The sequence below is a fragment of the Dipteris shenzhenensis genome, chromosome 23 (genome assembly GCF_047967505.1).
Source record: "Dipteris shenzhenensis isolate YYH24624 ecotype China chromosome 23, Dip_SZ_1.0, whole genome shotgun sequence".
NCBI classification, from domain to species: Eukaryota; Viridiplantae; Streptophyta; class Polypodiopsida; order Gleicheniales; family Dipteridaceae; genus Dipteris; species Dipteris shenzhenensis.
This window is the reverse complement of record NC_141618.1, coordinates 2,171,356-2,243,444: the sequence shown is the minus strand read 5'-3', so window position 1 is coordinate 2,243,444 and position 72,089 is coordinate 2,171,356. Positions and strand designations below refer to the sequence as shown.

Genomic DNA, 72,089 nt, shown 5'->3' with positions numbered 1-72,089 from the left:
ATCACCAAGTGGGATACAGCTCTTGCAGAGGCAGTATGGATTGGACATGCTGTCCAAATATGGGATGACAAGCTGTAAGCCTATTTCAGTTCCTTTGGAGCAAAATGTGAAGCTGAACACAGATGCAAGTGAGCTTCTGGAAGACCCTACTATGTACAGACGCATAGTAGGAAGTTTGATTTATATGACTATTACCAGGCCAGATTTGAGCTATGATGTTGGATTGGTAAGTCAGTTTATGCAGGCTCCAAGGAAACCGCATTTGGATGCAGCTAGACACATACTCAGGTATGTGAAGTCCACATTGCAGTATGGACTATTTTATGAGGCTGGGGTTCAGATATAGTTGCATGGATACACTGATGCTGATTGGGCTGGTAGTATTTCTGATAGATGATCTACCAGTGGGTATATGTTCTCTTTTGGGAGTGCTGTAGTCACTTGGAGTAGCAAGAAACAGCCTACAATTGACTTGTCGAGCACAGAGGCTGAGTACAGGGGTGCAGTAATGGCTGCATGTGAGGTAGCTTGGTTGCATAAGCTACTATATGATATGCATCAGTCTACAGATGGCCCAGTTGTCATTTATTGTGACAACATGAGCAGTATACACTTGGCAAATAACCCAGTTTATCATGCTAGAACAAAGCACATTGAGGTGCATTATCACTATGTGCGGGAGAAGGTTTTACTAGGTCTTATTGATCTAGTTTATGTCAGCACAGAGCATCAGGTAGCTCACATATTCACGAAGACATTGGGTGCAGAGAAGCTGCGCAAGTTTAGAGACCTGCTTGCTGTTGTGCAGGAATTGGGATTGAGCTTGAGGGGGAGTGTTGAGATATTGAGCTCCACTCACGATATGCCAAGGTGACTGTTGTGCATTTGTGTCACCGACTTGTTAGCTGTAGATGCGATTGGTACACCGCCCACGAATAATAGCTGGATGATAGCTATCCTTATCTACTCTAGTTTGTGGCTCAGTTAGTATGCCACCTTAGTTAGTTGAGTTTAGTTTGAGACCCACATATAGGGTTCTTCTATTTCTTTGTACTGGAGTTCTTTTGGCTTTCACAACTAAGAAGAGGAAAACTGTTTTCAGCCTCCACCTTTGTGTGTATTCCCCCATTGTGTATGTGAGAAAGCTGCAAGTGAGACTCCTTCCCTCTCTCCCACTATCTTCACACCTTTGCCCTGCTGGCCTCTTTAGGAAAGGGTTGCCGATGCTCCTTGCCCATCATGCAAGCTTCACATACATCAGGCAGATCTGAAATTTCTGGTAGGTCTGCAATCATTCCACTTTTATGCATCTCCTTCGAAGAACTAAGGTTTAGATGACCAAACCTCTCATGCCACAGCTTAGTGTTCTTCACATCTACTTGAGCACTGAAAGCTGAGAGTTTGTAAATGTTGTTGCACCGTGTACCTTTACCAATGACCTTTCCTTGATGAAGATCTAGGATCTGTGCACCATTCTCATGGAATTGAACTTTGAGGTCCCGATCCGTGATCGCAGAATCGGACAACAAGTTCCTCTTGATATGTGGCACATAAAGAATATCGAACAACTGTTTTACAACTCCATCTGACTTGAGAGCAATCGTACCTTTTCCTTTTGCTGGACATTTTGCATCATTGCCGACTGCTACCATGATGTCATTCCATACTGGCTATAGAGAGGTATACCAATCCTTTCGACTGGTTATGTGGCACGATGCACCACTGTCAATGATCCAAGGTTCATCCGCAGGTATGTGAACTACGTCCGTGCAAATCTCCTCAATTGCTATGAATAGCTCTATTGGTACTACCTACGCGCTGTTGTTGGACTCTTTCTTTACTCCGTTCTTCTCATCTAAAATCTTCTTGCGGCACTCATTCTGCTTGTGCCCTGCCTTGTTGCAATAGAAGCACTTGATCTTCTTCTTTCTCTTTGTATCATCAAAAGAAAATGGGTTACCAGAGTCCTTACCCTTACCTTTCTTTGATCCATTCTAGAAAGCCGAATCTTCTCCAGTCCTCGTCTTTTAACGCATCTCCTCCTCCAGAAGCATCACGCTGAAATCCTCAAAGTTGAGAGGCACATTTCTATTATGCGTATTCAGGGTTGTAACAAGACCGTCGTACTTTGGTGGGAGAATCCATATGCACCTTCGTGCTAGATTCTCACTGGTGATGGTGATGCCAATCGCAGTCATCTGATCGCACAGATTCTTCACCCTGGTGATGAACTTCTCTACTGCTTCAGACTCAGACAAGTTCTCATTCGCAAGTTGAGTCTCCAGATTCTGAATCCGCATCTGATTCATGGTCTCGTACTGATTTTTTAGGACCGTCCATGCCTCCTCTGCTATGGTGACATGTTGAATTAACGCCATGACGGAATCATTAACACTGCAGACAATAGAACACAGCACATCTGCATTTCTTCTTATTCATGTGAGAATCTCATCTACAGTTGGTACGATCTATTGTCCTGCATTGGCTGGATCTGGTCTCACAACCGGCCTCACATCCACTCCAATAGCAGTGTCCAAAAGCTCGTATGCGCTTAGGATGGTCTTCATCTTGAAATTCTAGAGAGGATAGTTAGAGCCATCCAACTTTTCGCTTTCGCCGAATGGTGGGATTCGCAGTCTTGTGGGCTGGGCCATCTCTCACAATCTCCTCGCAAACAGAAACACACTACCAAATCTTCTTGCTAGAGTCCAGGCTCTGATACCATGTAAGAAAATAATACATCTGTGCTCAACAGATAACAGGATCTCGTACGCAAGAGAGAAAACAAGATACTATGGAGAATCAAAATTTGATTACTATAGAACTGATACAATAGATGGCGTTGCCTCCCAACCATGCGCTCCTGTGAAAGAAGCTTCGATGGTGTGCTCGAAACAGTAGAAGACGGAGGTTGGATGCTAAGGAATCAGGGTTGCTGTAGCCATTGATGAAATGGGCTTCACGGGCTTGCTCTTATATGGCCACTAGTCGTAGTCGGTTAGGCTCAATTGGGTGACCGCCGACCCAGTCCACCCAAAACGGTCGACTGGGGGTCGGTCCAAAATAGGCCACCGACCATATGATAGAACCAGTGCGCAAAATAAAGCAACCAACCTATAGTGTCCGTTCCCATCCGGGATCATCTGAGGCTCCAAACGGGCCCCGCAACTCGAGAGTGGGCTACCCCGGGAAATGCTCCGTTCAGTGCAGTCAGTCAAGGGATGCCTTCCCGCACTTACATGTAGCCTAGTTGGTGGTGTGCCAACTCTATCTGAAGCCGTCCAACCATTAGGCCACACATGGCCCCCATCTGGTGTCCAAACCAAGGCCTACCAGATAATCGAGCTACTCAAATGCCTTCTCCTCATATGGGAGGCTTACAAGTAGAGTTAGCTGGTTCCCACATAGTTACACGAGAGTGGAGCATTGATATTTAACAAAAACACATTGAGATTCAATATCACTTTGTACGTGAGCTCATCATGGATGGAGAGGTCGACTTGGTGTATTGTCCGACTACACAGAATGCTGCGGACATCTTCACGAAGGCTCTTGGATGCTGGAGAGGCATCTTCATCGACTTGGCATTGGGCCGAAAAAGTAAGTTCACTTGCGGGTGAAGGGGGGGTGTTAGATATCAATGCTCCACTCTCGTGTAACTATGCAGAAACCAGCTAACTCTACTTGTAAGCCCCCCATATGAGGAGAAGGCATTTGAGTAGCTTGGTTATCCGGTAGGTCCTAATTTGGACACCAGATAGGGGCAATGTGTGGCCTAATGGCTGGATGACTTTAGATAGAGTTGGCACACTGCCAACTAGGCTACATGCAAGTGTGGGAAGGCATCCCATGATTGACCTCACTGAGGGTAGACGGAGCATTTCCCGGGGCCCACTCTTGGGCTGCGGAGCCCATTTGGAGCCCCAGATGATCCCGGATGGCTCTGGGTCGAACAGAGTCCGTAGGTTAGTTGCTCTATTCTGCACCACGGTTCTAACGTCTGGTTGATGGCCTATTTCAGGACCAACCTCCAATCGACCGTTTTGGGTCGACTGGGTCGGTCTCCCAATTGGGTCTAACCGACTATGACTGGTGGCTATATAAGAGCAAGCCCATGAAGCCCATCATCATCACTGGCTACAGCAACCCTGATTCCTTAGCATCCAGCCTCCATCCTCCACTGTTTCTAGCATGCCATCGAAGCTTCTCACACAGGAGTGCACGGCTAGGAGGCAGCACCATCTATTGTATCAGTTTTGCAGTAATCAAATTTTTGATTCTCCATACTATCTGCTTTTCTCTCTTGCTTACGAGATCCTATTATCTATTGAGCATAGACATTGTATTTTTTTCTTACAAGGAGGGGGGGGTAGAGGTAAAAATGTAAAGTAATAGTAAAGGAGAAAATGAATAGGAAGTGTGTGTGTGTGTGTCTGTGTGTGTGTTCAAAATATAAAACCTTTTAACAACATAGCACATGAAGCTCAAATAAGGGTGGATAAAAAATTATTTATTATATGGGTGTTCATAAAACAAAAGTTGGTACAAAAGTGTCAAATCTGTCAAGTAGTCCAAGCTCGAGGTCAGGGTCCATTTATGAGAATGTATTAAAAAGTATTTATTTAGCAAGGAATGCCAATAACATTTAAGGAAAAAAAAAAGTAAAAGCCGGTGAAGTTCTAACAAGCATCTAATTTACTGAAGAGGAGAATCTGCATACCTATCACCATCCAACAAAAAAACATGGTAAGAACCAGCTTAACTTTAGTTGGGAACATAGGTGTCATAAACCCTTCTCCCTTGTTATCGGGGTCGCAATAAATTAGAAGCTTAGCCATAGACTTAACCAGCATGATGTAAAACATGGGTTTTTCAAGTGTGGAATTAGGAAGAGTGGTTGGGTGTGAAAATGTTAAAAAATTTTTGGTTACAAACCGCGAATATGTAAGGTGTGAAAAAATATTTGGAGGATTTTGCAAAAGGGAAGAAAAAATTAATTAAATGGGGATATATAAAGAGATGATCCAAGGGGAACCATAAAGGGAGATTAAGTTAGATGAGAGGGAGGAAAAGAGGGAAAGGAATTAAATAATAGAGGGAAGAGGGAGGAGAAAACAAGTAGGAAGGGAAAAAAGGAGGAGGAAAGTTTTTGTATAAAGAGTAAGGGGAAAAAGGTTAATAATCAAGGAGAGGGGGAAATGATTCATTGCTCGAGTTGATCCCATGAGATGAGATTAACCATATCGTATGGTTAGATCTCCTCCAGCTCCATACAACTAGTGCTTGGGAGTTAGGGACCAGGAGTTCCCCACAAAGATATAGTTCTATCATGATCACTTCTTGAGAGTCTTGAAGGATGGACTCATCATTAGAACCCCGATACCTTTCATATGCATTGAGGATTGCCGTTGGAAAGATATAGGTTGCATCCCACCAATGAAGGATTGAGGTAGGAAGAGGTATAGGTATACTAGGAGAGTAGTGGATGTGCAGGTTATGCATGTTAGGGGAGATCAAGATAGGGGAGGATTTTCAATTAATCTATGAAACCTACTATGAGATCTGGGGATGATTCCAAATGCCTCTTTTAGGAGGGGCATGGCTTTGGTCCCCACTCTCACAATTGAGCCACTTCCATGACTAGGTCCACATTGGGCTCTATCTGGTTGAGACACAACGACACAGAGAGACACTATTGCAATAGATCAGAGAGAAGTAGGAGGTGACAGTGCCATAGGCTATTGAGGCAGACCAATCATAGAGGCATGCCACAAGTTTTTAATGCATTTGAGTTAGCTTCAAGACACAATGGAGTGGAGGAGGAGGATATAGCTAATATGAGGGCAGTATGGATCAGCAAAGAGAGCTAACATGATTCTATCGAGTGAGGGATGCAGAGACCACACACGATACGAGAGGGACCAGTGCATATACAATTGAGGTTCATCCTATCTTAAATCTCATTAGAGGGTCCCTCCAGAGATGAGGCATCACTCTTGACATCTCCCATCAAGGACCACGTCCCTTGCCAAAGCGTGAGATAGATCAACAGACGTAGATTTGGGATATCCTTGTAGCCCATCAGAGAGCCACCATGGTGTCTAGTTTTAGTTTTTGAGTCTCACTTTCTATTTGTATTTGAGTTTTGTTTGACCCCTTGAGCTCTTTAGCTTAATATTGCACTTAGCAAGGGCCCTACTATGCCCTTGATCTTTGAGTTTTGTTTGAGCTCTTGAGCTCTTTAGCTTACTATTGCACTCAACAAGGGCCCTACTACATCCTTTGCTTCAGCCTCGGAGGCTTGTATGAGTTATTTCCACTTGGTGTACTTTGTCCCATAGACCCACGAGGCCCCATGAGGACCAATGTCTCTACTCTAATACTTGATGTTACTAGCTATGGTCAGGATTTCCCACAATTGGGTTACTAAATCCAAAACCTAGGCCTTTGTTATAGGCTAACATTTGTGCATGGTCATTGAGCATCAGACTTGGTTAGGAACGAGGAGTGGTGGAGGCAGTTGAGCTCCCATTTTGTAGTAGAGGTGTGGTTGATCATGGGGCGATGCAACAAATAAATGAATGGAGGTTGGCGCACCAAGTGCACACTCTTTTAGAAGGTGTTTCTTTAGGTAGTTATTTGATTGTAATAGGTAGAGAAGAGAACAAAAGAGTAGTGTGCCGAGTACTCTTGCTCTAACCTGAGTTGCTAGGTTAGGGAGTGTTCATTACAAGCTGAGGCGGCTTGGTTGTATCAAGATAGTTTGATTCAATGGAAATGAACATGTACTTGATTGTCTATTCTGAGCAATTCTGATGTATTGCCATCATTTCTTAAGTGTTAAGTGTGTTTATAACTCGGTGTTCTCCCATCATCATATGGTTCTCCCCCAGCTAACCCCGACCTCCAAATGTTTAATATGTTGGCACTTGTTCTGCATCTCTGAGCACACTTCCCTTAGGATTGCAAGAGTGAGCATCTTCACTAACTACAACACTAGTTTGGGAAGTAAACCGAGCAATTTTGAGTTTGCTGGGTGAGAGTTCAGAGGTGTCAACATTTTGGCGATCCTACTAGGGAAGGGTCAAGTGAATTTTGAGTTGATGAGCTACCTGGGTGGAGAATTAGAGAACCAATTTGGTAAGCTTAGTGTCAGTAGATAAAGCAGAGTTCATGTTAGCTTGTGATGAAGTGAAACAGTTGTTGGGAGTCATAGGCTACTATAGGAATTTTATTCAAGTAACTCCATATGAGTGTCGTCAATTCGTAGTCTGCTTGAAGAATGGGGTGAAAAACACAAAAAGTACTTGGATTTCTCTTCGACTACTTTTTGAATTAAGAAATGGCTGACGCACACTCGGAGAGATGAAGAAGATACGTAGACAAACATGAAGAGTATCTGAGCTAGAGGTAGTGGTGGTTACATCCAAAAGTGGAGTAGCCTCAAAACCAAAGTTCAATGGTCAAAGGAGGCTGGCATAAGCAACTGTCCAACAAGAGCAACAAGCACGAGAAGAGAGACTAGGCTACACTACTTCAGGGGTGGAAGTTAACTATTATGTAGAGTCACAAGGTTAGAACGATGGTGTTGGGCTGAGGCATCCCAGAAAATTGGTGGGTGAAGGTTCATCGTTGCAAATGAAATCTGAGCACTCATCTATAGACAGATGGCCATATCCTCAGTAGAACAACAGAATAAATTCGAAGACCAACTCAAAGAGCGATGAGAACATCTTTGATGATGCTCGGTTATCATTCCAGAAGGAGTACAATCGAGAAAGGTATGAAGCTAGAAGACTCGCTATGGCTTTGGATAAAGAGTCCATCATCATGAGGATAGTGTGCTTATGATGGAGAGAGGCACCACCGAAGATCCGAGGTGAATGAGAAGTAGTTAAGGCAGTTTGCCCGAGTTCCTCTCACAACACAAAAGGTTACTACTTGGTCAATAGGAATATGTCAAGTTGTACCCTTAAGGCCTAAAGACAATACCAACCAATACAGGAGGAATCTGTAGGGTAATCCCATAAGGCCTGAAGATAGTACCAACTGAGCTAGAAGGAATCCGCAGCGACCCCATAATCATGAAGGTGATTATGATAGGTGGGAAGCTAGTGAATTGGTTCTTTCAAGTAGAAGACCTACCTACTCAGATTTTGGAGTGGAAAAGTTCAAGTCTAGCTCTAACATCAAGGTAAAGTTCCAAAATTTCAAAGGTAAGGAAGATGAAGATCCTTACAGTCACTTGCATAGTTTTTTGTGTGTCAATGGTGCAACAATAGATGAAGAGTGTATGGACTATTTTCCATGTACCTTAATTGAAAATGCTTAAAGGTGATTCAATCAAATTTGGATCAGGTATTTTCCCAATGAGTATGCAATGTCCGAATCTTTCTGATAGGAGATTAATGAGGAGGATGTGAGGACAAAGTTGAGTGAATTGAAACAAAATAAAGGAGAATCTATCCAAGACTTTCTGCTTAGCATCAGAGCTCTTATTGATCAGCTGAGTATGGTTCTAGATGACAAGTCTATGCAAGCCTGGTTAATCATAGGATGTAGCCAAGTAGATTTGCATAAGCCAGAGTTAGTCGATCAACTAGAACCTATGAGGAACTACTAAACTGAGCTATCACTTTGGATAAGAGAGAAGATTCAAAAAATAAGATAAGAATGTTGACAGTGACACCAAGGAAATGCCAACAAAGAAAGATAAGTTAAAAACTGAGCTGTAGAAGGCCTTAAAAGAATTGGGCATTCGAGGTAATCCAAGTAACAATGAGAAGTGGTGTAATAGGTGTTCTAGAGGTGGACATGTGGAAGAGGAATACAAGACTAAGTATTGTAATACTTGCACCAAATTTGGCCATGATGAGTCAAATTTTTTGTTTAATGGAAAAAATCACTAAGTATCAGCAAATCAAGTGGTGGCTGATAATCGAGCATTGTGCGGCAAGCCACCACATCCCGAGCAAAAAGACAAGGGTAAGAATGGTAAAAAGAATACTGATCTATCCAAAATCAAGTGCTTCTATTGTGGAGAAAATCATCTGCACCCTGATTGTCCCATCTAGATAGAACACTTGAAGTTTCTAAAGAATGACATGGAAAGAAAATAGGTGGATCTAGAATGACAAGCAATTGTCATCGAGTTGCCAGATATAGTTGATGTTCAAGTAATCACTTGGTCAAAAGGGGTAGTGACAATAGCTAAAGACACTGATGCTTTGAGTAAAGACATCAATTGGAAGGCATAGAAGGAGTTCACAGTTAAAATTACAAGGGTGTTGAAAGGAAAAGCTCCAGCAATAGAAATGCCTGAGTAGATCCTGCATTCGGTTATTCCAAGTGGGGAGAATCCTCAAAATATGTGTTTAAAGAAGCAGAATTAGATACTCCATAGGATAATAGTGCAGAGCTAGTCCAAGCATGGGAAACATTCAAGAACATGCAAGTTAGTTTGACTTTTGCAGAGCTAATGTAAATAGCCTAATATTGTCATGACTTCTTTGCTTAGCAAATCAAGGAGCTATAATGCTTTTACTCTAGGCTCGAGAGTGACTATTGAGGGACTCCACAATGATAAGCAATGCCCCCCCTAGAGCCCTTTATGTAGGGTTTGGAAGCCCTTCAAAAAACTACCTTACCACTCTGCAGAGTGGCCCAACCCACCTCTGCAGACAAAGTCTTCCCAATTGGTGCGACCTTCTGCCACATGGTAGCCCTCCATGCTGCACTTGTCTCCTGCTCGTTTCTGGCCTGCCATAATTTTTGAAGAGATTGCACAGAGGCTAAAGTTCAAATCATATAAGCCATCGCCATTCTGAGTACTCATGGCATACTAATGACCAATTGACCCTAAGGGTATGTTGTAAGATGTGGCCATTTTAATATGTGACATCTATTATACAGTCAATCTCATTGTGAGTGCAAAGGTACTCCATGATTGGGGTACAAAAGAAATGACTATTAAGACAGATGGTTAAGATGTGTGCATACCAACAAACCCCTAAAAATTCTTGAGTTGTTGTTGACCTAAGAATTTAAACATCAAAGATGCATTTCCATAAGATATTGATTCTCGATTAATGGGAGTTGCCGTAGCCACATATATCAAGCAAAAATTGACTAATGAGCAGATTGATAAACAAAAGGATCTCTTCTCAAGCAATTTCACTGAAGACATTGAAGGAGAAAGGGAGATTGCTAAAATGCCAATGACTATCACTCAACTTGGATCTGAATAGTTAGTTTCAGAACCCATACAAGAATTGAATCTTGGAAAACAAGATCACTCGACTATGGTGGGAGTGAGCGGTGGTAATCTATCTATCGAATAAATTGGAAGCTATATTGAAAGGGGGTAGTTGATCCATCCAAATACCATGACTAGAAAACCATTTGGATATGCATGCATACCATACTACATCAACTTCACTCTCTAATAGCCATCTGGATGACTCTAGTGCTAGCCTCAGTAATCTTCAATGGGATAGGGCCCAAACTCTTTGGAGGAATGCCACTACCTAAAAAATGGCATCAACCTGGAGAGGTGTCATGGTAAACTCTACTTCTACTATCTGATGAGGGACTAAGGGCTTACTTTGAACATCCTAAATCCCATAGTCACCTATGGCCGCTCAAATCTTCTCCACTGTATTGCCAAAAGATCACTACCCCAAAAGGTGTTGCATACATGACAGTCAGCCTCACTAGGGTGTTGAAAAGCTAGCCCTTCATTAGTGGATCTTGACAGTTGACATGGAAGCACTATCTCTCTAGTCGAGCCAAAGAATTCCACCCTCATGTGAGTGGCGCTCAAGCTACAAGGGTCATTATGAAAACTAGCCCTCTAAAGATTTCTCTTTTTGCAAACACCTATAGGGCCTTCAAATGTCTTTGCAATCCCTGTGTTGAAGATGATATGAGGACTACATCATCCACATATAGTAGTATCTACATCATCAGGTCAACCAATAATGATCCCTCGATTCCTAGGTGGTCTATAAATGATGTGATCTCATCAATGTAGATCTTGAAGAGAGTCGATGAAAGGGGGAATCCCTGTTCACCTTGATCATGATCTTAACCCAATCTAATAGGCCTCTTGGGGCATGAACTCTCCGTTTACTGGACTCTTAAAGGCTCATCACCCCCCATATCATACCTCTAGAATTTTTATCTTTCGTAATCTCCTAATCAAGAGGGATTGTGGGATGATGTCAAAGGCCTTCTGAAAGTCTATAAAGAAAGAGTAGACTTTCTGACATCTAAACTTTGTCTCCTCAATAATATTCCTTAAGGTGAAGATGTGGCTTAGGGTGGAGTGTTGGCTTCAAAATCCTACTTGCCCTAGAGCCCACTGCCCCCATGAGCCTCTGTGTGGCCACTGGTCTCCCTCTCTAATGCCAATCCATAAATCTTGGCCAAAGTGTGGCCAATTTTAAGAGTGTGGTAGTTCCCAGTGTCCATGGTGTCCCATGCTTTGTGTATCGGTACAGTAATGCTAGTGTTCCAAGAAGGTGGGAAGCTATGACATATAGGGTAGTTGAATATCAGCACTAGAATCAAAGCCCATACCTTCTATTCACATGCAGTGCTTAGTACGTAGTCCCTCATGATCCTGTGTGCTCCAGTTATGGAGGCAACAGAGTGCAACACATACATTTTGTGCAATGAAGAAATGACAAGTAGTGGGCCTAGGCATAGAGGACATATAGGGTGGTGCCTGCACCAAAATGTTATAGAGAGAGCATGCATATGTGTGTCAAATATCTAAATGTGTGATGGGAATAGGTGGCTTCCCCTCCAATAGAATCCCCCATCCAATGGTAGGATCTCCCCCTCAAAATGATCTAATCACCACATCCATCTTGTGTGTGAGAAAAACCCACCTCTTACAATGTGTCAATCATCATGAGATCCATTGTGCCACAGCTGATGTTAGATGGCCTAAGGCTCAGTCACATGTGAGGTGAACTCTCATCTCTCTGTCCTCATTGTTGAACCAAGGGTTTTGAGACATCTTTTCAGCTAGGACATGCAGATTGGATTGTGGAGAAAGATCTAGTGGCGACATCCTATACCACTAAGGCAAGGGTGTCCAAGGTGTGGGCAAGGTCTACATCATCGCCAAGTAGGGCTGGAAGTTCTCATGCTAGGTGGCTCGCATAGGCTGGTCATCAAGATTAGAGTTCAATGTATGCAAGAAAGCATAGCATCCTCATAGCATCCTAATCTCATCCTAATGAAAAGGCCAAAAAAGAGTAATAAAGAGAGAAAATCATAGCATCATAATCTCATCCTAATGCAAAGGCCAAAAAGAGCAATAAAGAGAGAAAAGGTTTTTAGAATTCTCTAGAATTCAAGAAAGCATAGTATCCTAACCTCATCCTAATGCAAAGGCCAAAAAGAGCAATAAAGAGAAAAGGTTTTTAGAATTCTCTAGAACTTAAGAAAATGCAATAGGAGCGCTTACTCATTTCAAAAGGAAAATGCCAGTAATAGCATTTCAAAATGTCCCATGACATAAGCCACTCTACGCAAGTATCCATGTCACATGTTGCAAGCTTCTAGAAAATTTTCAATGTAAAACACCCTTCTGTATATTAACCTTTGGGTATTAAATTACTTCCTTATGTATATATAAATATGTAAGTAATTGAATTAATAAAAACCCATCTGTTGAAATCAAGGGCACGGTCAAAGTTGATTATGAGATGAGTGGGTGTGGGAGGGCCCTCCCTGTGACTTGCATAGTAGCATGGATACAAAAGGTTAGGTATGAGTGATCAGTACTATCTCAAGGAGGAGGCACAACAAAGTCATGTACCATGAGGTAAAGGCTAAGGGACTCAACATGTAGTCCACTATACTTGTCCCTCTACCATGTGGGAAACAAGTGAGCTTGCCAGATGGTGGCCATCTCTAGAGGCCATTCTATATGATCAAATCATGGACTTCCAATAAGTGCCACCCATGGTGCATCTTTGAGTGCCTCACTATCCTGAGCTCTATTACATCTAGCCCCAATACTATGAGGGAATTAGATGTGAAGTCAAGCAAGCCTAGCTATCTATCCCGTATGTGTGCATTGAAGTCACAAGAAGGAGGGTATCTCCCTACATAGAGAGCTTCATGATTTCATCATGTATCATCTGATATAGGCTGTGTTCCTTTCTTGTGACTTCAGCTGCATAAGATGATGTATATGGGGGAAATAGCACACTGCAATAAAGATTGATCATGCATTTGGTAGCTAGACTCATATCCACATATGCCCTGCATGGTCACCTATTTGTGGCATAGATATGAGTGGCTCAATGTGATCTAAAAAGGATAGCCATGCCCCCAGAATCTTGCATCCCACTATTTCTCCACATCTCCATCCTATGGGCTGACTCCCCAGAGTCTCATACCCCACTATCTCTCCACATTTCAATCCTATGGGCTGAATTCCATGTATATCTTGTCATTGTGGGCAGTCCTCTCTCTGGGCTCTCATGTGTCTTGGTATAGAAGATCATGTGTTTGTTAGTGTATGTCTCCAATAATTGGATTGGACCAAAGGGTTCGCAACTCCACGCTACCATTTTCAGTCCACTTTGTGGACTCATCCCATGGGCCCAACATCGTCATAAATCCCCATCTTCTTTCTCTTCCCTATCTACTCTCTCTTGAATGATCACTTTACCATCCCTGTAGGCATCCCATTTCCTTGCTTCTCTACTACCATCATGTGCACCATTCCCTCCCTCCGGTTCTCTTGCTATAGGAAAGTGAGGTCATCATCCAAATAAATCTTAGTTCCTTTCAAAGTTGCCCTTATACTCATGAGGGTAGATCTATCCACTATAGTAGTCCTGAGCTTCCGTAGTAGTCCTGAGCTTCATCACTAGTGGCCCTTCTCTCTTCTTCCTCCATATCTTTAGAGATAAAATCCTTCTTGGGGGTTGATGTTCCTTTTTTAACCACATCTTTCCACTCCATCAACTTTGCGCCCCCCTTGCTGATTTGTTGTCTGAGTTCAGCATATGTCCCTTGCACTGTTGCTTGCATAGCAGCAATATTTTTTTTGAGAGTAGGATTGTCTATTTTGAGTTTTTAGCCTTTTCCTTCTTCTATTCTTCTCTCTTGGCCTTCTCTTTTCTCCATTCTTCTTGTATCCCTCCTTTTTTCTTCACTTTAGCCAGCATCTTATCCACATGTGTTTCCTCTATTAGGAGGGCTCCAGGTTGTCAATTTTCTCAATCAAGGCTAGGCATATCTTGTTTGGTGAGGACATTTGATGTGGTAGTGTGGGTTGTTTCTACTAAGTAGATTGCTATGGCATTTTCCAATGCTTGCTTGCCCCAAATATCCTCTACACATCTTCATGTAGCATTGTGCAAATGCTATGTTGCCTCTGTCTATTTGCAACAGTGCTGAAGAGTAGAAATATATATTTTCCTCACACTTGTGTGTATTCCTATAGCCCAAGGTGGGGTCTTCAACTATGATGGTATCCTCCTCCACCCTTTAGTATTGAATTATGGAAGAAATGTTGTTGAAGCTCTTTTTTGTGCCTTTCTTGATATGACACTTGATATTCTTGTTATTTTCTTGTAGGTCCAAGGGTGGCTAGAGTTCCTGGGCCAACACGAAGGGCTAGGGGGGTGCAAGAGCATGCAAGGGCAGGGGGAGTAAATATCATGTGGTAGGGTATCCCATAGTAGAGGCATAAGCCTCGTGGGCTAGGCATGGGATTGAAATAGGCCCTCAACATATTTTTGGTAGTACTCCCGATGGGCTAGAATAGCTTGCTATGGGGGGTTACAAACAGATCAGGGGAAGAGAGAGAGAGAGAGAGAGAGAGAGAGAGAGAGAGAGAGAGACCTATTGCATGTATTAAACTACTTTGGTTGAGTTATGGTTGCGGGGAGATGGATGCTAAGAGGGGTCACCAATTTTATTAGAACGGGAAATGGAATCAGCATGGAGCCCTAACTCCATTTTATGAGCCCTTGCTTAATTCATAAATACAAGTGATTGTGCACATGGATGGATCACGTAGCACATCATCACATGGATCATCACTTCACGTAGTAGCTTCTTCACTAGTGGGCAATGAGTACACAAGACTTCCATGACAACTTTCCTTGCTATATGTTCCTCTTAAAAGTGTAGCTTCCTACTTTAGGAAGTCATTGATAGAGAGCTTGATATATAACTTGGATAAACATTCATGTTATGCACTTGTGACAAGTACATATGCTTGAAAAGGGTTTCCCCCCCTTCATATAGACATGGAAACAATGTCCCTCTTCATAGGTCACCCTACAATGTGTCATGTAGTGGCACACATGTAGTAGCACATTTACCTAGTAATTGGTCTTCCTACAATGTGTCATATAGTGGCACACATGTAGTAGTTGTTGTGGGCTAACTTGCCTAGAACAAAAATATGCATAAGCCATGCAAAGACAACAAGATAGTGCAAAAACAAAAGCTAGTCGAACTATATTACGAGCTCAAGATGTATCCTTCACTTCAAGGAAAAAGTGGATACAACACAGAAAGATAGATGCAAAATCTTTCTTCTCCCAACAATAGTCAGTCAGAAGCATGGAGAATTGTGCATGGGATCAGCATCCAGCTTGCCAAAGTAGAATACATGGTCTGAAATCCTAGTCAAACAGTAGTCTAACTACCATACATCAAGATACCATTATCCAAAAGTAGTTATAGCTACCCATAGTTGTCCTTGGTAACTGCCACTCATCTATATGACTTGTGACCTTCCAATGTCCACATGACTTGTGACCTTCCAACTTCCACATGGCTCTACTTAGCCTATGACTTAGCCTAGGTGCCTTAATACCCCTCAACAATAGCACATTTACCTATTAGAAAGGGATTTCCCTCCCAAGAAGAACAATAAACATGCTAATAAGGCAAATCATGTGCTACACATTCAAAACCCATGCATGTGTACAACTTCACAATGCAATTATGCCATGTTTTAATATTTCTTCCAACCATGTAACATGAATCAAATATCAATTTGTCCATCATCTTTTCATAAGGAAAGAATTCACAATTTACTTGAATAACATGCAAAGATATCAAATAGAACCATTGCACACTATACAAGGGACCCAAATGGGGGTCCCCAACGCAAGTTTATTTGTTCACTTGCCAAGGATACTCCACTTAGAGCCCTTGATCTCAATCAAGGCACGATTGAAGAGGATTGTCATTTCCCATCCATTCTTCCTAAAACATGAATATCACAACATGATCTCGATACATGGCTATGTTGCCATCAATATCATTTGGATGCTTTTACCCTCATATGCATAAAATTTTTGAACTTCTTCATAGTATCTCTTCTAACATAGCAAGCTAAGTCGATATCAACATTGTCATTACCATAGACATTTGGTAATAGTAGCAAAGATGACTATGGGCTCAATTGATAACCAAATACTTGGTAAAAGATTCAATATTTTGTTGAATGGTTTCTCTAACCATTTGTGTAGAGTATATAATGCCATTGTAGTGAAGTGCTTCATAAAAGTCAAGGTACTAAGCATAGGATTATTCCTTCTTAGCTTTACTATTCTCTTGTGCATGTATACTATGCTTCATAAAAGTCAAAGTACTAAGCATAGGATTGATCCTTCTTAAATATACTATCTCCCTTTTCAATTCCAGCACTAATCAATTGTATCATCTCCCAGATGCAAAAGATTTATGAAGATAACATTCATGGAAAGTTTAGAGGTCTCCTCTCTAGTATTTGATTAGAGTTATTGGCTTGCTTTTCTATTCAAGCCATCTCCATTGATACAAGCCAAAGCACCAATATGATTATAGCCTTTTGGACACTCTTACTCCTTTTTTTTAACCATAACTAGCTAGGAGCAACCATTTATGGGATCCCTATAGGCCTTCCCCTTCTAACATATATTTGGCAACCATATGGCTAGTCATTTAGCAACCATATTGTCTTAGATTTAGTAGCTCTTGAGTTGATCTACGGCTAGTATGAGATCCATTAATGGTGGTTATTTCCTTTTTATAATTTTCCAAAACATCAACTTGCATATATTGGCAAGGGTCCTTGATTCTACCATGTTTATTGTCATTCTCAAGTGCCAAGTTATCTAACCCTAGGTTTGATTCTTGGAAATGGTTTAATGTCTCCTAAATATGCAATTTGTATAGCAATGTTCAATGTCTCTTGAACATGCATTTACTCTAGTAATGTATAATGTCTCATGAAGAATCATTCATCTAGCAATGTCTCTTAAACATATATTTCATCTAGCAATGTCTCTTGAACATTCATTTCCTATAGAAATGTTCAATCACTACTAAAAATTTATGGTCTTTGCTTGTTTAGAATCTCTTGAATATTATTTTTCTTCTATTATTCTTTATCTATTCCCTGTCCTACATCTAAGGGAATCGATTATGAATTCCTACTAGATATGCCAAATGATCATGTAGCATCGCTTGTATGCTGAGTTTAACCATGACATTCTTTTAAGAAATATTGTGCTAGCCCATAACAAGTCAAGGCACTACGATACATGCAACATATTTTGATGGTTGGGACCAAAAAAAGGATAGAAGAACTAACGAGATCTCTTATGACAACCATCGTCCATATTCCATTCTTGTATCTCCTCTTTCCTACCTAAGGTAGGTGGTAGCCATGGTCATACCACCTTATTTATGAGATCTCCATATAACAATTAGCATAGAGGTTGGCTTGTCCATTCTTCAATTGTTCCAACTCATGACAAGCTACCATCCTTGGAGGCTTTAAATTCATCAATGAAATGATGTGGTATCGTCTCAAGCTCTAGTTGTCCTCCCTAAATGAGGTATTTTTGCCTCAAGGCACTCATAATATGATCCCCTCTTGTACTATGATGTTACATGCCACCCTTGGGTATTTAACCATAGACCCATACTTTGTTCTCAACAATTATAATTGGCCTCCTACCCTAGGGTGATTCATACCACCTTCCTTACGTAGAAGAGTTCATCTCACCTTACAATCGTGACTTGCATCAAGCATTAGTACTTGAAGGTTGATATGGACCCACTCACTTCAAGAGCTATTTAAAGCTCTTAGTCCTTTCCTTTGGGAAATAGGAATTGTTTTTCTTGTTTTTTTTTTTGGGATGATGCAAAGCTAGCCTCTCTTTTTGCATACAAAAAACAATTTGCACATAGAAAGACCAAGAGAAAAACCCATTTTGTAATTTGGTATGTCATATCTTTGACCTTCATCCATTGTGAAAAAATCTTAACAATGTTTTTAAATGGTTAGCTTAACACAAAATAAGCGTATAGAGTACATAATCTATTATGAAATAAGAAAATTACAAACCCTTTTTGTAATTTGGTATGTCATATCTCTGACCTTCATCCATTGTGAAAAAATCCTACTAATGTTTTCAAATGGTTAGCTTAACACAAAATAAGCATATAGAGTACATAATCTATTACAAAATAAGCAAATTACAAACTCGTTTTGTAATCTGGTATGTCATATCTCTGACCTTCATCTATCATGAAAAAAACTTACTAACATTTTCAAATGGTTAGCTTAATAGAAAATAAGCATATAGAGAACATAACCTAATCTTTTCTAAGCCACCATGAGATATCAAGACCTCCCTTCATCAACCTTATAGTATTATTACTGCCTCATCTCTACACACTAGAGGTTATTCCATCCATCAAGTAGTGAAAGAAGCAGAGAGAGATAGAGGGGTAGGGGAAGAGTCTTGGATATTCATAGTAGACCTAGGTTATGTATTTGGTAGCCTAATTGTGAGCAATCCTAACCTAGATAGTAACATGAGGTGTTAAAGCAAAGATATTGAGCCTAATGAATGGATGTAACTCTTTTTGGATGAGCTATGGTTCCATGAATTGGGCCATAATATGACTTGAGAGGAATCACTTATTTTTTGGGAGTGGGAAATAGAGTTGGTGTGAAGCCCTAACCCTAGTTGGCAACTTCATCTTGACCCATGCTAACATATGCAATCTGCATTAATTTAGGATCAAATTAAATTAAATCAATAAAGATAGGATTAACATATGTGATTTGCATTTATTTAAATTGAATTAAATCATGGATCATGCAATATAAATTCAATTCATGAGCCCTTGCTTAATTGTATTTATAGAAAGATTTTTCTTTCAATAAACATTCTATTCAAGAGAGTTGTAGAAGTCTTAGAGGAGAATTGTTTAAGTAAGTTATAGAACTCTCAGAAAACAATGACTTTGCTTCTTGCATTTTTTTATAAATCAATGGTTGAGAGGTAGGAAATTGAGCAAAGAAAATGCAAGAAGCTAGAATTTTTTATAGGCTTTAGCATGTGAATTTTCATCTTGGACTTTATAAAGCTATTTTGAGATCTCACAAAATTGAAAACTTGGCAAAAGATGAATCCAGTTTGGTAGGCGAGGATATCTTAATAATGGCTATTTGGGATTTTTAATTCTTCATATGGATTCTCAATTAGGAGATATGGGCTTCCAAACATGGCAAGTAAATAGTTTGAGAATGAATGGGAAGTGGCTTTATTTGGTGGATGGCTTCCAATGGTAGTGTCTTTATCTAAGAAACAAAGAGCCAATCTCTCTCTCTCTCTCTCTCTCTCTCTCTCTAACCTGGTGCTACGTCTCTCAAGGCTACTATTGAGTTAGAGACATGCTTGACATTGTATCAGGATGTATGAGGATGGTAGCAAAGTAAACCCTTCATCACAGTTAACCTTACCTTATTTGCACTCTAAATGGGTGTTTTCAAACATTCAATCCCTCTATCATGATCTATGTCAATTTCATGATCTTAAGCTTTATCTCTTTGTAACATAGGTTGGGTATTTGTTTGATTCTAGATATCCTTATGATATACCTCATAATACTTATGCTTTTATGAAGATATACTTGAGTCTTTATATCCTTAAGATATACCTCCTCATAATACTTATGCTTTTATGAAGATGTGTGTAGTGTAAACTTAAGTTCTATATGCTTTATACATATAGTCTTCAAAACATACTTGGCCTACGCTCTAATACCACTTGAAAGGCACCAAGTTGCATAGAAGTCAAGGATCCACAAATAAAGTATAAAATGAAAACTGGAAAAAACCATGTACATGGTTTCTAAGATCTCAATCACAATCATGATCCTAATCTCTGAGAGTAAATTACAATCACAAATCACTAGCACACACAAACATAATCAGAATGGGGACAGGTATCAGAGCACAACATGAGAGAGTCCTCACCACAACTCCTATAATTTTTGTATAGACTTGGCACTTATTCGTCTCCCTCATGAAGTTGGCTGATGTAGGGAATGATATGAAAGGCTCACTTGAAGATGTGTGCCAAGACAAGTCATGTATCTTAAATGAGAGACCAACACCTATGTTTTTGTTCACAATATTCTTGAGTTTTGTTCTTAATTGTGATTCACATTGAAGAACAAGAGCTATCTTGATTCATGTATCTTAAATTCATGATTACTATCCTATGTTTTGTTCACAATATTTCTTTGACTTTTGTTCTTCATTGTGATTCACATTGTGTGTGTGTGTGTGTGTGTGTGTGTGTGTGTGTGTGTGTGTGTGTGTGAGAGAGAGAGAGAGAGAGAGATGTATTAATGTCTGCAGAAGGCATCGCGGGCCTATGGGACAAGGTACAAAGTACACCAAAAGGATGATCTCATACAAGCCTCAGTGGACTAGAGCAAAGGGGGCACTAAGGTCCTTGCTGAGTGCTAAGACTGCTAAACTTATAAATGGATAAACTGGAAAAACTATGAAACTAAAAAGTTGATAAATTGATAACTCTATAGAGCTCAATAGCATGAGGTGTTTCCTTCCACCTTCCTCCATGAACTTCCTTAAGCTTATTCTCCTCCTACAAGCCACCATTGCTCCAATCCTTTCAAGTGTAGATTCCCCTAGTTAGGGCACACTTCCACTTGAGAGGAATTGAAGGAATATTGCCTCTATAGCCCATACTAAGACTCGCTCCATCCCGTGCCATTTCTGTTGATATAGCTTGCTAGGACCTCCATTCTCAAAATGGTCTGAGTAGCACTTAGGCGACCCTATGGGCTACCTGCTGGTGAATTTTGAAGGCAAATGGTCAAGGGAATGAGGAGAAACTAAGGAAAAACTAGTCGGGTTTTGAAGAAGATATGTTTTTGAAGATGTTGCTGCCCCTGGTGGTGTCAAGCTTCATTTGGTCTGAGACTTGCATTGAGTCTTCTACTTCTAAGTACCTTTGATTGCGTAGCAAATGCCCTCTACTTGATGCTTTGTGGTGTGAGGTAGAAATCCTCCAAGGTTCCTCTATTTTCTGCAAGCATTTCTTGACTATTTTTTAAAATTGATGCTACACTAAATGCTAAGTTGATGCTTGAGGAGTTAAAATTCAAATTAGAGATTCAGAGATTCCTTTTTAAGTTTAGAGGATGTTATTTGGAGCTCATTTTATTGTGATTTCTTGACAACATGCCAAACTCTCAATCTTCTTTAAGTGCCAAGAAGACTACAAAGACAAAGTACAAGGTAAAGAAGACCCTAGTTAAGAGGTTGTGGGAGAAGCCAACTGGTTATGCATATGCCAAACAACTAGGATTTTCTGAATTCTTATCTTGCAATTCACATCTATATGGTGAAGGGGATTTCTTTGTTTAGAAAGATTGATCTTTTGTAGAGGGATTAGACACTGCCATTAAATTGGTAAGACCTTTCCAAATGGCCTCCAAACTCAAAATAGATAAGTTTGAAGGAGAGGGGTTTCACACTTGGCAAACAAATCTGAATTTTATTCTCATGAAAAAGGGAATATGGAAGGTGGCTAGTGGGAAAGAAACTAAACCTACAACTAGGGAAGGAGAAGCTTCATGGCTTCCTAAAGATGAAAAAGCACTAGCTATTCTTGCTCTTGGTTTGAGTGATTCTTTTATCCACCACATTGATGGATGTGAGACTGCTCATGCTGCATGGACTCATCTTGAGCATGTTTTTGGAGCACAGGGGAGATCCTCTAAGTTTAGCTTGGTTATCAAGTTCTTTGACTTAAAATTGGATAGAGGAGAATCCATCTCTTCACATCTAAATTCAATGAAGAGCATTTTGACACAATTATCTAGCATCAAGTTTAGTCTTGATGAAAATATTGTAATTGCCATCGTACTTAGAAGTCTAACTGAAGAATATGGCACTATTGTAACCACACTCACCAATATACCAGAGATAAGTCTGGTGGAAATTGAAGCATCCCTCTTGGAAGAGGAAAGAAAGATCAAACAAAGAAGTGATTACAAAGAAGGGACATATTTGGCCAAAAGCAACTTCAAGGGAAAGAGCAAAATGGTGGCAAACTTGGACACTTTGAAAATGAATGTTATGCAAAGAAGAGATGTTCAGCCAATCTTGTTGAAGAAGTAAAGATTGAAGAAGAAGAAGAACCAGAGAATGGTAAAACTCTCATTGCTTACAACACCCAAGTCAATTCTGACAAGGGTGAGGATCCATATGTTTTTTGAGTTATGTATGTGTGAGGTCAATAATAGATAGTCCATCCTTAAATGATTGTTAGTCTTTTGAGATTCTTTCCTTGTTGGACTCATTGGGCTTTTCATACACATAGTCATTGTCTATCTCCCAGTTGTAAACCAAGAATCCTAAGAGTGAGTCACAGGTTGGGGCCATGTGTGTTGCTACATGATGGTGGGCAAGCCATGGAGCATCCCATGTACTACTACTGAGGCACAATTTGTGGGGGGTAATGAAGGAGCAAATTGATGTGTGTGTGTGTGCCTATGGGCTTGGAGTCCTATGCAAGGAGTGTGTGAGTGTAGGTGTGCTAGAAGATTCTAGTGACTTGGCAGTTAGGTATGTCAGGTTGGTGTGGTGTGAGTGATCATAAGAGGTGACTGATTGAGATAATCATGGAGATGATTGTGGATCTGGGATCTACCAACATGGAGGTAGTTGCATATATATGTAACCACTCATGAATAAAGATTTTTTCATTGTGTCTCATTGCTTTCTCTATGAACCAACAGTTTACAACCTCATGGTGTCCCTTATGGCAAGGTATTTTTGGATTGAGATTATAATTTTGATTGTGAGTGTGAAGCTGATAATACAACATCCAAGTGTTAGGGTGTGCTTTGCACTCCTATTTTTGAAATGGTTTCTCCTCGTTTGGGAGTAAATTTTGAAACAAAAACTTGCTACTATCTATGGTAATTTTGTCTTTTATACTTTCTTTGTGAATTCTTGAATTTTGAGACTTTTTAGCTTTGGTGCCCACGTCATATGCAATACGATCATTGTTCTCCACAAGATCTTGCATGCCATGGTATCATCTCTCCAATAGGATTTAACTATTTAGGCTATGGAATCTTTGTAGGGGTTTGGACATTAGACATTTGTGGAAATTTGTAGACTCCAAGACTAGCATTGGCTTCCTCCATGCAACTATCAACCAAGGGGATCGACGATGTAGGCATGCATGGGTCACACAATGGCTCTTTATCATTCTTTAAATAGGTAGATGACCATCACCCTAGTTATCTTGGAAGCCATTACCATATGTGATGTCTTGATAGGCGACTTCAACAAAAAGGCAACTCTATTGGGGTAATATTTGAGAGATGTTGGCTTCATTCAAAGAACAAGGTCTACACATATTCATATGTCTAATGCCATCCTAATTGATATAGGGTAGCCCAAAGTCTCATCACACCAACCCAAAGTCAAGGCATGGCAAGGAGTGAGACCACAAAACTAGAGTTTGTATTTTATTTGTGACACACATAGGACCTTTTGTTTGTTTCCCAAACTACTTTGAGATTACAAGATAGTTTTATTATCTCTCTAGAGAGGATCTCAAGCTCATATCTCACTTCATCAATCAAGGTGCCTAGACGTGATTGCCCTTGAGAGAAAGAATCAAGATCACCTTGTATGATTGAACAATGCACAAAGACAACATTCCATCTAGAGATTGATCATATCCTTCTATAAAGAAAGAGGTAATGATAGAACCTTATCCACCATACATCTAGCTGATTGCTCTATCTGTTGGTCTCAATAATTTTGTATCTTGTGATGATCCCATGGCCCATTCTTACGCTCAAAAGGACAACAAAAAGGTCTCTCTAGTCACTAAATGCCCTTGTCCTAATTTTGATATAACAAGAGACAATCAGATAATCCAAGATGACCATGAGACACGAGTATCTTCCACATAACCACATTGGACCAAGATGGCTTTCTACATATAGCTTCCTCCATGAATGGCTTCATCCAGGCACCAAGATACATATAGATCCATGTAATACATATCGCCATGAGCCAACACAAGACCTCATCTCATAAATTGTAGATAAAGGCAAGTCACAAGATTGCGGCCACACTATAGAAATTTGAGGCTATGTGCCCTTCGTGATGCATAAGAGATGGAGATCGAAGAGCACGTCCTGCTGTGATACACCATGCAATATGAGATCTAAGGAAGACATCACTGCGTTTTCACTCGTGAATATATAAATATGAGTAGAATCATTGACTATCCAGACTAAAGATGCGCACGCACGCACACATACACACACATAGAATATAAAAATTAGAAAATCAACTCCAATTTTGAAAGAGAACAAGGATTATATCACAATATAGATTAAGAAAAAGTACGCTTATATGAATTGTGATTTATATTCAAGATGAAATTTGAAGAGGACCTACATAAAAAAATTTCAAAGGCCAAACAAGGATAGTACATACCCTTTTTTAAAAAGCTAAGATGGAAATCACAACAAATCTATGCTTATGAAACACTTGTTAATTACCACGTTAAGGCACACGATGTTCAAGGTCATGGATCGTTTATTTTAAAAATTCCTAGTCACAATAGACAACTACACATTTAAGTCCAACATATGTAGCTTTTAGCCTCAAGTCTTTCAAATGGGAATACCAAAATCCCTTGAAACAAGGAGGGGATATAGTCCTAGCCCTACTATAAAGGATGTGATGAATCCAATGTTTGACAAGCAAAGTCCTAATAGAAGACACTTTATTTCTTGGAAATGAAGGAGACCTCCATGGTTATTCTCAAAAAATACAAAAAATTTTGCCAAATTAAAAAAAGATTGAAAATGCATATATGAATAAGAGGAAAAGGCAACTTGCTACAATTAGAGACAAGGTTTCAATGGATACCTCATTATAGAGGCATCCTGCATTGATGTGGATGATAGGGAAACAAAAGGACAATTCTAAATGGAAGATTCTAGAGCATACATCTTTTACAAATGATGCATAAAGTTAACACAAATTCATTGCTTCTCATCACTCTCCTTATGGAATCCTTGAGCCATCTCAACTACCATGGAAATATAACCATGTCAAGCGGTCCTCATGTGAGAGTCCGCTAAAGCTCCAGTCAATCCAATCGTGCTCTCAGGTCTCTACTGTGTCTCATTCCCTATTGCCGTTAACTTGGGTTTCAAGTGAAAAAGAATGTGATTCCCCTCTAACTAAGCTCTAATGATCCTCCTATGCTCTCTTCTATGCTCACAACAACTGATCTCTATGTCATTGGGCCTAAGAAAAAAAGGTAGCCATGCATTGTTGACTAAGGCGTGCCAAGAAATCTCTGAGTGGACTAAAACTTCTCTTGAACTAACAATGTTGCCATCCACGAATCTCATAATACATATGGCATCTGAATGCAAAGTGCTCCTCTATTTAGACCTCTTGCATATAAAGTAAAATTCCATGTCACATGGAATGCTTAACCCATCTTGTCTCAATTTATAATCTGTAAGAAAATACTCAAAATTGTCCAATGGAGATCCTTAGTGAATGCGGAAGATGGATTTGAGTATAGCCTGATGATTCGATAAACTCTCCTCTTAGATTTGCAAGCAATAATCTTTGTGGAAGCTGAGTTTTACCGAAAGTTCTTGAGATGCAACGCAAGTCCTGTACGTGTGGAGTTGTAATAAATCCCCTCTAATGACGTGGTTTACAACATGACAGAGTGGATGGAGGCCTCAAGGCTTTACTAAACGGTGGTAGTCTATCCGTATGGAGTCCCAAGCTTGCAACCCATCTATGTCACGCATACCAACTCCCCTAATCCCCAATTGCCTCTAGTGTAATAGATGAGGTCCATTGCAACTTGCATCATCCCTGACCCTATGAAGATAAGTGACTATATGAAATCCTACAAGCTGTGAGGTGTAGCTTTGAACTTTGATAGCACAATACGATGTGGATGCAATGGCTTGCTATGTATCATCCGTGCTGAAGCAAAAAGTTACACGGTTTGGCAACCCTAAAATCAACAATGGTTATAGTTAAGATGAGACGGTTTAATAACAAAAAGGATTTGAAAAACGACCCAAAAATCCAAAAATTTGAGAAAATCAAATTACTTTAGCCCCTTCATTGATTTTTGAACTTACGGTGTAGCGATCTTAGAGTGTCCCAATTTTCGAATCAACCAAGCCTTAGATGACGATAAACCTAGGAGACTCGTAAGCCAAGTCAAGATATTAACTTTCCACCCCTTTTTTTATGGTGTTAAAGGTAAGCAAGCCACATTATGCAAATCCCTTTATACACAACATTGTCATATAAAATTTTCAAAAACAATTGACACATTCACAAATCAATTAGCTGAAATTCTAGACTATTGCTATTTACAGTATCAACAGATTGTATTCATAAAGAATGAATGCATAAGCTTGATGTAGCCTCTATAGTCATTTTGCCTCCTTACTCTAGGAAAGGCAAGACGTTAGTGTGTGTTACCAAATTTTGAACATTCAGAACATATGCCAACGACTCTCCAAAGGTACCTCCAAAATGTGTGCTCCTTCAGCAAAGCTAAGTGCTAGACCTATATGCTAGTTGAAACATGCCATTTCTTTACCAATTGTGGCTGCAACAACAGGAGATGATAATCTCAAGGTCGACGGATACAATGTGACCTAAATACTCTATCTGATCTTAAAAGAAACTACTCTTTTTAGGATTTATGTACAATTGATTTTCTTTCAAGAGCGAAAAGACTAGCTTCAGATGTTCCTTATGCTCCTCAACATCTTTGCTAAACACCAGAATATCATCGAAAAATACTACCACACAATCTTGGTGTTTAAGAAAGATTCGGTTCATCATTCTACTAAAAGTAGCTGGAGCATTAGTTAGCCCAAAAGGCATAACTAGGAACTCATAATGTCCCGTTTGAGTTCTAAAAGCAGTCTTGTATATATCACAGTGACTCTAGACAAATGAAAGAGCCGAAGTCATGAGAGGGAAGCAAACTCACACAAGGTGCTAGAAAGCATGTCTCATGGCACAATGTGCAAATATCTAGAGTATAGTGATGTGTCGATAGTCCAATGGAGATGCTGAGCAGAACCAATGGTGCAGGCCACACATCAAGGCAACCAATACAAAAACTGAAATGGGATTTTTACTTTTTTTTAATGCTCAGGTATACTACCGCACTGACACAAAGCTGAGACAAGTTGACACTCCTCTTCAGCCATTGGATCCTAATCTTATAACATTTCAAACTTATGCAAGCACTCACAAAAGTTTACCTAGATACAACTTTGCTCCATTAATCACATCGGTACGTTATAATCAGAAATAAAAAACATATTTCCTCTAGAATTCTCAAAGCACTCCACATACCATCCCCCGCATTGCATAAGCCTTGATTACACATCACACTAATTCAATTCCAAAAGGATACACGAAGATTACAAAATTCAGAAAAATGCCCTTCCTAGGCTTCGGAAAAGTCCTTATCATGCAATGCAGTCACCAAGCTTTTGTTTTTGCACACCCCAATAATAACCAAAGGCACAAGCTTCATGCAGTGCAGTCACCAAGATGATTTTCGCACACCCCAACAATAACCAAAGGCACAAGCTTGTTACTACACAGAATAATAGCGGAGAGATTTCTACGATTGAGCCATTTTTTGAATATACATTATCATGCAGCAGGAGCAAGTTTTGTCCACCCCAACAATAACCGAAGGCACAAGCTTGTTAACACACAAAGAATAACAGCAGGGAGTACACCCCAACAATCTGCAAAAGCTTGCTACTATAGAGAGCTCGAAGTACACTACTGATTTCGTCATTGTCTCGACCACCAAAAACCAGTGGTGACTTAATGTTCTTCAATAGCCTTAGCACTGCCTTCAGAGCTATAATCAGCCCTGCAAAACAATCATAAGAACAAGGTCTGTCAAACCTTCACCCAGTTTATGTCCACAATGAGGCAGGCGATTGCATGACATTTTACTTTGAAAAATGCATGCAAGTTCGACCAACATGCTACTCATTGAACCAATCTTCATCGTAGATGGTGACATACCTGATTTTTCTTGAAAGTTGGTAGATGCCTGTAGCTGCCATAGCCACATTCACACTGAACAGATTCCAGTTTTTCTGTCAAAGAACACATACGTTCAAATTGGAGCCACAGTCTGTGGAATAGAAAACCAAGATTGTTTCATACGAATGCAATACACTAAATCACAGCAACATGATTTTTTGCTGGCTTGCCATCAAATATTCTGCATTGAGCGAATCCCCCATAAGCCATGCAATTTAGGCTACGAAAGCTTTTACATCACCATCTCTTTAAAACATACACATCACCATCTTCTTTGTCCGTCTAATTACTTCTACAAAGTATCTCCAGATTTCAAGAATGATGATTTTTTCTCCATAACTGCCCCAAAGCACAGTTTCTGGGAAGGCAAGCGCACATGGAACAGTCTCCACGATCCTTAACAAAGGCAGAAATAGGTTGTAGAATTTTTATTGGGGAGCAGGAAGACTGTCACCGACCCACTACACAACCTTCCTCCCATTTGAGTTAACATGCCACATCCATGGCATATCCCCCGTATTGCATAATTCTAAGGTTGTCTTGTTATACTATCATTGTTAAAAACAGCAGTCGCATTATTCATTACGGGATGCTACTTAGCAGTAGGACATTGAAAAATGTTGAAAAGGTATTGAGAAGGGAGACTCGTATTCCCCTATAGCCAAAGATTCTCCTAGCAAGGAAGCTCTTGGTCTGGCTATGGTGGACTTCTGCACGGCTATGGCGCTGTTGCAATCGTTCATGGGCGAGCTCCCCATGGTGCCTGCCACCTCTGCTACAAGCTGAGTATCGCACCTATCTGCTTTAGCAAAGCTTGAACAGCACTGGAGGCTGAGGTAGCGTGAGCAACAGAAAGATCCACAGAGAAAGATTCATGAGATGGGCTCCTTCCACTTGACCCGAAATGGGACCTGCGAGGGTTGTTTTATTTCGTTTTGACAAACAATGTCCATGATCTTTTGAATTGGGGGAACGACAAATGTTTGGAGTGATGTGCAATACTCTCCTGACCTCCAGATTGGCATTGACGGGATTGCTGGCTGTGCTCTTGATCGTGATGACCGTGCTTACCTGGGTCTTCACTTCCACCAATGTGCAAACGTCTGTGAAATCCGTCGCTGCTCAATTCTGACACGAATTGCTGCTCCGCACTAAATACATATTGGACGCCTCGTTTCAAGGCAACAATGTATCTGCAGTCTTCTCAATGAATTCTCTGCAAGCCTCCGGAAGAGCCTGCCCGTGGGAATCCCTGTTGCTTTCCTAGTCGAATTGCAGACACACAGAACTAGCAGAAGCAAAATTGGCAGAAACAGAAACAGAGAGCATGTTGGTCGTAATCTGTTGACAGAACAGAAAGAATCGATTTTTTACAAAAACCTTTGTTTCTGCATTATCAAAGGTTAGCCAGTAACAGGACAGGTATTGGCCAAGGATTGTGGCCCCCTTTTGCAAAGGACTTTATGCATCGAAAACCTTGGTTTTTCGGGATCTTTCAACCACCGTTTGGTGAGCAGGTTTTTTGGGCCAGCAACCTAGTTACCTCCGGCATTTTCTGAGCAACATTTTGCCAGTTCTGGACAGTGGAGTGTGAAAGTGATGACTTTCCGAGCCCCCCGTTTGATGCATTTTGGATGCCAAATTTGATGCATTTTGGGCCAGTTTGGATGCCATATGCTGTGATCGGTCAGTGCAAGTGTTTGCAGGGATTATGCATTCATTTGTGATGCTTTTGGCACTGGCTTAAAGAATGTTTTGGCCAACAAAGTTGCGGAATTGAGTGTTTTGGCCAGCAAAGTTGCTTTTGGTCACCTTTGACATGGATGCCATTTTACGCTGACAGAGAGCTGTGACATATTGCAGTGGATGCACTAACAGTGCTATGATCTCCTAGATGAGACTATGTTGACGTATATGCCCATGGACGGCATTTATGCTTGATGCATTTGTCACTCATTGGCATTGGGTTTGACATTGTTTGCCATTGCAGATTGGTCTTTTTAGGAGCAGCCCAACGGAGACCTTGGTGCAGCTTCTGCTTCACAGCTCCAGCACTACTTGGAGATTCGAGCCTTTCTTCCTTTTCAGGCAGCACAGCTCTTCGTGTTTGTTTCTGGGAGAACTGACCTTGACAGCGACCCTTGGTCTGGCAAGAAGGGCTCACATGGCAGCACCTTCGACCCCCACTATTGCTAAGATTATGCTCTCTCCGGAAGACAAGCAGCAGGTCAAGTGTGAAGTAGAGGCTTTGCAGGACAGGGCCCTGGTGGGTCGCATTGTTGGGCTCACCCCGTCAAGGAAACAGGTCAGGGATTGGCTTCAGGCGAGCTTAGCCCTAGGGGCTGACCACATCCAGGAGGTCACGATCTATGGGAGAGGAGTCTTCCTCATGCAGCTGAACTCCCCCGACACCACGGCTTCCCATGTCGAGCAAAGCCCTATCCTACTAGGCCCTCATGTCGTCTACCTCCTTCCTTGGTACCATGGCTTCATAGTCAAGGACATGAATTCAACTCATCATGTGCCACGATTCCCAGTGACGCTCCGCTTCTCGGGGCTTCTGAAGGAGTATAAATCTATTCTTCCTTCCATAGGGAATTGTTTTGGCACAGTTCTAGCATCTCCGCCACAGACAAGAGCTTCAGTAGTGGCAGACGACGGGGTCCCCCGCCTCCGAGTTATCGCAAAGCATCCAGACTCCCTCCCAGAGCAGATCCTCCTGGAGACCTTAGATGGAGGCGAGTTCAGACAGCATGTGGAGATCTTTGGCTTGCACGAGCAGTGTCTTCGGTGCAGACAGATGGGTCATTTGGCACGGGACTGTTTGCTGGGCAGGGCCCCTCACCAGAGACAGGCGCATAGGGAGGCTCAGCGTCGTCCATCGGCTAGGCCCCAACAACATGCGAGGCAGCAACAGACTCAAACACCTTGGGTCAAGCCCTCCCAAGGGACTTGGACCAAGGTGGAGAAAAAGAAGCCCTCTAAATTAGCTCGAAAAAACAAAAAAAGGAGAGCCAGACTTAAAGAGCACAAGAAGGCGCAGACTTCTTCCCAGACACAGGAAAGGGGAAGGGGAAGGTGCCAGCGGAGTCCCCAAACCGGACACATATGGAGGAGGAGACCTTTTTCGATCTCCCCTCACAACTACAAGTGACACTAAAGCAGAGTACCCAGGTTCCCGTTCAAAGGGAGTCTGGAGCCCCAGCAGAGTCGGCTCCGGAGGTCTCTCTGCCTCCCCCGCCCCCTCCTTCTAAGGTCGCCACCCCCCCTAATCCCGCCCCCCCACCCACCCCTCCCCCCAGCGGCTGTTACTCTCACCTCCCACCCACCCCCCTGCCTCTCCTTCTCGCCCCCCCCGCCCCCTTACAACAGCCTCCTCCTCCCCCCCCGCCTGTCTCCCGCCCTTCCTCATCTCGGCCTACGAGCAAGGGGTGCCTGAGCACTCTTTCACGCAGCCCAGCCCTGGCTCTGCCTCCTCACAGTCAAGGTCATCGGGTTTCTCAGCTTCTAGGTCCTAAGCCCCGCCTTGGTCATCCTCTGCCCAAAGAGTTTTGAAGGCTAGGACCGTGGAACTACCTAGAGATTCCGGACAGATATATTAACGTCCTCGGAAAACCATGCAGGTCTATGAGAGAGAGAGAGAGAGAGAGAGAGAAAGAGAGAGAGAGAGAGAGAGCTAAGGGCAACGAGAGAGAGAGAAAGAGAGAGAGAGAGAGAGAGAGAGAGAGAGAGAAGAAGAAGAAGAAGAAGAAGAAGATAGTATCGTCCTCTGAAGACCAAAAATCGGCCTATGGGACCTGAGCAATACAAAATCCTCGTACACAAAGACTCCTCCCTTGGAGGGGAGGGTATTAAGAGAAACTACCTTTATGTCTTAGGTGAGTTCCAGTGCTTGAAAAGCTTATAGACAAATGTTCCTAAAGCTGGGGGTGACCCGCTATGTAGCATATCAGCCAGTCTGTTATGTCCCTCGATAAGAGAGCTAAATGCTTTCCGGATGTGAGTATAGTAAGGGCATATCATTACCATGTGTTCTTCAGTTTCTGCCATTCCCTGGTCACATAATTGGCATATTCTGCTCTCTTTTGGCATATCTTTCCATCCTCCTATTTCAATCTGCAGCTGGTGTGATCGGGTGCGAAGTGAGGCCAAAGCTCTTCGCTTATGTATTGCCATAGGTGTGCAAATGTACTTCTGCATGGCTGTTTCTCTTCCTGTATAAGTAGCCCAATATTCGGGGTTGATAAATGTACGGTAGTACTCAAACTTATCTCTGTTTTCAGCTGTTTGCCATTTCCTGTGTAGTGCATTCAGCAGGTCATGATGAAAGGCATCCTCATCTACCTCCTTTGGAGAGTAGTCCAAGTACCTCTCTACCTCCCATTTTTGGAACCATTTTTTTAAATCTAGTGCCCATCCAGATGCCAAAATCTTACCCTTATTCGTCTTTTGGGACTTTTGACTTTCTACCCATGCCCTCTTTGCCAGCCTTTCATTATTCATGCGCTTGACCTTTGTGATGTATCTAAGTACTCTCTTCAAGGCATGCAACTCTATGGGTATGCATCCTATCTCTAGGAGTAGGAGAGAGTAGGGTGTGGTAGCCTTGATGCCAAGGTGTCTTCTAATGAAAGATTTCTGCATTTTTTCTACATCATTCCATTTTGATGATGGTATACTCCCCCCCCACACCTCTACCCCATAGAGCACTGTTTGTACCACATATGCCCCAAAAATCATGTTTCGTACTTGCCACCTTCTTTTGTTGGTATTGCTGCAGTCATTTTCAAATTGATAATACTTTACCCATCCTGCATCAATTCTCCGTTGCACACAGCTGCTCCATTTGTTATTGGCTGGAATTTCAATGCCTAAGTATTTGAATGAGTGCACTGTATCAACAAGTTGACCCATATATGAGATTGAAGGGGGATTACTTGGCTGTATAGTCTTGACTATCATGAGTTTAGTTTTGGAAACATTCACAGCCAGCGGGGGGGGAGAGAGGGAGAGAGGGGAGAGGGAGATATCTAAGGCCAACGAGAGACAAACAAACAGAGACAGAGAGAGAAACACTTTCCAAAGTAAAAACAATCCCGCTTGCTCTGGAGATGTTAGTCATGATTTTACACCCCCAAAAAGGGGGTTCCATAGGAGTGTATGGCTCTCGCACTCGTCCCTTCTGGGGATTTCACTTCTCGGCTAGTGGGGAGGAGCAGTGGACCCCCACGTTGTTTGATATGATGATTGGACAGCCGATGTTCAGCATGATGGAGGAGTAGGTCCTGAGGTTCAGCTTAAGCAAGCATCATTGGGCATCGCCGAGGCGATTCAGAGGAGCAATGAGGACCTCCGCACCCAGGCTCTCCGCCGCCTTCAGGAGAGAGAGAGCCTTGAGGCGTGACTTAGCCGTCTCAAGGAGCAGGACATGGAGTTCCAGTGGCTTGCTGACATATGTGAGTGTGCACATCTGGAGCTTCAGGACACAAAGTTGAGGAGGGCCGAGTATTCTTCCCATTCCGCTCGTGCTTGTTGGGTACAGCAGGGGGATAGGATGAGCCGACAGTTCTTTCAGGCCACGGGGCCTAGGTCGGCAGGTGCCCAGTTGCAGAGATTGAGAGACACTAGCCGCAGGGTGGTTTCGGACCCTCATGAGATTATGGAGTTGGCTTCGGATTTCTATCGACGCCTTTTTCAAGCTGAGGAGTCGTCCCCCCACGTGCGGGAGGCCTGCTAGGCGGTATGGAAGCATGTCCCAGCTGTGGTCTCTCAAGGCGTGAGCAGCCAATTGGATTCTCCCTTCACAGATGACGAGGTTCGGGAAGCTCTCAGGGCACTTCCGACTTAGAAGTGCCCAGGGGAGGATGGGCTGTCCCTGGTCTTCTTCAGGAGCTTTTGGCCCTTTGTGCACAACCCCCTTCGGCTGGCCTTTCAGAAGATCTTTGACTCACGAGCACTCCCACCGTCCCTGTGCAGAGGCTGGATTTGTTTGATCCCGAAGGGAGGGGACCGCTCAAGCATTTGACAGTGGAGACCGATCACTCTGCTAGACACCGCATACAAGATCTTAGCCAAGGTCTTGAGTTTGCGACTACCACCCCATCTAGTCGACATCATCCACGACACGCAAACAGGTTTTGCCCAGGAGCATAGCATCCTCAACAACATCGTCACCTTTTGGGAGGCACTAGATTGGGACACGGAGGAGGCATAGCCCCTTGCGATCCTGCTACTGGATTTTGAGAAGGCCTACGACCGGGTAGAGTGGTCCTTCTTGGAGGGCACGATGCAGAGATTAGGCTTCTCAAACAGGTGGATCAAAGGGGTCTCCGCCTTGTATGCAGGGAGTTCCACCAGGAGGCCTTCCCACCCACCCGCTCTGTGAGACAGGGCTGCCCACTAGCTCCCTTCCTCTTTTTCTTTGTCGCGGAGGCGTTGGGCTATTTCCTGGGTTGCAGACAGTTGGCCTCAGAGGGATGAGGCTACAGATCAGACAGGAGGAGGAGCTTCTAGACTCGGAATTCGCAGATGATTTGGCCTTGCATGTGGAGGGTTCAGACGAGAGCCTAGATGCAGTCAGGGGGGCTCTTGAGGTTTAAAGCACCGCCTAAAGGGCAAGGATCAATTGGGGCAAATCAGTCTGTTTTCTTTCAGTGACTGAGGAGTCCCAAGAGATTCTTCGGTGGGGTGCATTGGTAGGCTATCCCGAGTGGCTAGTCAACGAGGTACTTGGGATGCCGTGTGGGCATTGACATCTCCGTAGAGCAATACATAGCCCCGGTCCTTGAGAGCATGAGGCGCAAGCTTCTTTACTAGAGCTCAGCCAAACTCTCTCTGGCAGGCAGGGCCTTGGTGGCTAACCAAGTCCTGTTGGCCACAGCCTGGTATATAGCCTCTTGCTGGTGTTTTCACAGGGGTTGCATGGGACAATTGAGACACTTGGTCCGTAACTTCCCTTGGGCAGGATCAGATGGCACTCGCACACCAGAGCTAGAGTTGCATGGCAGACAATGATACTACCACAGGCACAGGGAGGCCTGGGTATTATAGATCCAGAGATGCAGAGCAGAGCCCTGTTGGGCAAGTTGATAGTCAGGGGTCTCACTCCAGGCATGGAGCCCTGAAACTTCTCCTGCAGCGTGAGTATGACCAGATGTATTATTTCCTGACTGCGGAACATTATTGAAATCCCCACAGAGAAAGGCATTTCGCCTCCAAGGATACTGTAGCATAGCTTGCCATATCAATGCTCTACTATGCGATGATTGTGGGACACAAAGTAAGGCAAACTCAAATCTCTCTCCTTCCAAAAGACATTGCATAACAATCCATCAACCTTCTCGGTCGTCAAAAGCCACAACAGGCTGAACAGCATGTTTCACAAGAACTACCACTCCCAAAAAAAAGTTTTCACGCATACAAGATATCATATCCTGCAAAATGCCATGTCCGGCCTGCATAACCATGCTGATTATGCTCCTGTAAGACCACTATACCAAGCTACAATCTCTTACAACAAAAAATCTAAATTTGTATAATTGGATATATTCTAGTCTTACAAAGGTACACACACACACACACAATCTCTTGACATATGCCCATACAATCTTTCACATTTTCAAAAGTCACATATCCCATGTACATTGTACATTTTATTTATACCAGCATATTTACAGATTTACAGAAATGTACATACTCTATCACATAAAAAGGCAAGCCAAGACTGCATGTCAATCTGAGGATCCAAGGCATGATCCTGATGAGACACCAAATCATGTGGGCCAAGTAGTAAAAGGGCAACTTCATCTTCTAGGACGACTCACAATCACTGCAACCCAAGTAATGCCCATGCCAGAATTCACACGCACTTATTTTTTGGGTGAAATCCATTTTTGATTATATTACAAGAAACAGTCTCAAAAGAAGGGATGCCAATCACAAGCATCAGAAGATATCACTATATGACAAGAAGGCAGGATAATCTAGATCCTACATATGTAGAAAATCAAAGATGATTGCCATAGAGATGCCTGGAAGAACTAATATTTAGCAAGAGAGGGCTCACCAAAAACCCGATGGTTGCAGTCCTTCTATAAGGTCCACAGGGCCCAATAACGAACCCAATAAAAAAAGATCATAACCTTGCCTGACCGGATGAAAACCAAACTGTAAGAAATCCTAGATTTACTATATTTAGAAATGTGCTAAGGAACAGAAAGGAGATTAAAATAGCAAAGAACAAGGAATAATTGTATTGCTTGAGTGTCTATAGTGTAGCTGTAGCGTAGCTGTATAGAGAGTGAAGAGTCACACATGAAAAGGTGTGTACTCCAAAGTGTATGTGCATGAAGAGGTGTGTACCCCTTGTGAAGGGTGTGACCCTTGATGAGAGGGTACATTACAATATGAGTGTCTCTTCAATAGAATGTCTCTTGTGAAGGGTTGTGCCTCATAGGAAGTGTCCCGTCGAAAAGGCATACCCTTCCACAAGTGTCCATTCATCAAACCATCCATAAGTCTAAGGTATACAGAAAGGAATACGTCACAGAAAGTGACATCCCCTCCCACTCAAAATAAGACCCTGGTGGAGATAATGAACTGATGTAGAAAATTTCACGGTAAATTCTGAAAATACTGCTGTAAAATGTCAGGGTACTGCTGTAAGTCTTCATCATTATACTTCCCTTTGAATGAATTCAGAACATCCACAGATAATGTAGAGATTACCATAGCTGATGCTAGAGTTAACCTGCTGAGAGCATCTGCAACTACATTACGTAGTCCTGGAATGTACTCAATGGTCATGTGAAAGTTGGCCAGAAACTCAACCCAACGTGCTTGTCGAGCGTTCATGACTAGCTGAGTAAAGATATACTTTAGAGAGTGATGGTCTGTCTTGACCACTGAGTCGGCTCCCATGAGATAATGTTTTCAAGAGCAATAAGCATGTACAACGGCAAGAAACTCCTTATCATAAACCGGGTATCGGGTTTGGATATCGGAATGTTTATGGTTGTCAAAAGCAATAACTCTGCCTTCTTGCATCAAGACTGCTCCTATAGCGATGTCAGAAGCGTCGGTCATGACCTCAAATGGAAGGTTTGGGTCAGCAATAGCCATAACTGGTGTGGTAGTGAGTGCTTGCTTGAGTCGTTGGAAACTATACTCTGTTTCGGGAAGCCACTGAAAAACTGATGTGCTTTTCAATAATTCCGACATAGGAGCTGCGATTTCGGAAAACTGATAGACCTTTGTATGGTAGAAGTTTGCCAATCCGAGAAAAGAGCGGACATCATGAACATTGTTAGGAGTAGGCCAGTTTCGGATTACCTCGACCTTCTTGGGATCCACAGAGATGCCTTGAGCTGAAATAACATGTCCCAAATATTCGAGTTGGGTCTTGAAGAACTCACTCTTCTCAATGTTGATGTAGAGAGAATTTGCGCGGAGAACTTCAAAAACTTGGTGAAGATGTTGTTTGTGGCTGAAAACGAGGATGTCATCGAGGTAAACGATGACGAACTTATCGAGGAAAGGCCTGAAGATGTCGTTCATTAGTGTCATGAATGTGGCCGGGGCATTGTGTCCATACTTTGTTCGAAAAGCTGTCTTGTACTCATCGCCTTCTCGTATGCGAATTTGATGATAACCTAAACGAAGATCAATCTTTGTTGATTGTGTTGCGTGTAGAAGTTGATCGAAGAGGTCATCGATGCGAGGCAATGGATACTTGTTTTTGATAGTGAGCTTGTTGAGGGCTCGGACGTCGATGCAGAGGTGTTAGCACCTATGTGTTGGGAGTGTAGGGTGACACCTTAGGGGTAGGCCCGGGGCACTTTTTACTCCAACTAGTGGAGGTTTTTTCCCCCGAGCTTGGCAGGCACACTTCCATGTGACCTGCAGGGTGTGCTTAGCAAGGTGTGCTTAGCAAGCACAACCTTATCCATGTATATGATGTGACTTTAGTCACATCTTCTGAATCAATCAATCATTCGAGCTTTTTGTGCTTGCTCTATTCCTCACATCCGGTCATGCAAAACAGCAAGGGCAGCTTGGGAAAATTTGGCAAAGTTGTACCAAGTCAGGAATGAAGCCCGTGTGGCATACTTGAAGAGGAAATTGGAGACTCTTCCTATGCTTGATGGTAATTCCATGGATGATTATCTCACAAAGGTAAAGGATTTACGAGAGCAATTAGCATCTGTGGATGAGATTATTCCGGATGCCTCGTTGGTTTCTTCAGTGTTGCAGGCCATCCCCGACACCTATCAGAATGTGTCCACTACTATGCAGCTTATGATGAAGGGTAATCCCAATTCAATTACCTTCGATGAGCTTGTTTCTGTACTCTTGCAAGAGGAGCAGTCCAGATATAATAGGACCATGATGCGTGTGGCTGATCAGGCTTTTATTGCCACCAGAAAGGCAAAGGTAAGGCTGCGTTTCAGGGGGGCAGCAAGCCCAAGAAAGATGCAGGCCAGCCATCTGGCAAGTATGAAAAAGAGGGTGATAAACCCAAGAAAAAGGGGAAGTGCAACTATTGCAGGAAGCCAGGACACTACATTAATGAATGTCGCAAGAGGCTTGAGAAGGAAAAGAGCAAAGGGGCCAGCATGGCAGTGACGGATAATGTCCCCAAGTCGGATAGCAAAGAGGCTGCAAATTACACTTATACATCCTCCCATGATGAGGAATGGGCTTTTGCAGTGTTATGCAGTTACAATCCATCTATTCATGATGCATGCCTATCTGTGAGTGATGACAATGTATGGTATTTTGACAGTGGTGCTAGCAAGCACATTACCTCACAGAAGGATTTGTTTACATCTTATGCAGCTGGTTCTCATGGAGGCACGGTGACATGTGCCAACAACTCCTCCCATCCTCTACAAGGAGTGGGAAAGATTGTACTTACCGCAGCAAATGGTGGTGCATTTACACTCTCTGATGTGCTATGGGTGCCTGGCATCAAAAAGAATTTGCTTTCAGTTTCAGCCATTGCCCCTGGTGGCTTAATGGTGAAGTTTTTGGATGACAGATGCACCGTACATGACATTAGTGATGGTGATACAATTGTGGCTTCTGGAACTTTATGCCACGGTCTTTACAGACTTGATCACTATGAGAGTGCTTTGCATGATGCTTTATTCACCACCACCCCATCACAGTTGGCAAATGCTGAATTATGGCATGCTCGATTTGGCCATCTCAATTTCAGAAGTTTGCTGCGTTTACACAACCATGAAATGGTGTCCGAGATGCCACACATACATACTCCGACTCCCATGTATGCGAGGGATGTATCTTGGGGAAGATGCATCGCACACCGATTCCCAAAGATGGGACTGTCAGAGCTGTCCGTAGATTACAGCTTATACACAGTCATGTTTGTGGTCCTATGAGGACTCCATCTATTGGGGGATATCTGTATTTTGTCACTTTCATTGATGATTTCTCTCGTTTCACGTGGCTCTACCCATTGAAGGAGAAGTCAGAGGTGTTTACAAAATTCAGACATTTTATTACTCAGGTTGAGAATTATGCCTCAGAAAAAGTGGGGACACTTCGCACTGATAGAGGGGGAGAATACATGTCCAAGGAATTTCATGCATATCTTGCAGAGAGAGGCATCATCCATCAGTGTACCACTCCATACACCCCAGAGCAAAATGGGCTCGCTGAAAGGAAAAACAGGTCGGAAATGGAGATGGGTAGATGTATGCTCAAAGGCAAAGGTTTGCCTGGATGGAAGCTCTCATGTGTGCAAATTATGTACTTAACAGATGTCCCACAAAGGCCTTGCATAATCTCACCCCGTATGAGGCATGGCATGGTAAGAAGCCTTCTGTTGCTCATCTCAGAGTATTTGGTTGCTTGGACTATGCACATGTGCCACAGCAACATCGTACTAAACTTGATGATAAGGCTCTCAAATGCATTTTCGTGGGGTACAGTGTTGAAAACAAAGGGTATCGGCTGTATCATCCATCCAGCAGGAGGATTATTACAAGCAGGGATGTCATTTTTGCTGAGGATTCCACTCAGCCATTGCTGTCCTGTCAAAAACAGCCTGATGTCTACTCCAGGGATGTGTTTGAACAAATGCTGCCCATGACAACTGAAGGTCCCTCATTTTCAGAACATTCCAGTTTGATTCCCCATGCTGTTACGCAGGCCGGTACAGCAACTAATCAGCCTATTGTGGCTGAACCACATATGCCTATAGATGAGGCAAATATTGACCAGGCAGTTGATGAGGAAAGGACAGCCATTCAGTCATCCAAACGGGTGCCCAGGTGGCTGATTGAAACATTACGGGACAGCAGGTTACATACTCCTTTACCTGCGAGGACTCGTGCAAAATCTCATCATGCATCTGGGTTGTTTACTAATTATGCCTTTCAGAGCACATGCAGTGATGAAGAACCTCTAACATTTGAGGATGCTGCAAAGGACAGTAATTGGATGGCAGCCATGCATTCAGAATATGATTCCATCATGCAAAATGAAACATGGCACTTAACTGAATTGCCTCCAGGCAAAAAGGCCATTGATACTAAGTGGGTCTACAAGATTAAGCCGAAGGCTGATGGTTCAGTAGACCGCTTCAAAGCAAGACTCGTTGCGAAAGGGTATGCTCAGCAAAAGGGTATTGATTTTGATGAAACCTTTGCCCCTACCTCTCGCATGACCACTATCAGATGCATGATCGCCATGGCAGCCCATCATGGATGGCAAGTACATCAGTTGGACATCAAAACAGCGTTCCTACATGGAGACTTGCATGAGGAGGTTTATGTTACACAGCCTCGTGGATTTGTGCAGGATGGACAGGAACACTTGGTGTGCAGGCTTCACAAAGCTCTGTATGGCCTTAAGCAGGCACCTAGAGCTTGGTATGAAAAGATACACACATATTTGGTTGCCCAGGGATTCAGCAACAGTCCAACTGAGAGTACCCTCTATGTTAAAAGGACTCGGGATGTTTTTTTGGTCATTGTTTTATATGTTGATGACATGCTGCTCACAGGCCCCAATGAGCAAAATATTGCAGCCTTCAAGGCTGAATTACATTCCTCATTTGAGATGAGTGCTCTGGGCCCTTTGCATTTTTATTTGGGCATTCAGTTTATACAGCGGGATGATGGTATTGTTCTGATACAAACTAAGTACATCCAGAAGTTGCTTCAGCGGTTCTCTTTCCAAGATTGCAAGCCAGTTGCAACTCCTGTGGAGATTGGGATGAAATTCAGCATTGAAGATTCTGGGGATGCTTTTGATCAGACATTGTACCAGCAAGCTGTGGGCTGTTTGATTTATTTATGCAATACACAACCAGATATTCAGTTTGGGGTCTCCTTATTGAGCAGATTCATGCATTGCCCAGGAACCAAGCATTGGCATGCTGTTAAGCGGGTGTTCCGCTATTTGCACGGTACTATGCACCTTGGTTAATTCTTTCCCAAGGGGGCTGATCCACAGCTGCATGCTTTCTGTGACTCCGATTGGGCAGGATGCTTTGACACAAGAGTGTCCACTTCAGGTTTTTGCTTCTACTTTGGGCAGTCATGCATCTCTTGGTTGAGTAAGAAGCAACCCTCCGTGGCCACTTCCAGTTGTGAAGCTGAGTACAGGGCAGCTTTCACAACCACCGTTGAGTGTGTTTGGCTCACACGATTATTTGCTGATTTGGGTATGAGACAGGAGTCTGCTACCTCTATTTTTACAGACAGTCAAAGTGCTTTGGCAATTGCGAGGAATCCTGTCTTCCATGCTCGCACAAAGCATATTGAGGTTCATTATCATAATGTCAGAGAGAGATTGTCTGCCTCAGAAATCAGCATGATCTATGTGCCTACACATGACAATGTGGCAGATATATTCACCAAAGCATTGTCTCGTGAGAAGTTCAAAGGCTTTCACAAGCTCCTAAACTTACTTCCTTTTGGTGATTGATATCACATTTGCCTTGAACACTGTCACCACTTCACTCCAGGGGGTTTGTTAGCACCTATGTGTTGGGAGTGTAGGGTGACACCTTAGGTGTAGGCCCGGGGCACTTTTTACTCCAACTAGTGGAGGTTTTTTCCCCCGAGCTTGGCAGGCACACTTCCATGTGACCTGCAGGGTGTGCTTAGCAAGCACAACCTTATCCATGTATATGATGTGACTTTAGTCACATCTTCTGAATCAATCAATCATTCGAGCTTTTTGTGCTTGCTCTCTCCTCGTGTGTCTCGTCTCTGCACCAACAAGAGGCGCATTGACTTATTCTTTTTTCCCACAAGTAGTACAGGAGATCCGAAAGGGCTGCGACTAGGCCGAATGTGACCTTTGTCGAGTAGTTCGGTGACCTGTCTTTGGATTTCTTCATTTTGAGTGTAAGAAACCCGATAAGGAGGTTTCGACGCTGAATTACTGCTGGGAATAAGTTCGATTGGGTGATCCACTGGTCGTCGAGGTGGTAACTGCTTTGGCAATTCCTGTGGAAAAATATCCAGGTAGGGCTGGAAAAAAGGTTGGTTGAGGTATTCAGGAGGATCCTTTGTTGGTGTCTCCTCTACTGCCGTAACCAACAAAAGTGAAGTCTTTACTTGGCGTTTACGAACCCACTTCTTTACTTGTAGGACAGAGGCAACTGGGGTTGAAGGAGAGTCCCTAGAACCAGTTAGCTCAATAAGTTTTCCCTCGTGGACAAACTGGATAGTATGGCTGCGAAAACTGATTGATGGATCATAGTCGTAGAGCCACTGTTGTCCAAGTATGACATCGTACCGAGAAAGAGGCATGATGTCGAAGTTCAACTTGTCCGTATAATCTTGGATGCGAAAAGACAAGTTTTTGATCCTGATGTTGCACAAGAAGGTAGTTCCATTTGCGAGTTCAATCTGATAGTCCATGAGACTAGGACTGGTGGTCAACCGAAGTTTGTCGACCGTAGAACTAGCTAGGAAGTTATGAGAGCAGCCACTGTCGATGAGGATAGTGACCGTTGTTCCACGAATCGATCCTTGAACACAAAGTACTTGAGTGGCCAGGGAAGGCTCGGGGTTGTTGGCAAGGCTCAGGTGGATGGTATTTGCCATTCGAACAGCTTTGCCTTTCTTGTCTTGTGCTGGGGTAGCATCTTCTGTTTGGGAAGTGCTAGGTTCCATATTGGAATTTTGCTTTGGTCGCTTGGGACAATCGAACCATCTATGGTCGCCTGTACAGATGGTACAAAGTCCTTTTGTGCTGGAGTTGTTCTTCTTGTCAGTGGCCGCACCTTTATGTTGGGGATGACGGTGATGACTTTGTGAAGAAGAAGAGGCACAATCCTTGGAGGAGTGCTTCTGTTGGAATCCAGCATATGATTTCTGAGACTTGTGGGGATCTTGAGACTGTCGCTGACCTTGATTACCCGAGTTTTTTCTAAACCTGGGGTTATCTTGAGAACGAGCACCTTTGGCCATAGTAGAGTTCTGTGTTCTATTAGCACTCTGCTTCCCTGTGTTTTGAAAATCTGTTATGCGCTCTGCGTAAGCAATAGTGCCAGCTGTGGTGGTGATGTTTGCTTTGAGAACATCAATGCGTAATGAGGGATTTAGGCCTGAGATGAAAACATGAAGGCGATCATCATCAGTTAAACCATCAATCTCCAACACCAATGTGATGAACTGAGAGATGTAGGAAGACAAGGAGCCTGTTTGCTCCAACTGTCGGAGTTTTGATCGTGCTTGGAAGTCCGCATTGGTAGGTATGAACTGCTTACGGAGCACGTGTTCAAAACGTTCTTAAGTTAACACACTTTTGCCGTTCTTTAAGCGTCGTTGCCACCATAGGAAAGCTGTATCCTTGAGGAGGGAGGCTGCCAAGGCAATCCTTTTGCCTTCAGTGAGGTCAACAGTATCAAAGTACATGTGCAGTTTTACGAGCCATTGGTCAATTGTTCGGCGATTTCGTTGACCAGTGTAGGCTTCCGAAAGTTTAATGTCAAGTCTTTTAGTTTTGGAAGCTTGGAGTAAACGGTAGAGGGCACGTAGTTCAATGAGTCCACATAGTCCTCTGGTTGCGTCACGTCATCCTCTGTATGTGTGGTACTGCGAGAATCTTGGAGTTGTTGGACTTTCTGGACCAAGTCGGAGATGCTGTCCTGAAGCTGGGAAATTTGAAGTTGAAGTAGTGCTTCGCCTTGTAAGTTGACTTCAGGGGTCTTTTTTGGACTTAAGTCGCTTATTTCCGAAGAGGCTGCACACGAGCGTTGCGACATATCTGAGGTCCCCGTGAGAAAAGCACGAATCTGCGCTCTAGTTTGTACCATTCCTGGAAGAAGAATCGGGCTGCTCCCTGAGGTTGCTCATGTTGGAGGGGGCAGGCGAGGCAGGATGGAACCACCCATGGAAATCTCGTAAAGGAGGTCCTGTCTGAGGTAACACTGGTGATGCCGAAATGGGTGTTACTGCTCGTGAGAGTATAGGAGTAGGTTGCAGAGTCCACAGATCTGAGAAAGGATAAGGAGCTGCTGTCGGAAGTGGAGGATATCCAGGAGAAGGAGTGCCTTCAGAGTGTAAATACTGTCTTGGGGAAGGTACAACTTGTATAGGAGGATATCTGGGAGCTGAAGGAGGTGGAGAGTACCCTGGAGATGCTAAAGCTGAGGGGTAAATTTCTCTCCAAAGATGGACAGCAAACTCGTGAGGAATATCGGGTTCTGGGTATCTTCGTGTCTCGTGGAACACAACCTGGACTGTGCTGAGGAAGTAATGTAACTGAGGTGCCTCACGCAGAAGGTATAGGATGCGGTCCAAATCACTAGGAGGGCACGTGACACAGAAGACCCACGATGCCAAAGCTCCGAAATGGGCTGGTTGTGCAATTTGAACACGATATTGTGTGGTAGATGATGCCTGAGGGGTCCTTGAAGGGACGGGTGAATTACCAGAGGTTTCCCTGCTTTAAGGAAGCGTCTTTCATTTGCTGTAATTTGATAATGACAAGAGAATCCTTAGAAGCAGAATGGAAAGAATCCACCTAGCATTGATTTAATCTGCCAATTTGTTGCATAGAAAAGGCCTGCAGATCGCTGTCCGGAGGTCCATACTACTGTCCTTGCAAATCCACGTGGCTGTGTGAGCCAGAAATAGGTGCCGGGTAGACTTTCGAGGCAGATAGCGGCGCTGGCAGAGGCTGGGTGCAGAAAAGGCAGATTGCCTGCGTTGATTTCAGAGAACAAGTACCAGTGGGGTGCGAGGAACAGAGCTCGGCCTGGTTGGACAGGACTGGAAGGCAGCAACAGGGCGAATTTCACAGGCTGTATTCATCGCGATAGAGGGGCTGAACCGCTGCTGATCTGGCAGATAAGGTGGCGAAAAAGAGGGGGCAGGCTGTGTATGGCGAAACAGGCTGCGGCTACCAAGGCTGGATCGCGATAGAGGGCTGGCGAAACAGGCTGCGGGCTATCAAAGGCTGATGCGCGGCAGCAATGGCAGGTAATCTGGCGCTGATCTAGCACTGCAGGCTGGCAGGGACTGGCAGGAAACCCAGGGCAGCAAATCGGCCAGGGGGGGGGGCTGCATATGGCGTGGAGACATGGCGGATCCTGCGTGACCAGAATCCGTACGGTCACAGGAGGCGAGCCTGCGTGACACGAATCCGTACGGGCGTCAAATGGAGCGTCGCTTTTTCATAGGTAGGGTGGTTGCCCAAAATTAATGTGTGGGTTTAAATAACCCGTGGGTAGTCTAGGGTTAGACCTAAGGTATGGGGCTGGGTTTTTCCTTTTTAGCCCCTCTAGGTACCCTTTTATATAAGGTGCTTGGTGCCAAAAGGTGTGCCTATTCGAAGGGGTGTGACCCTTGGAATAGGTGTACCTTTTCATGAAGGGGTGTGACCCTGTTCTTAAAAGGGGTGTCCCCACACGAAGAGGTGTGTCCTTTTTTCCACGATGGGGTGTGTCCCTTGGGTGAGGAGTCAAAACTCTTCATCAAAAGGTGTGTCCGATGGTGGAAAAGGTGCGTCCCTTGGTTTTGGGACAGCCCAAGCACATGAAAAGACACGATTTTTGTCGTGTCCATTCACATCAACTCGTGATGTGTGGGAGATGGAGAGGCCATTGATGACTTTAGGCAGGGTTGGCGCTAAAAATTTTTACACTCATTCTCTCCATCTCTTCCATGCACAATGTGCACGGATATCCTCCTAGCGGAAAGAGATGTATCAGATAGGCTCTAGAAGGTGGGGGGCATTTCTTACAGGCAGGAGCGAAATTTGCTCTAATACCACTGTAAGAAATCCTAGATTTACTATATTTAGAAATGTACTAAGGAACAGAAAGGAGACTGAAATAGCAGAGAACAAGGAATAATTGTATTGCTTGAGTGTCTGTAGTGTAGCTGTAGTGCAGCTGTAGTGTGTCATCCATACAATTGAGCCTCTCTTATATAGAGAGTGAAGAGTCACACATGAAAAGGTGTGTACTCCAAAGTGTATGAGAGGGTACATTACAATAGGAGTGTCTCTTCAATAGAATGTCTCTTGTGAAGGGTTGTGCCTTATAGGAAGTGTCTCGTCGAAAGGGCATACCCTTCCACAAGTGTCCATTCATCAAACCATCCATAAGTCTAAGGTATAGAGAAAGGAATACGTCACAGATCGTGACACAAACCACCAAAATTGCTTGCCAAAAGAAGCACTAGGGAAATGAGCCTGAAGCGCTTGTTGGAACAAAAGCAAGAAACCATGAGACTCAGAGCAATGCTAGAACAAATGGGGAATAGACTCCCGCAAGGACAGACATCATCCACAAGTGGTAGGAGTAATACAACGATGAGCTAAGATCTGTCCAAAAGGAAGAAACTCGCCATAAGAAGAACTTTTGCCGAAGAGGGAGTTCTTAAGCCCAAACCTGCTGTAATCTTTTCCACCACCACCAAGAGATGCATGCCATAGACTAGATACGATTGGCAGGAAGAGAAACCAAAGGAGCAAGACTTTATATAGAGACGCAACCGTGATATCAGCTTAACGATAGCACATGACAAACATGATCGTCCGATTGGAGAACCCAGTCGATCAACAATCTGAAAACGAGGTATTGGCTGAAAGTCATGGAGCATTTGTAATAATAAATGCCATAAGGTCCTATAGTGTTGTCCCAAAGCATACTATATGATCGATGCTTGAAAAGAGTGTTGAGAGTTCATGCTCAACATCATGTGATCATATGTGCATAGCACTAACCCAATAGAGTGCTATAAAGAAAAGGGTTGGATGCCCTAACCCTAACCCTAAATGGGTTTGTATATATTCTACAGTTTCAACTAAATCTAGTGTACAGTTAGTCATTTGTGGTGTGCTCTCTAGCTGTGCCATCTCTCCTCATCTCCCCTCTTCATATTTTGTCATGGTATCAAAGCTCCCTTGCCTTCCACTGAGGCATTGCGATCCTTGAGAGAGTGAGAAAGATTGAGAGAGTGCTCCATTCTTTCATTCCATTGATGAAAGATTTCCGCTCATTCATTCTTGAAAAATTCCGTTCATGTGAGGAATTTCCGTCCATTGAGTGAGAGAGAGGTTTCCTTGCGTGAAGAAATTCACAAGCAGCCAGTCATGTGGAATGACTCGATTTTGGATTATCATAGCAGGCCACTTGAATGACTCGAATTTGGATTATCATAGCAGGCCACTTGAAGTGTCACATTATATGCAGTGGTCTAGATGGGGACCTGCCTCTTCTATAGGCGCTTGGCAAGCCTTTATGAGACCTCCAGAGGATCAGAGACTTTTAGCAGTTGGCCACCTCAGAGGGAGTGCACTCAGGATACAACAAATACAGATAGCCATTCCGCCAGAGTGGATAGACACAAATGACATGCCACTTACAGAGTCCACTTGGTGGGGACCTTTTTCAGGGACGGGCATTCCATTACAGATTATTGCATTGCAGGATGCACATGAGGATACCCTTGTCTTTGATGTTCAGTCTGGAAGCAGACTTATTAGATCTTCTGATGATATTCTCTTCGAGATTGCATTTCAGCCTGTCAAGATTTCAAGATTCATGGAGTGGGACAGGGACTCGCATTGGTATCTTGACCCTGATCCTGTTCTCCTTGCACTGGGGTCTTGGAGACTTTGGCTATATGGTGGTTCTCCTATTAGGTTCTTGCAGTGGGACACAGGGGAGTGGGAATGGATTGATGAGGGACACCGAGAGAAGAGCTTTCCCTTCTTTCGCTACACAGTTAGAAATGCTCGGAGATTTCAGCTCAGCAGTAGAGGTTGAAAGCCCTCCAGAACGACATATTGGGATAGTTTTCAGATTTCCGCAGTTGTGCAGAAGAACTTTTGGCGTAGGCTGGAAATCCCTCAGGAATAGAAAGATCACTCTTTTCTTTTGGGTTTCTATTCATGGAGGGATTGCAATGAACCTGTGGAGATCCAGGCTCGGGGCTGACCCTACTTGTCCTCGTTGTCACATGGCAATTGAGTTAGTACAGCATTGCCTTTGGGAGTAGACATGCGAGGACGATCTGGAAAGGTGTTGCTAGGATTTTCAGTATCTTCCATACAGCACCTTTCTATATGACCTGAGGTTCAGTGGCTTGGTTATCTCTTACTGGCCCACACGTGTTTTTCGAGGGACATGATCCAGATCCAGCTTTCATTGTACGGCAACACTCAATGGAATCTTGTTCCCTCCAGGATGTTCCCTTCACTCCTTTCACAGCTGCTCATGCCTCAGTAGACACGTCTTGGGAGATTTTGGCTGGCATTGCAGCGTGGCATATTTGGAGAGCCAGGTGTACAGAGGCGATGGAGGGTATCCAAGTTACCCTTCCCAGACTATGGCTAGTATTTGGACTGACACAGTACACACTCTGATGGCCATTTGGGCGAGCATGCAAGGATCCTCCAGAGCAGCCACTGCCAGGAGGGTTACTTTTTTCAAAGTTTGGAGAGGATCTCCTTTCTTCTCTGAGTCTCCTTCAGGGTTGAGATGGCATTTTCCACCTCCGCCTTGTTTCTTTATTAGCTCATTTTGAGCTGTTTTGTCCTCATGCATTGCATGATGTACTCCCGCAGTTGAGCTTGCTCTCGCGGTTTTCATTCATACTTAATGAAGTAATTTTCTTGAAAAAAAAAAAAGAAAGGTTTCCTTGAGATCTCTTGTTCATTCCAAGAGAGAGAGAGATTTCTGCTGAGAGGAAGAAGAGACTTCCGTTCATTGAGAGTCTTCTTTATTTTGCAATATTGAAAGAGAGAGAGAGATTCATGTTCATGCCTCTCATTGAGAGATTTGTTTGCTACATAGAGAGAATTCTCTCTGTGACAGAGAATAGAGAGATTGGAGCTAAAAGGCTTCCTTCTTAGCAAGCATTGGAGCTTGGAGGTAGCGTCGACCTCCATGCAAAGACCTAAAGCAATCCCTTACAGCAGCGCGACGCTGCTCCAGCCTCTCCAACGAGCCACAAAGCCTTCCAACTCCGATCCTAGGCTTCGGCCAGTCTCCCAGCTTCAAAGCTTCAACACAGTCCAAGTGCAAGAGACGCCCACAACGCCTACAGGCATGTACGAGCTCACAGGTTGACTAATCGACGATACGACCTCCTTTGCTTCAACAGCACAGGCCAGCTAGACTCTTCATCCCTCAATGAGCAATGCCTTTTTTTCCCCCTAAGCTTTCGAGTCCAAATGTAGCACCAAGCTCTCCTTCAACGCCAAGCACTCCAAGCCAAACTGGAGCAGAAGCTCCACCGCCACTTCCAACAACAGCAATGGCTGCAACTTCACGGACGACAACCTCGATAGGCAACGCCATCCAAGAGCCCTCGGCTCCCTACGTCTCAAACGACTGGCCTGCAAGGTGCACCCGCATCCCCAGCTAGCTCCAACGACCACATAGGTCTCCAGATCATCTGCACCAGCGAACTACTACGACGTTGCAAGGCAGAGTTCGAGGACTCCTACTACCTTGCAAGCCGACTACCAAAGAAGGCGCCCCTGCACTATTGACTTCGCATCCCAAAGAAGGCGTCCCTTGCAAGCCTCCACACGGCAACTCCAGCCGTCTCCAAAGATAGCCTGCAGCCACGCTCTTACACATAGCTCCATAGCCGCTTTCTCCAAATGTCTAGCACCTCTCACGCACGGCAACTCCGAAGATAAAGGCCCTCCAACGAAGACAAAGGCAACCAAAGCGGCTCCATCAACGCTCCCATCGCACAGCGTTCGGCCCGACGGAAGCATCCCACAGACGGAATCGACGGACGGAATCTCCGAAGATTTCGGTCATCTATTGAGTGACAGGTCGCCCAACCTTATCACCAAGGGTTGGTCACATTTGTTGACACGTGGCAGATAGGGCAGACAAATCCACTTCCTACACGTACATCAGTCTCTACATCGACGCATCTGACCCAGCACATAAAAAGAACTTAAAAAAAGAGATTATTTGATGTTCTTTCATCGATCAACCGTTGGTATCGATCTACATTAGAGTAGACTAGATTGCCATAGAGGAGACGCTTTGAATCCCCCCAAGTTGCCAATGCAAGCCATGCCCGAAATTCCCGACTAGTTCCTACTCGAAGTCAATCCATAAGCTCACATACGGTTTCACATCATCACATTACCTGAAACCTGATGTTCATCAGTTCAGTGAGCAGACTTCAGAGTGTTCAGAGGCATTGCCTATTGATCAATGGGCATATAGCACATGATTTGATTTCACACACACATGCCATCATTGTAAAGCCTATTTGGCTATCTCACGACATTGTGCACATCATTTCAGCCTTGTAAAGCCTCTTAACTATTCTCGGTATCATTTGCCACAAGCCTTGTAATTCAGATCAGATTATATATTGCAGTTCTATCTTCACCGACGACAGTTCAGATTTCACTTGCCATAGTCAGTGTTTTTGTAGTTGAGTCAGACAGTGATTGTCACGACACTTTGAGTACATTTCTTGCACCATGTCTACAACTAGCAACCTCAATTTGGAGGCATCTACTAAGCTAGACAACTCCAATTATGGCAAATGGAAATACCAAATGGAGACCAAATGGGAGTATGTCGATGGATCTACACCTAGACCATTGGACGATCCAGCCAACAGTAGCTCTACTCCACCTGTTGTCACAGCACCATCAACAGGATCATCACCAGAATCTCCAACTACACAATCAGTTTCCGCACCTGTAGCAGATCTTGCCATTGCCCGAGCACAGGCAGAATGAGATAAGATAATTACGCATATCATCTGATCAAGCAAAATATGCAAGATGTCATGCTAGGACGCTCAACACCATCAAGACATTAAAAGAAGCATGGGATATGTTCACAGATCTCTACGAGTCAAAGAACACTTCCAGGATTCTTACACTGAGAAACCAAATCAACCAAAGTTTCCGCAACAGCAGCGAAACTAGTCGTGCTTACATACTCCGGATAAGAGACTACAACAATCAACTCGCAGCAACAGGAGAGACCATGAATCCAACAAAAATGGTTCAAGTCATCCTGAATAGACTAGGATAGGGATACGAGAATCTAGTCCACAGTATTATCATTCAATGGCAAATTCCAACACTAGAAGAACTACACTCAGTCTTCCTTGGTGAAGAACTCAGGACTCAGGCCATTCATGCACGCAAAGGTCATTCTAATGATCAGGCATTCATAGCTTCAGACAAAGGCAGAGGCAGAGGTAGATCATTCCAGAGAAGTGTTCATCATCAGCAATAGAGTCATCAGCAAAGTCAGAATCAGCATTAGCATCATCCTCAGCAATATCAAAATCAACAAAGAGGAAATCATTCCAACCGAGAAAGATTCCAAGGACGAGGGAATGCATCCACCAACGTGTCAAACATCCAGTGCAACTATTGTCATAAGTTTGGACACTATGAAAGAGATTGCCGCAAGAAGCAGTATGACCAAGGCGGTCAATCCAGCAGTAATCGAGGAAATTTTCGCGGAAGAGAAAATCATCGTGGTGGACATTCTAGTCACAGTCATTTTGCAAATGAACAAGGGAATATGTTTCTTGCAAATGAGGAAATGCAATAAACTGATACAGTATACCTAGACATTGATTGCAATCCAAAAGAGGATTTCAGCTATCAAGTCGACCAAGCAGACCAGGATCCTTGATCCATCAACAGTGGTGCATCATCTCACATGAAAAATCATAAGGAATGGTTCACAGAGATGAAACCGTTAAAAGGTCAAAAGAATATCATCTACACAACAGATAATACACAAAATCCAGTTCAAGGGACATGCATTATCCCTATGAACAATTTCACTGGTACGACAGGATTGGTAAAAGATGTACTCTACATTCCGAAGCTCAGCAAGAACCTCTTGTCAGTAGGTCAAATGACGGAACACAACTACCAAGTCATCTTCGACGGAGATGAATGCACTATCTGAGACAAATCCAGAAGATTCCAACTAGTAGGAAAAGGTGCCAAGGAAGGACGCTGGTACAGAATGCTAGCTACAGTACCCAATATGCATGCCATGTCGACTCAACCACAACAAATGCCACTATCTGCAAAATGGCACAAGAGATATGGTCATGTTAATTTCAAGAGCTTGCTAGATCTCAGGAATCAAAATATGACAATTGGGATTCCAAAGCTACACTTTCTTGGAAAAGTTTGCGAAGCATGCTGCTTCGACAAACAAAAGCGAACCAACTTTGGCAGAAGTACCTCTTGTGCACGAGGTACTCTTGATTTCATTCATACAAATGTATGGGGTTATGCCCAAACCCGCAGCATCAATGGTAAACTTTACTACTTGACTTTCATCGACGACTACAACAAATATTGTTATGTCTACTTTTTGAAAGAGAAATCTGAAGTGTTTTCTAGATTTCTTCAAATATTGGGCATCTCTGCATATTTGGTTGCATAGCATATGCCCACACACATGATGATCATCGCAAGAAATTGGATGTGAAGTCACGCAAATGCATCATGGTTGGCTACAGTGAAGAAAGCAAAGCATACAAGTTGTATGATCCCATCAACCGCAAGGTCATTATCTCCATAGATGTAATCTTTAATGAGGAATAAGAATAAAAAACCTCAAACACACAGGAGATAGACGCACCGATTTCACAGTCGTCTACAGAACAGATTGATGAAGAAGAGCAAGAATTGCCAGAAACACCCCAAGCAGAGCCACAACAACTCAGACGGTCTACTAGGGAAAGCAGACCTCCGACCAGATTGACATATGCTCAGAAAGGCAAAGCAATTCAAATTGAAACCACCAACTATGCTCTTATGACTACCATCATGGCTACAGAAGAGCAGTGTACTTCGAAGATGCAGTAGACAAGAAAAAAGGGAAAACTACTATGAATGAAGAAATTGATGCTTTGTATAAGAATAACACTTAGGAATTATGCGACCTTCCACTAGGAAACAAAGTGAAGTGTACAATTCAAATGACAGTATTCAAAGATACAAAGCCAGACTAGTTGCAAAAGGATTTGCATAGCAATATGGTCAAGATTATAATGAGACTTATGCTCTAGTAGTAAAGATGGATTCCATACGGTTCTTGATATCACTAGTGACACTTAGCAGATGGAATGTGTACCAGCTCGATATCAGAGATCATGAGACCATGAGATCGATACAGGGATATGCATTTTTCCTTGGTTAAGGTGCTATATCATGATTGTCAAACAAACAGCCAACTGTTTCTTTGTTTTCGACTGAAGCAAAATATCAAGCACTTACTACAGGTGCATGTGAGGCTATATGGCTCAGAAGACTATTGTCAAAAACATTTACTTTGATGAGTCAAAGCCAACAACAATATACTATGATAATCAATCGGCTCAAGCATTGGCCAAGAACCTAGTATATTACTCCAGGACAAAGCACATTGATGTCAGAGAGCACTTCATCAAAGAAAGAGTGTTACTTGGTGACATCACATTGCAGCATTGTGATAGCAAAGAGAATGTTGCAAACATCTTTACCAAACCACTCGGTAAAGAGCTTTTCAAGAAACACCGACTAGCTCTTGGTTTGACGCAGAGAAAGGACATTCCCATTAAAGAGGTGTGATGGAATGTAAAGCTCAGTCCTTCGATTCCCCAAGATCATCATCTTGACGGAAGGCCTACTTCATGATGTTGATCTTGAGGAAAGATGTTGAGAGTTCACGCTCAACATCATGTGATCATATGTGCATAGCACTAATCCAATAGAGTGCTATAAAGAAAAGGGTTAGATGCCCTAACCCTAACCCTAAATGGGTTTGTATATATTCTACATTTTCAACTAAATCTAGTGTACAGTTAGTCATTTGTGGTGTGAACTCTAGCTATGCCCTCTCCTCATCTCCACTCTTCTCCTCCCCCCTCTTCATTTTTTGTCATGCTATGAGAGTTCACGCTCAACATCATGTGATCATATGTGCATAGCACCATCATGTGATCATATGTGCAAAGCACTAACCCAATAGAGTGCTATAAACGAAAGGGTTAGATGTCCTAACCCTAACCCTAAATGGGTTTGTATATATTCTACATTTTCAACTAAATCTAGTGTACAGTTAGTCATTTGTGGTGTGCTCTCTAGCTGTGCCCTCTCTCCTCATCTCCACTCTTCTCCTCTCCCCTCTTCATATTTTGTCAAAGAGATGACCATACCAATAGCATCAAGCACATCATCTGCTTGTGAAATTACTTTAGAGCAAAGGAAATAAGAACAGCGGAGTTCCTGTAAAGCCAAAGAGGGCGAAAACACCTTCAACCACTGAAGGTTCTCAGCACGTAAGGAGTTTCCTGCAAGAGTATTCCTTCCATTCCATTAAGGTGGGAAAGTATGTGCTTCCAATCAAGAAGCAAGCACAAGACAAAGGGGCATCCCTTTAGTTTGCCATCAATATGACCCAGTCAAAAGTCCCATGGTGTAGGTTGCCAGTAGCAAAGGCAGCTCTATGCCATTTCATGCAACTCATTTTGCTTGCACAGTAATCCTCTATGGAAAGAACTCCCCCATTCGGAGACACATTAGGTGACCCTTTACAAAGATTACAAGTCAACAAAACTATCTTGAACCACATGCCCAAGACAGGATTCATCCAGAGAAAACCCGTCCTCTTATGACAACCTTCTTCATTTGCCTCCAAAGAATGATGGATGCTGCCACTTTCTTGTAACTCTACCCCAGCATTTTCCATCCATATTAAACAGCAAATAAGAGCATGAAGCATCACAAGCACACATGAAGCTAAATGTTTTGAATAGAAAGTACCGGTGTGATGACCATGCTGTAGCGTGACCAAATCACTCCAGTGGCAGTCACAGCTGCTCATAGAGGCAAGTTCATGCAGTCAGCAAAGACTAAAAGAACTATAAAAAGCATAAACTCTGAATAAATTTTACAAAGAAGGCAAGAGCATCACTTTATGGTGGTTGCTAGACCAGGCATCTGTATAATAGCTCATTGAGCTAAATTGAAGAATTGTGCAGCAGAAAATGAAGCTTTTAGTGCCATTAATAAGCCAGCCACCCAAATTTCTAGCACACCCCTCATAAAGAAAAGCAAAGCATCCTCTTACCAAATTGCTGAGGATAAGAAAGCCTTTCTGGTGGCTTTGCAAAGTCTGCAATATTTGCTATACTGATACCCCATTTAAAAGTTGGTGCCCAAAAATGGACTGCAACAAGAGAATAATAATTTAGAGATCAGCAGAAATAGACAAGTAAACTGCCAATCCTATATTTAGCGGGCCGGTTGTCATTGAGAGTTTTAAAATGTAGCAGTCTAAGTCCATTGTGCTCACAGATAGGAATAATGTTCAGGATCTGCGCACACAGAATGAGGATACAGATTTGATTCTTCAATTTAGTCACGCAAAAATAGAACCATTGACCAACCACCAAGAAAGATGATTCAAAATCTCTCAGAGGGTTGCTGAATTACAGATGTCAACATAAAATTTCAAAGCCATGAATTTATTGCACACACTAGAATTCATTGTCATGCATGGACGTGCTTTTTAAACTATAATTTGTACTTCCCCGTCAAATTAAAATAAGAATAAATCAGCATATCAAGATTCAACAAGAGCCTCGCGTGTGGCATGCACCCTATTAGCTCAAGGTTATTAGGCTAGCTGGGCCAAATAAGATGTTGCAGATAGATGAGATGTTAGTCACGCTTCATTTAGTTCTTGCCCATAGCCCTTGATGAGATGTTAGTCACCCTACATTCAGTTCTTGCCCATAGCCCTTGGTGCCCTTGGTGTAATTTTGTTTCAGTCATTGTATAAACTTCAGTTAAGAGTATTTCTTAGTCCTCAGCTATGGCTTTTGTGAGGGTTAGGAATTGCCATCCTTACGATCTGATGTGTTAGTATTTCATCCCTTGTTCTGTGTGTTCCGCTCATTCTCCACATCGATGACTTCCTTATTTCAGTTACTTGTTCATTATTACTTGCCTCCACACACTGGGGCTCCTGTCTTTCTTGCACTTTGGTACCAAAGCAAGACCGATCTTTCTTCCAGGTGCCTCCAACTTCATATGCAGCTGCAAATTCAGTTCAGGATCAACAGTGTGAAACCTGGGATTTCGTTGACGGAATCCATTTTTTGAAGGTGGCAAACAGCCCATCCCAACACACATACTCAGCCTATTTCGATTAGTTTTTAGCATTCACAGCTTGTTGTAGCTGATACTCTTCCGACTAGCACGCTTCCCAAGGTGGATCTCCAGCCAAATAACATCATTTCCAGCAATTCAAAACTGTACAAAGGCTAAAACTTCAACGTAGCTGCATGTTCTCAAATTCTTCATACAGAGTTTCTTGGCTAGCGCAATCCCAAGATGGTTTTTACCATCATTTTTACAACCAAATAAATGCAAATCGCCACTAATGTGTTCGTCCTCTTCTACTACAAGAAGAAGCCCAAGAGAACAGTACTTGTGACAAGGTCCTCCTTGCAAAAGGGAAAGGCAAAAAGGGTAGGCATGGGAAAGGAAACAAGTGAGATAATAGTGGGCAGCGAGAGTCTGTACCATGAGTACAACTTCGTAGATTCTATACATAGGTGCATTTCCCCCTCTTAAGTTGTAGGTTAACCCTTACCTTTGGAAACAAAGTGCAAAGAATAGGCCAAATGAAGGAGAAAGTATGACAAAAAGTAAAAAGTCCACCTGGATCAAAGAGTGGCCGATCAAAAGATGACTGCATGAACAACTATGTGTATGACAGCATGCTGAACATGTCAGAAGTCTCTGTGGACTATGAAGCTACTCGGCCAAAGATGCATCTGTCGGTGTAGCGGTGAAGACATAATCTGGTAGGCTATGACAAACAATGGTGTCACCAACCCAAAAGAGCTGACAGCAACAAATGAAGAGTGCTACAGCATAATAATCTCTTAACAGATGATGCAAGGTTGTAGAAGACTGCATAGTCAGTATAGACACAATGATCCACGGGCTGCATAAATGCCAGGGCCAAAGGTGCAATTAACATGCTATGCTTTGCTGAACAAGAGGCCAAGAAAAATGACAAGGTGTGGAACCATGTCGTCCCTGCATGCTCAACTATCATGAGCTGAAGGTCATCTAATGTTTGCATGGATGAACATTTGTCGGCATAGGATGTAGCACCTGTCCTAGGCTCATAGTGGAGCTGACAATGCAAAGGCCTAAAAGCTTGAAATACAAGTGAAAATGAATAATATGCCCCTGAGGCATATGAGCAGCTGAATGCCGATGTCAGGATAGATCTGTAGTCCTGGATCCAGTCACTAATCTGCATCAACTTGGACCATATACGACAGCCATAAGTGCATGCTAGAATACTGAGGGTTTCCCAGGTTGGTCTATGGCCAAACCTAATGATGTCCACCGCACTGGGGATTTGGGGAAGGTCTACACTAATGCATAAATGTCCTCATGCTGAAGAATGACCTGCTGATAAAAAATGGTGGTGATTCAATACATCCACGAGGAATGCAATGCGATAGAACTAAGTTGATGTTGTAGTGTTCAGAAGACTGATATGTTGATCTACACTAATGGTAGGGACTATGTCCATGGATGTGATATGCTCCGTGTCAGAGGTGAAATCATCAATGATAGATGCTGGAATGAAATCACCTGAGGAGTTGGATGCACTATCATCGCATGTATCTCCCAAGCTAGGTAGTACTACCTGTAGGGGAGCTGATTGCACCATGACTGGAGATGAATGCAGAAGCTCCTGGATCAAGGTGAAGGCAGCAATGGCTGTGTGACAGTAGATCTGCAGACATAGCAGTACAAGGCTGGGTGGCTGAATTTTAAGGTCTTTGGAGAGGCTTGCCAGGTCCTATTTATAGGCCTGGCAAAGGAGCAGCAAGATCTACAAACTAGAGGCAACAGAAGGCTCGAGCAGGTCGGCATATATCAGGTCAAGCCGATTTCAGACAGGGTCGGCAAGTCTGCACAGTTATTCAGGCTGTTTTGTAGGGTCTATCCCCCGCCCCCTCGCCAGAAATCTATCCCCCCCCCCTCCCCCCTTTCTGGCCTATAAAAAGGCACCTACTTTGGACACTTCACACAGCCACTGAGGCCCCACAGACTGACGAGTTAGCAAAGGTGCTCTTCTATAGTTCCCAGCAGTAGCAATCTTCCTTGATTGCTGTTTTGCCCAGCACCATTTGGCTGGATATGTTCGGCTCATTCCTGAGCAGTTTTCCCTACTTTGCAGACTTCATACAGCCTCTGAGGCCCCACAGACTGAAGAAGTGTTAGCACAGGTTCTCTTCTATAGTTCTCAGCAGTAGCAATCTTCCTTGATTGCTGTTTTGCCCAGCGCCTTTTGGCTGGATGTGTTCAGCTCATTCCTGAGCAGTCTTCCAGCGCTTGTGGATGTATAAAGTCTTCTTCTTCTCTCTTCTATGCTTTATTTTATCTGAGTGAGATTTCAGTGAGTGAGTGCATCTATCTTGTGTGAGAGATCAGTGAGGATTTGAGATAATTCTGCAGCAATAGGGTTACTGTTCAGCAGTCCCTTTATTCCAACATTATTTTAGAGGTGAAATTTCTGACTTGCTTAGACCCAGCATGCTTCTTGAAGTCATATTTGTGGGATGTTTCCTACATATATTGGTCCATAAAAACTTGCAGCCTTAACAAGCACTTATAACAAATGGCTCTTGTTCTCTCTTTTGTTGGGGGTAACTTTTTTTTACGGCCACTTTAGATTTTGGTTCTACATCCGAGGACCCTAACCACCCCCCAAAGCCAAATTTCCAAAAACTTGACAACTACAGCATAGAAAATAGCAGATTCTCTTCAATCCTGTTCTTGTATTATTGCCCTTTCAAACAAGAAAGATTATTAAATTAAAATTGAGAGATACAAGCTTTCTTGTACAAAGATGAAAGAACCTATAGAATTGGGAAGTAATCGCTCCATTTTTAGCTGTGTCAAAAATGTTTCAGTTAGTGAGGTATTCTTATGATATTCAAACTATTATATTCAGGTTGTTGCCACTCACCATAGGTATCAACTTCTAAGCCTAAAAATTCTAAGATCTAAAAAACGCATTCCCCTTGCTATACAACTAAGTTCACAATATTCATAAGGATAAATTCCTCTACAAAAGGAAATTAAATCTTTATACAGTCTTTTAAGCATGGAACATCTAAACAAATAAGTCACCTATGAACATCTAACCTGACTAAGTTATTATGGGGAACAATCGGACAAGTCTTAGAGGATATCAATCGTTGTGTAAACTCATGTTCATGAGTAAAAAGGCCTAGGTGTTCAGTGGATACTGACAACTAAAACTGCACCAATTCAGCAAGGATTCCAAGTCAGCCAAGTTGATATGCTTGCCATACCAACCAGGCCTTATGCTTGGGCCAACCAACAATGGCAGCAAGCCACTCAATTGAGGCTCAATTTGTACATAAATCTGGGGACATGCTCAAACTCATCCTCTAAAACAAAGCCAGACTCTCCTTCCTCCTGTCATGGATCCAATAGACGCATGACTCAGGAGAAGTCCCGTTGGAACACTACTAGGGAGGTCGAATTGTCAAGTATGACTGTCCAAGTTGATAAAGGAGCTGATGGCTCTGCAGCAGAGAGCCGGGGACTATTGTGACCTTCAGAGTGCCCTTTTTTCCAGTTCATGCTCCTGTCTAGCAGGGTCCACCAAGAGGAATATGCCTGGAGGAATCCAGGAACATTCCCAAACTCATCCTCTAAAAACAAAACATAGTGCAGTGAGTTTCAATCATCGGGCTTGTCAACTCATAATTTTTTCCATATGTTATCATATGCATACTGCACTAAGGGTACGGAAGTATGATTGGAGTATAGATCAGCCCTTGGGCCAAATCATACTTGACCCTAATTTTTCAAAAAAATACCCAGGAAAATATACATTGTACACATTTAATCGACAAAGAGCTACAAAACTTTCAACTCCAAATTTCAAACTTCAAACTTGAATTAATTTTAAAGTCAAGAAACTGATTAAAAAAGGTTTTCATAAAGGTTTGGGAACCTCGTTTTTCCCCCCAAAAAAGCCAAGAATGATTGGCTGTACCATACGCGGACGGAATAATTATTTCATACGCATATGGTTCAGCCAACCATACGCATATTGGACCCAACTATGATTGTTACTTGATCTGATTTACCTATTTTAATGGACCAACTGGCCCGCTTGACCCTACCAGACAACCTTGGCCAGTAAAATGATGGCATTTACATGCCCAAGTGGGACTCATTCAAAGGTCACAACGAACCTCCATAAGGATGCACCTCTTACAAAACCACCACTCTGTGCAGACATGGCTGCAATTACATATTTTTATTCTTTCAATTGTATCATTTCACTCTGTCCAATGCTGCTTTCAGATTGCTCATGTTAATTGCTTGATGTGGTTTAATACAAAGACAAGGAGACGGTCAACTCCAAAGGCTCGAATTAACGTCATCCATGGTAAGCCTTTGCCCACTGCTCATCATTCAGACATCCATAAAATGTCAACTCTAGTCGGCCTTTGCGTGTCAGTCCAGGAAAGTATAATGCACGGCCATGAATCAAGATGATCTTTTCAAAAGTTGTCAATCAAGCAGCCTGAACGTTCGCATTACTGGTCATTCAGCATGCTTTATTGTTGGCTTCCAGTGGAGTGATTTTCCATCAAATGTTTAGACGACATTTCCCGTCACAATGAAGGGCGTCTGCTTGATAAGCCAAAAGCTCGCCTTGAAGCAAACAAAACTTTACAACGGAACGATCATCCCACGAGTTGAATTTCTACAAAACGCTAACAAATCCTTGAGAAGGAGAGTTGACTAAAACGCCCAAATGAACGAAACTGGCCATTGAGCGAAAGACGAATGTGATTCGAAAAAGCAAGGTACAGCGCGGAAGAACGAGGACTGACTAGTTTTAGGTCCAGCGGGGTGATTCCATAGAGCCATTAACTTGGAAGCGGCCATGGCGGTGACGAGAGAAGGCCCTGCAGAGAAAGAGAGAGACGAGGGGGCCTTCGAAGGATGGAGGAGGGGAGAATGGAGATGGGTATGGTAATTGTCACATGGTTTGCCTTTTGTCAAAATGTGTGTGTTGAATGTTCATTTGCACGTGGACCCCCACGGATCCCACTCTTCCCTTGGTGACGGGTCCTTCACGTCTTATGTAAGCCTTGACATTTTACTCTGTACTATATTGGGCCCAACCACCTCTCGCCTCGATTTCTCAGGGCAGGCAACAAATAGGAAAATTCCACTAGACCCGCCTCTGACATCGGTTGAGGAGGAGCTATCTGTTTTCACGGATTTGTGCAACATTAAGTGTGGAAGTAGGATTTCGAGAAAGTCCAAGGCATTCAATCCAATTTTGCTCGAGCTGATTTTGCTACAACCGTTTGGAAACTCAGGAAACCGAGTTGCAAAACAAAGGAGACAAGCATTCCCACGAGCAGCTCCATTGCATTCACCCTGCTTCTCCTTTTGCATCGTGGGAATGTCCTCTTAGGTGGGTGAATGCCCAAGCTACCACTAGTCTACATGGATTCGTAACTCCAAGATGTCACCTAGCATCCTTTTAGGTGGTATCGTCTTTCATGTAACACTAGAGTTGCTTGTTGAACATTGGCCAAAGCACCAAGCAAATGCACCAGGATCTCTCCACATGGTGCCCAATAAGCGCCAAACCTGCCAAGGTTTGGCTACAAGCGCTCCCATGGACTTTAGGGCAAAGTACACACCGCTTGATGCCCGCCCACGCGAATAAAGTGGTCACTCGTGGGTGGTTACACACCAAGAGGACATATGATAGGAATTAGGAGGTAAATGACAAGTATGCAAGGGTGCCGCACGTAAGGATGTCTTCGTATTCAGGATTAACACTTTGGTAGGGAGTGGGCAAGGGATCATGTTGCCCAAGATTATGGGCTCTCCCCACTTCTACACCACAAATGACAACACACCAAGTGGCAACCATGTCTTCTTGTGCCCCTACTGCCCATGTTTGGGCACTTGGTGTGTAGCCGGCCTTAGTTGAGGCTCTAAGCAATGGTATCCTATGTTACATTTACGAGTAGGGTCGATTTGAAATCTACCAAAACTGCCACGTCTAGCTTCACAATGGCATGTTGACCTTTGAAAGTAACATTTTGCAAAGAGATCATGTCAAAGAAATCTAACTATATCATTTTTTATGCTTTTGGTCATATGACTTCATTGGTTATTGAAAAGTAGTAGTACTCTTCACCTTGTCCCTTGAAAGCAAGGTGAGACGATATACATATACATATACATATACATACATACATACATACATACATACATACATACATATATATATATATAGAGAGAGAGAGAGAGAGAGAAAGAGAGAGAGAGGAGGAGCCGTATAATTGATGTAGCTACTAGATTGAGCCACAAGAGTGTAGATTATACATACTTCGTCTACATACCTGGCGAACTCTCACCTAGTTCTTTACTTGTTATTTACCTATTCTAAACGCCCTTAGTCTCAACAAATTATTCCATACATATAGTTTAACCTAAGGATAAATGTAATTGAAAAATGCTTAGATCTTCAATTGATTTGTATAAGGTGAAGTACCCCAACTATACTAGATGTTGTCGAAGAATAGTTTTGAATTAAGACCAATGTATCTAGGGCCTCTCACCCTAAGCAAGAGGGTGAACCTTCTTGTAAAAATGTTGAAAATAATAGAAAGAGCAATAATGCTAGTTTGCAATACACCTTTGGTCGGCACGACTTATTTAAGTTACATGGGTATGTTGGGGGTCCACGTATCATCGCCCTCATGGATGATGGTAGTAACTACGATATTATGTCAGATACGTTGGCTAATATAGTCAAAGCTAGGAAATGGCCTTTGAGGGATATGAGTATTAGTGGTGCATTCAGAGGGAATGAAGAGCAGTGTTCTTCTAAAGTCAAGAACTTGCTCTTCAATATCCAAAAGTATGAGGATTGTATGTTGCTCCTTTGCACGAAGTCAACGTGATCCTAGGAAAGTCTTGGAGGTATGATTTCTAACCATTTATGGATGTTAGGAAACATACTTGTACCTTTGAGCACCAAGGTACGACGATCACCTTAAAAGGTGAGCGAGATATTTCCCATATTTCACTCATATCGCATACTAAAGCTAAAAGAGAGATATGTAAGCGAGTGAGTTGTTGTCTAATATATGTTAGGGAAGTGAAGCTCGAACATAGAAATCAAGAACGTCGACATTTAGAGTTCCTTAAGCAATTCGATGATTGATTTGCTAGTGATGATCCAAATGAGTTGCCTATCTTTAGACATGAAGATCATACTATTGAGTTGATTTCAGGGTCATCTCCTCCATGTACAACTCCCTATTCAATGAATAAGGGGGAGCTAGAGGAGGTAGAAAAGCAAGTTGTGGACTTGCTAGAGAAAGGTCTAATTAGGCCAAGTAGTTCCCCTTTTGGGGCTCCAGTCCTTTTAGTGAAAAAGAAGGGTGGAACCTTTAGCATGTGTATTGATTATAGAGCCCTTAATAAGTTGACAATTAAGAATATATCTCCTATACCTAGAGTTGATGACTTGTTAGACTCCTTGAAATGTGCTAGGGTATTCAAAAAATTGGATTTAACGTTAGGATATTAACAAGTTAGGATGAGGGAAGAAGCCATGCATAAGATTGCCTTCTTTAGAACACAAACATGACATTATGAATTTGTAGTTATGTCCGTTGGGTTGACTAATGCACCTACTACCTTTTGTAGGCTAATGAGAAGAGTTCTTTGACCATGCATAGGCAAGTTTGTAGTTGTGTTCTTTGATGATATTTTAGTTATAGCCAAAATGAAGAAGAACACAAGCAACATCTTGCGATGGAATTGCTTCATGGAGAACCAACTCTTCTTGAATTTAAAAAAAAGAGTTCTTTAAGAATGAAATAGAATATTTAGGCCATGTCATCAATGAACATGGAATTCAAGTTGATCCAACCAAGCTGAAAGTTATAAAGGAATGGCCTATCCCTACGAATGTACATGAACTAAGATCTTTCCTTTGTTTATGTAGCTATTATAGGAGGTTCATCTTGAATTTCTCCAAGATTGCATCACCACTTACAGATCTTCCTAAGAAGGAATCAATGTATCAATGGGGTGATAGACATTTGCATGCCTTTGAGAATTTGAAGGCTGCTATAATGTCTAGCCTTGTGTTAGTGTTGTCAAACTTTGATAAGCGTTTTCTTATCATATGTATTGATGCTAGTGGTACATCCATTGGAACTGTACTAATGCAAGAGGTAGATCCCATAGCCTTTGAAAGTCAAAAACTTCAAAGTGTTAAACTTCAGTATGGCACGTATGAGAAGGAACTATTAGCCATAGCTCATGCTTTGAAGTTATGGAGACATTATCTTTATGGATTCGACTTCAAGGTTAAGACAGATCATCAAAGTATTCAACATTTGTTTTCTCAACCAATAGTTTCACCCCGGCAAATCAAGTGGGCATAATATCTTCAAGGGTTTGGACAACCTGAGTTATAATATCAACTTGGTAAGGAGAATATAGCTGCATGTGCACTAAGACATAGACCAAGTGTAAACTATGTCTCTATTGAGCGAAAGAAGAATCTCTTAATGCAATGAAGGATGCCTACAAAGGTGACAAAGAATTTGGAACTATTTATGATGAGTTACTTCAAGCAAAAGGTGATTCTTTAGAGGGATATGCAATTCATGATGGGTATCTTTGTAGAGGACGTTTCATATGTGTACCCTCGACTTTTAGATCCCTAGTTTTTTAAGAGATGCATAGTAATCCCTATTTTGGACATAGAGGTATTAGAGGAACCATTGATAGAATTGAGAGACATTTCTATTGGTTAGGATTGAGAAAGGACCTAGCTACTTTAGTCCAATAGTGCTTAACTTGTCAAAAGGTTAAGAGTGATCATGGTAATACACCAAGATTACTTCAACCATTACCCATACCTAGTGAAAGATGGGAGCATATTACCATGGAATTTGTGTCAGGATGCCCAAAGACAAGGACACAAAATGATCAAATCCTTACCATTATAGATAGACTTAGTAAACAGGCCCATTTCATTCCATGTAAGAAGAACATCACTACCATAGAAACCGTAGATCCTAGTGGATCATTCTAGGGGGTCTAGCGATTACCCTATGGTTGTAACATTGTAAATTGGTCAATTGGATATAATAAAATATGCACATATGCCATTAGGTCCTAGGATGGTTAGGAAAGGATAGTATTGTGCATGGGTATTGCATTAATCAATGGTAGGCATCAAAGAGTCATAGGCTAAGCATAGAATAATAGGGTATGCCCAATGGACGTGATCCCAAAAGGCATGAGGGGTTGTACCCTCTTGCATCATTCATGGTGTGTGAGTATGGATATTTGCATGCATATGGATTGTGGCTTGAGATGAGCACGTAAGAAGAGTCGAGCAAATATACACTCACGTCGGCACTCCTTCCACCCCATTTGGAGGGCCACTCCTTCTCAAGTTCTGCATCATTCTCTCATACGTGAGCATCCTGCATTTAAGTTCATGACATCTTCTCTATAACCCACCCACCCTACTTTGAATACGAGCTCAGTACGGACACTCCACATGGACAAAAAAACTATAGCACACACCAATTGCTAGCAAGCGGCCAATGTTGAAGGTGATCCGCTCACATCTCCAACACCACCATGCTTCAATTCATCTTGAAACAGAACCTACTCATCAAACCAACTTTCCTTATTCCAACAGCAACTACGCACCAAATTCTTATGGTGACAACACATGCCCATGGCACATGCATAATATCATGAATACATCTCCCACACGACACTCACAATCATGGGTTTGTTACATCCCACTTCCTCATTCTACCCCTCAGAGGTAGCCACCTATGCAAAGCCTTCCACGTGAAAAATGACACCCTCCCAATTAGTGGCCCTTTCCATATAGCCATAAATCTTGCCCTCCACCATTTTGGATATTTCCTTAGTCCCCACTTCTCATTCAATTTACCCCACAAATTCACATCATCCCAAAGAGGCTTATAAACCTTCCTAGTAGTGATCTTCCTCAAGGCACTCCCAACATTCCATTGGTTAACCTTGTAGTCAGATGACGTCATAGAATTTGTAGGCCAACCCTACGGATATTTTTGAGCATGTATTAATTGGAGCTACTTCTCTATTAGACAATCCATAATGCTCCCTTACAACATCGGTCTCCAGCACACCCTTCTAAAGTCCCAGAGATGCCACCAATAGTGAACTCTTTTCTTCTAAGCCGACCTAGCAGTCTACACATCCATCTGTTCTAATGCCTTATCGTCTGCCTAGCTCCACCATATCCACTCATTCAAACTTGCATCACTCCTCTCAACTCGACCTCCCTTTCCATCTCATCAGTTTGCCATAAAGTTCCCACGCATCAATTAATCCCAAGAACAAATTCAAGCCACAAAGTTTCAAAGGGAGCTAGGAAAATGTATTATCATACCACAACATATTCCTCCACTTCCCAATGCTCTTACTCTTAGCTTGCTCTACAAACCACCATAGGCATTCCACCCACAGAGCCTTGCACTCAAACTCCCTAGGCATCCATTTACAAACAATGCTAGATTCTTAGCATCCACATATAGGACCCCCCAACCACCATTTTCCTTTAGCATCTTCATTAGATCCCAAGGCACATGATGCCATCTTCTATTGCGTCTATCCTCCATCTAGATAAATGCCCTCAGCATCTTCTCCACTTCTAACCAATAAACCCTTTTAAACCTCCAAATCAAGGCTAAATAAGTCATCAACACAGAGAGAACATGCTTCACAATGAGTACCCTTGCATTCCATTCATTGCATTCATAATGCTTCACAATGAGTACATTGCATTTTAATCCAACCCTTGAATTCCAACCCACTGTAGTACCATGCCAAGCTCTAATTTTTGGCCAAATTTTATCCTTAAATTAATCAAATCTCTGTCTCAAAGTAATTGCTACCCCAAAGGGGCACCCAAGTACCTAATTATCACCCCTCTTTCCACCCACTTCATGTAACTATAGCATCCACCTAGGTAGAGGCTTCGAATTAAATATTAGCCCAAATGTCTTCTCCCAACTACAAACCGATCCTGAGATCAAACAAAACTTCCACAACACCTTAGTTAGATTCTTCACACTCTCCTTACATTCCAAGGACAAGGCAACCATATCATTTGCAAAACAACTAAAGACACGTCTGATTACTAAAAGGTAACATCACACCTTTAATATTTCCCATAGCAATGCCTTCCTTGATCATATGAACTAGGGGAATAGTACATATAGCAAACAACAAAGGGGCCAAGGGGGCACCCCTACCTCAAAGACCTCCTAAGTTCAAACCTCCCCACCACTCCTCCATTCAGATAAAGTGTAGTAGCAACATTCTTAATAAGAGCACCAACCATCCTGTACAAACTAGGGCCAACAAACCCCAACTTATCCAACACTACTAATATAGAGTCCCATCTGAATCTATCATAAGCCTAATCAAAATCAAAGCCCAACAACACACATCTTTGTCTCGAAGTAGCAAAAAAATACAAAGTCCCTCAAACATTCAAAATGTTTTCAAACATATCTCTAGCCTTAACAAAACCATTATGCTCTCTATCGACTACTTTGGCATGAATCTCTCTAATTCTCAAGTCCAATGTTTTAGCCAGTATTTTATAGTATGTATTCAACATTTGTAATTAGCCTCTAGTCCCTAACCTTCAACTTGTTTTGCCTTTTGAAAACAAATTCATTAACCCCACATTCATATCCTCTAACATCGCCCAATTCGCCATCTCTAGATAATGCCCCTTTATTACACTTCTAAAGGCAAGAAAAAACTCAATTGTAAGGCCATCGAGCCCTGAGGATTTATCAATTTCAAGGCAATCTAAAGCCTCCCACAGTTCCTCCTATGAGAAGTCCTTTCTAGTCCAGCTCTATGAAAAGACAAGACTCTTTGATTAAGGTCTCCCAGTGTCTCATGAAGCTGATCCACCCACAAACTATTTTGAACACCTTCTGTGCCAACAATGCAAGACAACTCCTTTTGATACACTTTAGATGTATGCCAAAACTCAGAGACCAAATTACCTTCCACATCCATCACTTTCTCAATCCTCTCAACCAAATGCTTCTTCTTAACTATTTGACATAAAAACTTCATAGGGCAGCCCCATAAGGACAACCACATTATCCTACTCTTCACCTTTGCAGACTCTACAACATGCCCCTTGGCACCTTACTCTTTTTGGATACTCAAGGTGATGGGTTTTCATATTGGTATGGTTGATGCCACGGTGTGCCATTTGGCTCAAAATGGTATGGTATGCTGGTAACGAAGAAAATTTTAACCCCCAATTATGGGCTAAATTTAAAGAGAAAATGATGAACTTAAACCAAGTATTGTTGCATCATTGCCTGATTGCTTAATGCCTTGCCAAATGAATTGTTGGATGGAGAATAGTGGCAACAACAGTTCATCATTTATTGGATTTTAACTAGAGAGCTTCTTACAATGGAGTAAATACCTTGTGTGCCATACTTCTTCAAAGGAAATTCGAATTTGTATTTGAACAATAGCTTTCTTCCATGAACCGGCTCAGGTATTGAAGAGATTTAAATGGTCCCTTTCTTCATTCATCATAGAATCCTCCACTTTCACTAGCAAGGAAGGGTTTGTAGGATCTTGAATCAAGGCATTCTTCACCTTCAACCTATACTCAATCACTAACTCATTAAACCTAAGCTTCTCCTCTCTAACACTCTGATCCCAAACCTTAGCAACCTTCACCACCTGCTGATGAATAGCCTTATCCCATCTCTCATATGGACCACTCAACCCAACTAAAGTCCTCACCCAACTCTCTTCACCCCCTCACAACATTCCACCCTCATTAAAAGTCCCTTGTCAAACTTAAATGGAATATCATACGATCTTCCTACTTCCCTAGGTATAGAGAAACTCCATCCAATTGGAGCATGACCAGATAACCCCAAACAAAACAAAATTTTACCGCCCATATGAGCACTCATCCACCCTCCCCAAACACATAAAACGTATCAATACAACTAGCACGAAAATCAATCCCCTTACATCTATTATTCCATGTGCAACCTCAAAACCATTTCGAATTAATCTTAAAATAGTCAACCAACCACTTGTTAAGACATAAAATCTTCCCAGATTATGACTTAGCCATAAAAATACTTGTCTAGGAATGAGACCAATTCTCACTACACTCAATCAATGTCTAATCACCCCCCGTTATCCATTTATTCGTTTGTGATCAACTCATTCAAATCATTCCAACACTTCTCTATTACACTAACATCATTAGAGACACATATACAAGCAAAATTGAACTTAAAGTCCCCCATACTCATAGAGACATAGCCAAAAATTTCGCTTCACCATCATGAATAGCTCTAGACCTTTGATCGCCCCACTAAACAAAATGGAAACTTCTCCTGTACCTCTCACTAGGGTATTTACTACTACCTCATGGCCAGTTTGCTTGTAGGCTAGCCAGATTCCCTTATTCACACCACATTTGATCTCTTGCAACAACATAATCTCTGTATTCCATTGTTAACTACATTAGTTGACAATGTCATTTGATGGATAATGGCAAGTTCGTAGAGCTAAAATTGGAGCCAAATAGGCCCAAGATGGTTGTAAAACTATGAGGAAAGACAATGGTGTAAAGAGATTAGAATTGGCCCTCCCTTCAAAAGGTGGCATGTATAAAAGGCCACTCCTCCTCTTTGGGGTTGTCATTTATTACCTCATAGTGCCTTTTGTGAATGCCATGTTCTCTTCTCCTCTTCCCTTCTTCTTCTTCTCCTCCTCCTCTCCCTTCTCCACTCCCCTCTCCTCTCCTTCTTCTTCTCCCTATGGATTAACGATTGCAACAAGTCATGAGTCTCTAGAGTGATGCTAGTGGATGGCATTTGCATGCATTGTTCTCAACCCAAAGTAGCTTGGAGGAGTACTCCATCGGTGTTCCTACAAGCTCCCCATGACACGTGAGTCACCGCCAGAGACTACACTTTTTTGGTGCCATTGCCAGGGAGTTCTAGGTGTGCGTTTCCATTGCATTTGCTTCTCTCATTATCCACCCATTGTCCAACATTGAATATTGTAGAGAAAAGTTGTTGGTTTGGGTGTATAGGAAGGTGTGAGTAAAAGACAGGTGTTGAAAGTCATTTGGAGAGATTTTAAATAATTTTGGTATTTTTTAGTGTTTAAAGTTTGTGAAAGGTGAAAGGTATATTTGGTGATTGCTAAGATGTGTGTAATAGAAAATCCCACAGTGATTTTTGAAAAGGGAAAATTTGTTACTTTTGCAAAACACTCCATTGGTTCTTCAAAAGTTATTTTTTATTGTTGCTTTTTGCATTAATTAGGTAGATGGAGTAGTATGGCACCCCCCTCACACATAAAGTCTTGAACAAAAACTATAAAAATCAAGGAAATGCCCAATGTGTGTCTGTGTGTTGCTACGTTAAGCTTAACACAACAACCTCGGAAGTCACCGCCTTAAGCAGTCTCGCTACGTTAAGAAGTTGTTGTGTTAAGCAGTCACTGTGTCAGCCAGTCATGGCTCTAAGAAGTTGCCGCGTTAAGAAGTCATCACGTAAAGAAGCTACGTTAAGCAATCGCTACATTAAGAAGTCATTCCGTTAGCCAGTTGTCGCGTTAAGAAGTTTCGCCTTAATAAGTCACTGCGTTAAGAAGTTGCTGCATTAGCTAGCTGCAAAGTTAGAAATTTGTCATGTTAAGAAGTCGCTACATTAAGAAGTCACTGTGTTAAGCAATCGTTGCATTAAGAAGTCGCTACGTTAAGTAGTACATGTGCTCCATCCTCTCCATGTTTGTCTTGTTTGACGTGTTTCAATAATATTTAAGGCAAGTTATTTGTTGCCCAAAAATGCAATGTGCATGCAATTATTGTGTATAATGCAAATGATTTGAATGATGATTGACACGCAGGAAAAGGTCATGCGGCAGAAAGAGAAAAGCAAGGAAG

At 42.6% G+C, this 72,089-nt stretch overlaps 1 protein-coding gene and 1 pseudogene across 1 annotated transcript; one reads left to right on the top strand and one right to left on the bottom strand.

The window, feature by feature from the left end:
• Positions 1 to 27,983: 27,983 nt before the first annotated feature.
• LOC147886857 (mitochondrial pyruvate carrier 4-like) lies at positions 27,984 to 62,056 on the bottom strand. Its single transcript, XM_087394679.1, has 5 exons — positions 61,900 to 62,056; positions 56,052 to 56,150; positions 55,745 to 55,797; positions 28,454 to 28,527; positions 27,984 to 28,295 (listed from the first exon to the last, which is right to left on the bottom strand). Exons 1-5 carry the CDS (start codon positions 61,952 to 61,954, stop codon positions 28,247 to 28,249), a joined length of 330 nt encoding a protein of 109 aa, XP_087250805.1. The 5' UTR covers positions 61,955 to 62,056; the 3' UTR covers positions 27,984 to 28,246.
• LOC147886858 (secreted RxLR effector protein 161 pseudogene) lies at positions 41,711 to 42,430 on the top strand (annotated as a pseudogene).
• Positions 62,057 to 72,089: the final 10,033 nt, after the last annotated feature.

Excerpts from the sequence above, each read along its gene's own strand:
- LOC147886857 (XM_087394679.1), bottom strand. The coding sequence starts at position 61,954 with ATGGCCGCTTCCAAGTTAATGGCTCTATGGAATCACCCCGCTGGACCT. Across the intron at positions 56,151-61,899 it reads CCCCGCTGGACCTAAAACTA|TCCATTTTTGGGCACCAACT; the intron begins GTCAGTCCTCGT and ends CTCTTGTTGCAG. Across the intron at positions 28,528-55,744 it reads ACAGCATGGTCATCACACCG|AAAAACTGGAATCTGTTCAG; the intron begins GTACTTTCTATT and ends GTTCTTTGACAG.